Raw genomic sequence first — 72,089 nt, 5'->3', positions numbered from 1 at the left:
AAAGTACCAAATGCAAATCATTTTGTGGTGACTTAGAATCACAAGTGTATAGTAAACATATGATATCCCAACTGGTATAATTTCAAGGCAAATACAATTTACATGTAGAAAACATTATCAGAGAGGAAAAAGGAGACTCATACATAGTTATGAATGTGCACAAGGCATCATGTTTATCCAAAACAAATTTACAGTTGTAGCAGCACTGCAAGTAAACAAATAAAGACAACCCAAATTGTACTTGGTGCTTATAGGGTGCAAGTGAGGTACACAGTGGCGACGCAAGTGACAATGTGCAGAGCACGGACAGCGCAAGGTGACTGGTGTGCGAATATATACAGTAAATAAAGGCAACAATATGGTTTCAATTGAGTTGTGGTCTATTTTGTTCGAGATGAACCACATTGTATCATCGCGCCTATGTTTGCGCTGCGTGGTGGACGGCGTTTCGATCCTCTTAACTTGAGATCTTCATCAGCACTGGGTAGGTGGAAACAGTGCTGGTCGTCTGAAGTCGGCGGGGGAGGGTAGGTAGCGTGGTCCGTTCTGGGGGAAGGATGTTTGTAGTTCAAGGCAGTGGTCCAGCGAGGATCGGCGGGGTAGAAATGAATCTGAAAGGAGGCACGGGAATAGCCAGTAGAGGCGGAGACCGAGGCTCCGATTCCGTTGGACAGGTTCGTGATTGCACGGAATTCCTGTCTGGCGTGGTGAAGGCGTCGATCCGTGAGTGATCGGCCGGGGTCTGTAGTGGAGTGAAACAAAGTTGCCTGGCAACTTTGATTCACTCCACTACAGACCCCTTCCAAGTTTAATCTTGATCCCCGGCTGATCACTCACAGATTGATGCCTTCACCACGCCAGACAGGAATTCCATGCAATCACGTACCTGTCCAACGGAATCGGAGCCTCAGTCTCCGCCTCTACTGGCTATTCCCGTGCCTCCTTTCAGATTCATTTCTACTCCGCCGATCCTTGCTGGACCACTGCCTTGAACTACATCCATCCTTCCCCCGGATCGGACCACGCTACCTACCGTCCCCCGCCGACTTCGAACGACCAGCACTGTTTCGACCAACCCAGTCCTGATGAAGATCCCAAGTTAAGAGGATCGAAACGCCGTCGACCACGCAGCGCAAACATAGGTGTGATGATACAATGTAGTTCATCTAGAACAAAATAGACCACAACTCAACGGAAACAATATTGTTGCCTTTATTCACTGTATATATTCGCACACCAGTCACCTTGCGCCGTCCGTGCTCTGCACATTGCCACTTGCGTTGCCACTGTGTACCTCACTTGCACCCTATAAGCACCAAGTACAATTTGGGTTGTCTTTATTTGTTTACTTACAGTGCTGCTACGACAGTAAATTTGGTTTGGATAAACATGATGCCTTGTGCATATTCATAACTATGTATGAGTCTCCTTTTTCCTCTCTGATAATGTTTTCTACATGTCAATTGTATTTGCCTTGAAATTATACAAGTTGGGCTATCATATGTTTACTATACACTACTTACCCCAATCCCAGCGCGGTTGATGGGTTTTTGCTCCTGTAGTTCTTACAAAATTAGAATCACAAGGGCACGATGGTAGTTCAGAATGCCTAAATCTTCTGCCTGGATACCCCAGCATTAATGGTATCAAATTATACGGAATCGCGATAGGATAAACTTTTGATGAGAAAATGAGACCTCTGTTAAATATGAAAACTCACCCTCTGCTATCAGGATTGTTAATTGATACATCCGAACCATCTGTGCACCATAATTCTTCTCTCTACAGTCATATTGGGTCCTCAACTTAAAATTCTGAACCAACCTCATCTTGGGAAAGGCCCGGCATGTCATTGGTAGCTTAAATAAATTAAACAAACCCAAGGCACTAAATTCCTGCTCAACATAGCCTAACCATCGACTCCTGCTATTGATGGGATATAAATACAATAAATATATGTTGTTGGCCTAGTATATACAATATAACTTTATAACCGCACGATAGCATTGCATTATTCACATTGTATTATTATAGTTAGGAACGATTCACTCCCTGCTCGCTCAAACCTATTGGTGTGACTGGAGCCATGATCTTTCGTTTCTCTGTTTCTAGTACTGTTTCCCTGAAATCACGTGATTAGGCTTTCTGCACGAAACTATGATGGCAGACTTAGTTGTCTGCTCCATTTGCTAGTTTGTAGCTCAGGGAAACTCAAGGTCACACCTGCCCTCTTAGTGGGATGCGCACATTCTAGAAGAAGCTGTTCTTGTCCTCCGAGAGCTTCAGATAGAAAGGGAGGCACCTTACTGACCTGCCCCCGGAATAGCTTAGGCCGAGCTACTAGCAATCAATTGTGCCTTATATGGGTCTTCCTGTTGGCCCCTTGACAAGCTGTATCTTTCCTTCTAAGGTGACATCGTGCTATGTGTGAAACGTATATATGTTTGTACTGCTTGTGTGAAGTCAGTCTCCTCTGCACTCCTCTGAGGGTCGTGCAGACTGAGGTTCCCCTGTCAGGGTTTGTATTTGTAGACTAAACGATTGAACCTTCTCCATTGCCGACTGACTTATTATTCATGGACAAGATATATGGGCTATTGGTGACTATAGTCCATTAGTATAATATTTGGTTCCTTCAGTTGGCGACTCCGTCGGGACTCCGCGATAGGGTCGTCCCCTCCTGTAAAATGGAGTAAGAGGGACAGGGAGGAGTTCTGGTTGAGTGGGTGGACAGAAAGAGGATCCTGATTTGAGACACCCGTTTGTGGTACGAAAACAAGTATTTCCACTCTCGAGTCCAGTATCGCTCCCAGCTGCTGAAGACCCTACGCCGGAGTCCTACGGGCTTAACCCAAGAGAAAAGAAACAGACTGTCTGTTTAAGAGTCGGCAGTGGAGAACTCGCAATCGACCTGAGTGTACCAGGTAAGTAGAAATACTTGGCAGAAGTGTTTCCTTGGTAGCGGTTAACTGCTTTTAAAGGTGGCCGGGGAAGCCGTACCACAAGGGAATCTGGGGGTCTGACATTGCGGCGAAGTGGCTGCGTGGGTAGATACCTCACAGACTTGTTTGGTGAAAACTTGAGACAACACCTGGTGCCTTAGCAGAGTACGGAGTTACTCGCTCGGCCGAATCCTCTTCGGGAAAGCCCTGGGAGCAACTGGGTAAGCTAGGGTTCTGGAGCTACGTGCCCAGATGCCCAGCCCAACCAGAACAGGACCATGTGATGGCCTGTAAGAGGGTTCATGGTTCGCCTATCAGATAATCTCAGAACAGTCTGGTGACTTTTTGGTCGAATTTTGTTGGTCTGGAATTCTTTTGAATCGATTCCCCGAACAGGAGTCGACGGGCTCTGTTCGTATTTTGAAGACGTCATTTGCATAGAACTAGTAGCGGCGTTGCGACACTTTACAGCACTTTATTGTGGAAGAATACGAGAGTGTGAGTGGTGAGAAGGACGCGTCCGATTGTGAATGGTTTTTGGAGTATGTGAGTAGAATTGAGTAAATATCATTGAAATGCCTTGTTTTAGTAAAATATGTTTTGGGTGCTGCTGTCGGCGAAGTGCAAGGTTGGAAGAAAGACAGCCTGCCCCTCCCGAAGGCAGCCCCAGTTTCGATATGTATGTAAAACACGGCCTCCCACCGATTTTATTTAACACGCTCTGGCATAAATATACCAAAGACAATTCTGATTTGCAATGGCCTCTAACGGGGTCGTTTGACGAGAAAAAGATCAATTACATCCAGAATAAGCTTTTTATGAAGAAAAGCCGCCAGTCGATGTTTGACTCTATGGTTGAAGGAGGCAAAACGACGACGGATAAGGGAAGAGAAATTAGGAAAGCTTAAATCAGGACAGACAGTTACGCAGAAAGCTGTAGCTTATGATAAAGCAAAGGTGGAGGAAAACATTGTACAAATGGATAGGCAGTTCCGTTTAGAAACGGACAAAAGTTATGTAGCCCGCCCTGTTACCAGAGACGAATTAAAAGATTTATTGGAAGCCAGGCCACCTCCTCCCTATGCCCCTCAGGGGTTATACCCCGCCGTACCTTTGGTACGGGCGGACCAACCAGGAGCAGCATCGGCTGTTGGAGCACCGACGGGAACGCTTGCCACAGCCCCTGCTGACGGGTCAGTACGGAGTGCTTTACTCCCCCCTCCCACTCTCCGACAGACTACCTCACCCTTGATATCCCTACAGCCGGACACGGCTGTTCTGTCCCCTTCGCACCCGGTATTTTTCTCCCCTCCAATTCAGACTGCTATAGATTCCCGATATACGGCTTGCCTGGATACCATGCCCAAGCGCCTCAGGTCTGATTTAAGCGATCAGCGAGTATATACGAGGTCGCTGTTGGGTGCGGAAGAAAGAAAGGCTATAGTAATTCAGGCATCCCAGTGGATGCGAAATGCCATTTACACCTTGGAAGACATTTGGAGTACCATGAAAGAATTTGAACCGGTTGCACAGCAACTGAATTTGAAGAACATGGCGATTCGATTGATTTCACTATGGGAACAGTGTTTCGAGGAAGGATTTCCTCCTCAGATACTGCGTGATATAAGAGATCGAGCTCATAAATTCCAATTACAGGCTGATGAGGTGTATCAGAATGTGGAAACTCTAGTACACTATCGTGAACGAATGCACCGGAAGTGTGTCGATTGGGGAGCACAGCACCCCATGAGAGAGGTTCACCCCCTCTTTTATCCTGAGCTACCAGAACTAAAGGATGCCAATAACGTGGTAACTAGGGCTCGTGTGGATGCTAGGCTTCAGGAACAATGGGTTTATACCCCTTGGAAACGAAGCGAGGTCCTCACTTTAAAAGCTCAGCTCCCTGATCCTCGTAAAAATCCCACGGCCTATTATAAGGAACTAACTGAGGCCGCCAATTCTGCTATCATGACAATACCTGATATTGAGCTGTTCTTTGGTCTTTTGATCCCAGTAGACATTTGGAAACAAATACATGATACTGACCCTGCCCCCAAATTAGGAAGGACATGGGACCAATTGAAAGCATGGGACAAGGAGCGCAAACCTGGGGAAAAACCTAGAGATGAGGTATTGGCAGTACCAGCTAAAATTGTTACCTATATGCAAACCCTCCTCCCTCACAGGAAAGTTGATTGGGACAAATTAACGGCTTGCAAACAGAAGAAGGATGAAAGTGTATCGGATTTCTTTACTAGATTTGAGAAAGTCTTTATAGATTTTAATGGGCAAGATCTATCTACGGAGGGTGGAATACGGTTGTTTGTCAATAGGTTTGTTACAAATTTGCTCCCCGAAGTGATGTCCCGCCTTCAAGCAGCTGAGAGTACGTGGACTGCGGCTGCTCCGTCTGTGATTCTCAGTATGGGCCAATATTATGAACATCGCGAAAATGAAAGTAAGGAAAAGTCAGAGAGAAAGACTAAGGACTTAAAAACTAGAGTCTTGTTGCAACAAGTTAGTAGAGGACAGAATGCTGGACGGGGAGTACGTAGTTCATTTCAGAGGAGTGCAATGACGGGAAGTGGTAGGGAGGTCCCCCGAACATTGGCATAAATCAATGTTCATATTGTAAACAGGAAGGACACTGGAGGGCAGATTGCCCTCTGTTGCTTGCCAGGAATGGTGTTATTGGAGGACGAGGAGGGAGGTCGAGGAAATATGGATCGAAATAGTATGCGGCGGGAAGAAATGCAACATGAGGACTCTCGGAAGAATTATTTTGATAATCCCCAGAATCAACAGTATTACAATGAGACTTACAGGGATGATGGGTATGACGGACAGGATTATGCATGAGATAGCCAAGGACAGAGCGGGGGCCACATTACAGTTCCAGTCGACCAAGAAGGACCTTATGTTAAAGGAGAACTGTTGGGAGCATCAGGAAAATTCCTATTGGATACTGGGGCAATGAATAGTTTGGTTGCCCATACGTTGGTCCCAGGGGCTGCTCTGTCTGGCCAAAATAATGTCTCAGTGGGATTCTCTGTGGTAAGCCCTGTCTCTAAGCCTCTGCCTTTCACTGTGGGTCCCATTTCTATACAATCACCTTTTCTTTTGACCTCCAATTGTGGAGAAAATCTTTTGGCACTGGACATTCTGAAAAGGTTAAATGTGCAAATTTATTGTTCCCCTGATGGTATCTACTTGACAATGCAAAAAACCCCTTTAAATACAACTCAGTATTTTGCTAAAAATGAGAACCTCCCTCCTGAATTCTCTACTGTCCCTTCTACACTATGGGCCACGGGAGACACTGATGTTGGCCTGTTAAGAAAAGCTCCCGTGTCAATAACCTTAAAACCTAATGCCCAGCTGCCTCGCATTCCTCAGTATAAAATTTCACCAGACGGTGAACAGGCCTTGCTGCTCATTATTCGTGACCTCATTAAAAGAGGGGTGGTAGAAGAGACAGCTGCCAATGTCTGTAACAGTCCGATTTTGCCGATCTTGAAGAAAACCCCAATTGATGGTGCCCCGGATTATAAAGATACATATCGTTTTGTGATTGACCCTAGAGAGGTGAACAAAATTGTAGTCCCGCAATATCCGGTGGTGCCTGACATTACTGCGATTTTAACAATGAATCCCCCTACGGCTCAGTATTTTTTGGTAATAGATTTGAAGAACGCGTTCTTTAACATTCCAATTCTCCCTGATAGCAGACATGTCTTCGGATTCTCATTGGCTGGCCGAAGTTTTAGATTTACACGCGCACCTCAATGCTATACAGAGAGTCCTAGCATTTATAGCCAAGCCTTGAAGACTGTTCTTGATGAATTAATTTTGCCTGCAGGAAACTCGATCATCCAGTATGTGGATGACATTCTAGTGGCCTCCGATACGGAAGAAGGGTGTAAGGAGGCCACAGTTAAATTGCTGAAACATTTGGCTCACAAAGGGAATAAGGTATCCCTTTCTAAATTCCAGTATTGTCGACAGGAAGTGACCTACCTTGGCCACTTACTGTCGAAAGCGGGGAGGCAATTGACCCCAGAGCGAATATCTGTAATTAGTAACCTGTCTGTTCCTCGTACTCAGCGTGATGTTCGTGCTTTTCTTGGCATAACCTCTTACTGTCGTCAGTGGATTCCTAACTATTCACTCCTCTCTAAACCCTTGTTGTATCTGACAACCAAAGATGTGCATGAACCCCTACCCTCGACGGATGAATGTCAAGAAGCCTTTGATTCTTTAAAGTCTGCTCTTTATTCTGCACCTGTCTTAGGTACTCCAGATTACCGGAAGCCTTTTTCAGTTTATGTGCACGAGGTGGACGGTTGCTCACTTTCAGTGTTAACACAGTGTTTTGGCAGAAAGCAGAGACCCTGTGCTTTCTTCTCATCAGTCTTGGGTATAGTTGCTCAAGCCCTCCCGAGTTGCCTGAGGGCCACTGCTGCAGTAGCGATGGCCATCCGGCAATCAGAGGGAATAGTCCTGAATACGGATCTCACAGTCATGGTACCGCATGGTGTGGATATTCTTTAGAATAGAACTAAGACCCAGCACCTTACGAGTGCCAGATTAACAGGATATGAGCTGACTTTGTTTGCACCCCATATTACGATCAAAAGATGTGCCACTTTGAACCCAGCTACATTGCTACCCCTTCCTTCGAATAATGTAATGGACGATGTCCATGACTGTATATTCAGAACAGAAGAGGAAACAAAAGGGCGCGTAGATCTCTCTGACACCCCTTTATCTGAACCCCAGGGGGAGTTGTATGTGGATGGCTCTTGTTTTAAGTTACCAGATGGCACTGCGACAGCTGCCTATGCAATTACGACAAAAATGACTGTGGTAGAAACAGCAAGGATTTCTCATCACTCGGCTCAAGCAGCTGAATTAATAGCCTTGTTAAGAGCATGCGAGTTGAGTGAAGGATTGAGTGTGAACATTTTTAGGGACAGCCAGTACGCCTTTGGCGTGGCTCATAGCTTTGGGAGGCTGTGGAGGGAGAAGGGTTTCTTTACTACACATGGCCAGAAAATTCAGCATGGTCCTTGAATTGATCGAGTGTTATTTGCCTTAACGTTACCAAAGAAAGTGGCCATCATTAAGTGTAGCGCCCACAAGAAAGTTGTTGATTCTACTGGAAAGGGAAATGCTTTTGCTGATTCAGTAGCAAAAGAAACAGCCAAGACTAGAACAAATTATATGTTCCCCAGTACATCGGCCCTATGGGTAGCAGAAACATCCTTGTTTGATAATACTATTGAAAGTGTGAAAGAATTACAGAAAGAAGCCACGCTAGATGAAGTACGAAGATGGGAACAGGAAGTAGGAAAACTAGATAAGAATGATTGTTGGATAGATCTCTCTGAGAAACAGCGATGGTTGCTGCCCAATGCACTGGTATATGCTGTAGTGAAAAACGGTGATGGATCAAGCCCTGATCTTTGGACTGGGTAAGAGTGGTCTGCTTAATTCAGACACTCTGTTCATCACCACCCCCTTTTCTGAATCGTAGTGACAATGGCCCATGGTCCGGCCCACATAGGCGCGAAAGGTATTTGTGCTGTGTTAGACCCAGTAGGGAACAGCCCAAATATTTCTAAAACTGCAGCACACATAGTGAAATACTGCCCAGTATGTTTGCGCTATAATCCAGGAGGTAGAGAATCTGTTTTGAGTGGAAGTTTTGCCCTGCCATCCTTGCCCTTTGAGGTGATACAAATTGATTATATACAGATGGAAAGAGTGAATAACTTAAAGTACGTATTGGTGGTGGTATGTGCATTTAGTAAATGGGTTGAAGCCTACCCCACCAAGGAAGCCACTGCAGTTGCCACTGCAAAAGCCCTGGTTAAAGAATATCTGCCTCGGTATTATTTGCCCCGCGTTATCTGGTCTGACAATGTGCCTCATTTTAATGCTCTGCTAGTCCAGAGTGTGTGTGAAGGGTTGCAGATCAAGCAAAAGTTCCACGCCGCTAGGCATCCTCAGTCGGCTGGATTGGTTGAAAAATATAATGGAACATTGAAATTGAAAATGGCAAAGATCTGTGAGAGTACTGGATTAAAGTGGCCTGATGCCCTCCCATTGCCTTACTATCCCTAAGAACAACCCCCCATACTAGAACTGGATTGTCTCCTTATGAGGTGTTCTTTGGTCGGCCCGCCAACGTGTGGGGAGTTCCCAGACCCCGATCTTTTAGGGATATTGATTAACCATTGATGACAGATTATCTGTACGCTTTGACTAAAGATTTGCGTTCTATTCATCAACAGGTATCGGACACATTGCAGCCACTACCGGAGGGTCCTGGACATCGCTTGGAGCCCGGCCAGTGGGTGATGGTGAGGAATTTTCAACGGAAATCGAGTCTGGAGCCGAGGTGGTCCGAGCCTTATAAAATCATCTTGGTGACCAGGACGGCGGTGAAAGTGCATGGAAGAAAGCACTGGATTCACGTTAGTCATTTGAAACGTCTCCTGCTGCACCTGCCATTTGATCTCAGGAATCGAGAAGGAATTCCGAGTCAGGAAGGAGAGCTGAATCAAAGCTTTGTGCCCTTTTCGGATGCCCAAGAAATAGGGCAACCAAGTGAGGTGTTGCCCACCGTGGAAAGTGCGACCGCTCGACCAGCAGGGTCTGTTATTCCTAGGGCACCACAGGTTTCGAATGCATCAGATACCCTTGCAGCAGAATTGTTTTCTGACCAGGAGCAACCTGGCCATTGTAAATACGACCTGCGGCCCCGAAAACAGCGCGGTACCCCAGCTCCCAATGGTAGGAGCTAGATAGAGACCTGAGTTGAGGAATATTGGATAGATTTACTGGGGTACTGAGCGAGACACTGGACTGTACCCGCTGAGAGCTAGGAACATTGTGTTTAATAGCTCTGTTCAGAAAGAAAGACTGAGTTAAGGGCCACGGTTGTACTACTGGGATATACAAGTTGGTTCTTTTTGATGAACGATAGGAGTCTACCTGTGAGACTCTAACGGACACAGGGAGAAGATCACTTAGTGGGAAGAAGAACCCTCTGGTGGTGTGCGTGCTTTGTGGATACAAGGATTAGATTTGGACTTATAGAGAGGGACAGAGTTAGATTTTGGACTTATAGAGAGCATGTTCCCTTTTGCTAGATTTGCAATGGAGGATGAACGACCACTTGCCACTCGACGATATGTTGATAACATGCATTTGTTTTCCGGATGATCCACCAGAGTGAAGGTGGCATTTGTTGCTTTTATTGTTATAATCACAGTGATTTTGATGTGTGTATTTGCGTATTTAGAATTCCAGCACCCTGTACAGAAACTGTTAGGAACTACCGTTGCCCCGGAGGAACACCTCTTTTATTCCCTACCTCCTCATAAGGCTCGACATAGAGAAACGTATGCAAAGAATGCTTTTATTGAAATGTTACATCAGACCCATAGTACTACGAACAAAACGAATTGTTGGGTTTGTGGGTTACTTCCATCAGTAATGCACCAGCATGAATTGTTCATTTCCCTACCGTTATCTTACTTAGCTAGCTGTGAAGCATGGTTCCAATTACTGTCATTGATGTATTCTCACTATGTAGCTGAACCTAAGATATATACTGAAAGGGATTATGAGGCCATTTTGAAGTATATAGAACAGCATCAAGGATTTGATGCCGAGGGAAATGGAGGAGAGGGATCCCTGGATCCAAATGCTTGCATGAATGTATATACTGATTATAAAAATGCGACCTGGTTACAAGAGGAAATGCAGGAACTTTTCAACTACACCATTTATTTTCAGCATTTAAAAAAACGAAATGTCACTAATGACAAAGCCTTGCCGATCCCTATTATTAATACTACCTCCCCCTTTTGCATACAGGGACGAGGTCATGTTAAGGTAGGGAAGAGTAGATGTAATTACACTTACACCTTGCAGACATACAGTACTCCTCCCATGATTACTCCTCCCGATGTGTATTTTGTGTGTGGTGAGAACGCGTATACATGGCTCCCAAGGGGATAGGCAGGGCGTTGCTACCTCTCATTCCACTACCCTCCAGTTTATATTGCCCCACTTGATTACCACAAGACACATCAATTGGTTCGGAGAGAGGTAGCAACTAATCGAAGCATTAGGAGTTTTGATACTGAGGGTACTGATCAGACAGACAGCTCCTTGCAACAATTCGAGGATTTTGCCAAAGGTCTTACCCCTTTTTGGGGACCTATTTTCAATAGCCGTAGTATAAGACGTCTGTCAAGAATAGTGGAAAATGTGGTCCAGACCACAACTGGGATCCTGACCAACATTACTGTTGAGCTTCAGGCGACGAGGCTTGTTTCGCTTCAGAACCGAATGGTTCTTGACGTCATCCTCGCAGATAGGGGCGGAGCTTACCGCGTGATCGGCAGCTCTTGTTGCGTTTTCATTCCCGATTCGGCCCCCACCATTCATCTTGCAATACAGAAACTACATCGCTTAGCTAGCGAAGCACATGTGGAAAATGGTACCTGGTCCCTAGCAGTTGGTTTTGGGGTCTCTTGGCGACTTGGGGTTGGAAGATCTGTATGATTCTGGCTGGAGCCTTTGGAGTCATATTTACTTGCTGCCTATGTCTCCATTGCGGCCCGGCTTGCTGTTCTTTCTGTGCAGCTAGAATAACGTCTGCCTTGAACGTCTCACGACAAGCCAAAACCGACAAACAAATTATTCAGAAGGAGGTTTCAGATCTGATGCAGATTGATGAGGGAGTGTTTGTAGAATAAATCCAGTTATATTGGCTATAGTAGGCCAAAAGGGCCGTCTGATGGGATATAAATACAATAAATATATGTTGTTGGCCTAGTATATACAATATAACTTTATAACCGCACGTTAGCATTGCATTATTCACATTGTATTATTATAGTTAGGAACGATTCACTCCCTGCTCGCTCAAACCCATTGGGGTGACCCGAGCCATGTTCTTTCGTTTCTCTGTTTCTAGTACTGTTTCCCTGAAATCACGTGATTAGGCTTTCTGGACGAAACTATGATGGCAGACTTAGTTGTCTGCTCCATTCGCTAGTTTGTAGCTCCGGGAAACTCAAGGTCACACCTGCCCTCTTAGTGGGATGCGCACATTCTAGTAGAAGCTGTTCTTGTCCTCCCCGAGCTTCAGATAGAAAGGGAGGCACCTTACTGACCTGCCCCCGGAATAGCTTAGGCCAAGCTACTAGCAATCAATAGTGCCTTATATGGGTCTTCCTGTTGGCCCCTTGACAAGCTGTATCTTTCCTTCTAAGGTGACATCGTGCTATGTGTGAAACGTATATATGTTTGTACTGCTTGTGTGAAGTCAGTCTCCTCTGTGTACCTCTGAGGGTCGTGCAGACTGAGGCTCCCCTGTCAGGGTTTGTATTTGTAGAATAAACAATTGAACCTTTTCCATTGCCGACTGACTTATTATTCATGGACAAGATATATGGACTATTGGTGAGTATAGTCAATTAGTATAATATTTGGTCCCTTCACTATGGTTCTCCATTCTGAGGAGATCTATAATAATCCTTTGGTTTAGGGGGACTGTATCCCTGCACCAAATCGAAAACCACAAAATGAGAGGTGCCTGGCGAATTGAGTCACTGATATAAGGAAGGGCCGATTCTATATGAGAGATATAGTTTGAGTACGATTGAGGAAGGGAAATTAGAGATTTCAAGAATTTATTTTTGGCTATCTGTAGAGTCCATATAAAAGTTTGGTACTTTATCTTTTTTTCCTGCTCCTGAGATTAATATAAATGTCTTAGTATGATTGACTTTTAGGTCCAGCGTACTCATAAAAGTTGATTATGCTGTTATCATATGCTGGCGATCCAAACCAGTTCTGCCAAGGAGTACATCATCATCCGCATATGCCAAGATAGGGAGCTGGCAGGAATCAAATAAGGGAACATCCTGGGATTCACCCACCTACGCATCCTTCACACCATTTGTATAAATAGAAAATAAAAATGGTGTGAGGATGCAATCCTGCCTAACGCCTCCTGATTTGTTAAAGGGGCGGGTATGCTCTCCTTCCCTCCCATACCGGACAGAAACAGAGGCATCGGAATACAGTTGGGGAATGAAGTCAATATGAGGCTGGTCCATTCCCATCTCTAACATGATGTCCCATACCTTCGGGTAGGAAATGCAGTCAAACGCTGCTGTTAAATCCATAAAGGCAAAATAAAGTTTCCCACTCTTAACCCTCACATATTTGTCCATAATAAGGGAAATTTAAGCACTGATCAACAGTGCCCTTCCCCTGTTGAAAGCCATATTGGAATTGCATTAAAAAATTCCTGTCTCTCCTCCAGGGTTCAAGCCTGGACAAAAGCAGATGACCCATAAGTTTAACCGTGGTGTCGATAAGGGAGATGGGTCTGTAATTTTTAGGATTACCCTTATCTCCCTTTTTGAAGATTGGGACAATTAGGCTTGACTTCCACGACGGCGGGGGCCACTAACGTTATCTTGTTAAAGATGTTTATCATTAAGGGGACCGTAAGTTCTTGATCAGTCTAAAAAAAGTCTATTGGGACCCCGTCCGGGCCCGGACCTTTCCCCTTGTTACGGGTCTCTAGTCCACACTTTACCTCCAACAGGATAAATACCAGATTTACTTGGGGGTTAGGGCCTACTGCATTAGGAGGGCTCGGGTGAGCAAAGGTGAGGGAAAATATGCTTGAGTAGTGTGCCACCCAATCATCTTCCCCTATATGTGAGTCTAGGACAGGATCTCCATGGGTCTTGAAATAGGGAGCATTAATTATGTCTCAAAACTCTGTACTATTCCCTGATTCTGAGGCATCCTCTAAACTAACCCAAATGTCCTCCCTTCTGGCCCTCTCCCTAGATTTTCTTACAACTTATAGTCCCTGCGTAAGTAGGCAATTAGTGTTGCATCCCTTGGTAATGTTCTTGAACAACATGTTCTTCGAGTACTTTCGGCTTTTGTAGAACAACACCAGCTGCTACACACTAGGAAGTAGGAGGAACAAGGGAACCCTACTCACAGCGGAACCAAAGTAGCTAATTATGACAAGAAACGGTGGTTCCTGTGGGCTAGTATCTATATATTAATTAATGTACTAGTGCGCAATCGCAATAAAAGGGGTGTGTGTGGATGCCATAGAAAGAGGGACCAAATACACTGAAGGTTTCGTTATAAACATATGTATTATTCACACAATATATCAACTATTATATACAAAAAATATTTGGGAGGAAGTGTCCCAAGTGTAGGATGAACGTAACAATTGAGTGACAAATTGTGACAATATTTACATGGTTTCACATATTTTTTCACTAAAAACGACCATGAGAGTGATTTCCTCAGAATAAGCAGTAAAAGTGAAACCTTGTAAATATTGTCACAATTTGTCACTCAATTGTTAGGTTCATGCTACACTTGGGACACTTCTTCACAAATATTTTTTGTATATAATAGTTGATATATTGTGTGAATAATGCATATGTTTATAACAAAACCTTCAGTCTATTTGGTCCCTCTTTTTATGACATCCACACAAACCCCTTTTATTGCGATTGCGCACTAGTACATTAATTAATATATAGATACTAGCCCAAAGAAACCACTGGTTCTTGTCATAATTAGCTACACACTATGCAAGTCGGCTTCTAGGCGCACAACTGTACGGAGTTGGTGATGCTCTCAGTGCTGGATGACCTGTGGCTTGCAGCCAACAAGAAGACCCCTCAGCCTTAATCCTATTGGACCTCTCAGCCGCATTTGACACGGTGAACCACGTACAGTTGTTAGCCTGAGTACGTCGGCTAGGAGTCTCTGGGATGGTCCTCCAATGGATCACCTCCTTCCTGGAGGATCGGTACCAAAGAGTCCAAGTGGGAGAGTGTACATCTGGGCAGGGCAGCCAACAATGGGGGGTCCCACGGGGCTCCACGCTGCCTCCTCTACTTTTTAATATTTACTTGCAGCCTTTGATAGACGCACTAGCTAAAACAGACTATCAGGTGTTTAATTACGCTGATGACACCCAGCTAATTGTGCATATTGACAACGTTCCCTCCGCTCAGGGTAACGTCCAGAATTTCCTCTGGTTCACTATAAATTCTAATTCCCTGAAGGTAAATCCAGACAAAACAGAAGTACTGGCTTTAACCACAGGGGTTTTGCCCTGATCCAGACTTTACTGGCCTCACGAGCTGGGCACCACTCCAACCCCGGTGCCAGCAGTGAAGAGCCTAGGCATAAAGCTGGACACTGGATTAACCCTAAAGAGCCAGGTATCTGCTGTCACATGGAGTTGTATTGGCCTAATGCGGCAACTTCGGAAACTGGTGACCTTGTTGTCTTTCTCCACCATGCAACCGTCGTGACAGCACTAATCATGTCATGCTTAGATTATGGCAATGCAGTCTACATTGGGCTTCCCGATAAACTTCTGGGGAAGCTACAAGTGTCATGAATGATGCAGCAAAGTTGATCTATAAGTTGCCAAGAAGAGCCCATGCTACCCCCCTGTTGCAGCACCCTAAACTGGCTTCCCATCAAGCAAAGGGTTCAATTCAAGGGGCTGTGTATCACGTATCAGTCTCAGTTTGGAGAGGCACCCAAATACATCAAAGATTGCCTGAGGACTTATGTTCCGGGTCACACTCTCCGGTCATCAGATTCTTGTCTGTTAACCTGTCCACATTTTAATAGAACAACCCTAGGGCGGCGGGCATTCTCTGTCACTGTTCCCCAGTTTTGGAATAAATTACATGTCGGTATGCGTAAAGAAATCAGGCTACTACCATTCAGTAGGAGACTTAAAACCCTTCTGTTTAGAGGTGTTTAGATAAGCTTACTCCGTTGTGGGTTGTGGATAGTTGCGTGTAGGCTTTCTGGACCTCTGATTTATGTTATAGCTCTTAGAGACCTTCCAGTGATAGGCACTCTATAAATACAATCTAACATAACATAACATAATGTCTTTAGTGCTGTTACTAGGGCCTTTCTAGCTTTTGTGCAAGAGGAATCAAACCAACCATTGGACTGTACGCATCTATCAAGATTGTACCGCGTTAATGCATCTTTTATGTAATCTAGTAGGTTTGTGAAGCCTAGTAATGGTGCACTCTAGAAACTATTTGGTTCCAAACATGTTTCTGTACTATCTAACGATTTACTGACCATTTCAGAGAGAGTTTCAGCGCAATCGATCATAGCCCACTTTAGTTGATATCCATTTCTCCTAGCAATTAAAGGTGGAGCTATTTCCTCTTGTCTATGAAGTTCTCTAGGAGCAGAGTGGATCTCACACGTTAAAATGGCATGATCGCTGAAAGATGTAAATTGGGCATCCGCATAGATACAGCTCTCATTGAGATGGTTTGAAATCGGAAAACAGTCTATAGTTTTTTTTTTAAACTTTATTTTTCAGGTTTTTGTGAAACAAACAAAATACAAAGGGGGTACAGTTACATGGAAAGCTGCAGTCAGGAAATGCAAAATAAAAAGCGGAATCAGTCTCTCAGTACAGGTTACAATAACATCTCATATGGCGAAAGAGACAGCCAGCGAGTGATCGCTAAGGGGTGATATCCCCCAGGGCTACAGGGTGTTCTAGACAATAAGGAGGCAGTGTTACATCTGTTAACTTTCAAATAGGCAGCTATGTACCAGCTGTCGAAACACCCATATCAGTTCATATTCGATACATTAGTCTATGACATGTGTCCCTCATCCATCGATAACTAGGCTACTAATCAATGCGTACCAGTATGTACCTATATCAAGGAGCGTGTCATATGTGAACTGAGGAGCCCATCTCATTAGACTGCAGTGCAATTTAAGACAATGAACAGCTAGGCCGGAAATGCATCCCCTCAACCCACCTGTGACAGGCGTGCCCCATCCTCGGCGTCAGGGTCAGCATGGTCTAGTAAATAACACTGCAGCGGGCCCATATATCAGCAGGCCGCGAAGTCGGCGGCATTAATTCAGCATACGTTGTGATCTGTTCCTGACAATATACAAGGTCAGTCAGCCAGACCTTAAATTTGGGCGCCCTCCCCTACCCCATCTACACACCACTCTTCTCTTCGCCAGGAGTAGCGCCAATGCAACAAATTTGCGGTGCAATACACTGATAGGTTCCACCCATCCCAATAGTGCAATAATAGGTGATGGTTCCAGGTCAACATTGATCATTTTAGATAGGGCGTCAAATATCTGCTGCCAATATTCCTGAACCGCTGCGCAGTTCCATGATAAATGCAAGAAATCAGCACCCGAGGCGTGGCATCGTTCACACATGTCAGATTCACGCAGTTTATACTTATACAATCGTGCAGGGGTGTAATACAGTCTGTATAAAATTTATAGTGCAGTATTCTAAGCCTGCTACTAGAAGAGATACGCTCAGTTTGTTGCATGCAGAAAGTCCATTGCTCGTCTGTCAGGTCTATTCCTAGTTCAAGTTCCCAACGCGCTTTGGCATCAGGGGGGCATACGTTCCTAGACACCAGTCGGCTAGGTGTGGCAGTAAAAAGTATTTTTTGCAATGGTACGAACGCCTGTGGTTCCCTGGGAAAATCGGGCGTAAGTGCTCTGAGCCCCTGCCGAAGCCGAATATACAAGAAGGTGTCAAGTGGTGATTGCTGAGCGCCCAGAGACAAGTCATCTAACGAGTGGAACGTTCCATCCTTATATAAGTCCCTTCATGTTGTAATATGCATGCGCTCCATGAGCTTGTGAAAGATAGATTCATGCAGTAGAGGCATACGTGGGTGGTAAACCAGAGGAAGAAGTGGTGAGTATAGTAGGGGCGTATCAGGTATTTTACCTAGCTGGTTCCATGCATTGACTGTGCTCATGACCGTTGTCTGCGTTTTGTCTTTGTCTGGATTTTGCAGATATAAGGCGCCCTCTATGGGAACCGGCTGTGCCAACCAGTGTTCCGCCGCAATCTGCGGCATATAACGTGGTGGAAGGACCCAAAAAAAGGCATAGTGAGCCTGAGCACTGTAATAGTATAGTTCGAAATCTGGTATGCCGAACCATCCCTGTGCATAAGATCTAGTCATAATCTCCCATTTCAAGCGCGGGTGTTTACCTCCCCACACCAAACAAGTGAATTCGGATTTGAGTTGTTGGAAGAAATATCTCCCAGGATAGAAGGGGATGTTTAAAAATAAATACAGTAGTTGGGGGAGTACAACCATTTTGATCAGGGAGATTCTACCCGCCATAGAAAGAGGGAGTGTAATCCATCTGGTGATTTTGTCAGTGAGGCAGCTCACAGCGGTGCCATAATTGAGTCGCATGAGTTCGTCCCTGTCTCTGGAAATGCGAATCCCCAAATATTTAAGTTCGTCGTCACACCACGCTATAGCGTAGTCCATGGGGAATTTAGCAGTCGCTGGCGTCAAAGGGAATAGATAAGATTTGCTCCAATTAATTTTTATACCAGACAGGTTACCAAACCTAACAAATTCTCGAAGTATGGGATTTAAGTTGGTTTGGGGGTCACGGATATAAAGTGTTATGTCATCTGCGTACATGGACACTAAAATCTGCCTCAAGGGGCATTGCAGCCCTTTATCCTTATGGTGTTGTCTCAATATTGAGGCGAGGGGCTCGACCGCCAGAGCAAAAAGTAGAGGCGAGAGCGGACATCCCTGCCTCGTGCCCCTAGTAATAGGTATATCTTGTGATATTTTACCATTGATAAGGATTTTTGCCACAGGCGCTTTATATAGAAGTTTAATCCAAGATAGGAAGACTGGAGGAAATCCCATACGTGCCATCACCGCTAGTATGTAGTCCCATTCCAATGAGTCGAAGGCCTTGGTGGTGTCTAAAAAAATAGCCGCACGGGGCAGGTCCTCCGAGACATTATTCATGATACAAAAGAATGCCCTCAAGTTATGGGAAGTCGCCCTGCCAGGGACAAAGCCCGACTGGTCAGGCAACACCAGATTGGTCATAAGGAGATTTAGCCGAGTGGCAATAAGTTTGGCTAGGATTTTAACGTCACAATTAAGAAGCGACAGGGGTCTGTATGAGTCGCAGCTTTTGGTGGATTTCCCGGGTTTTTACCAAGGACGTGATAAGAGCAGTTCTCATGGACGGGGGGAGATGCCCCACTTCCAAAGCATCCTCGTATACTTCTTTAAGCACTGGGGCCATGAAATCAATGTAGGTTTTATATAATTAAACTGGTATCCCATCCAGCCCTGTGGCCGTGCCTGATTGCATGCTCATTATAGCATCTCGGACTTCGTCAACTTCAAATGGAGCAGCTAAAAACCGCTGTTGTGCGTCACTAAGCCACGCCAGTGCAACGTCTTTTAAGTAATCATGTATGTCGAGAGTGCCAGTTCGAGAGGTAGTATATAATGCAGAGTAGTGTTGAACTAAGGCGTTCAGTATTTGTGTTGTGTCCCTGTACACCATCCCGTCTGCCCCTTCAAGTTCTAGGATAGTAGTCGGCTGTCGAGTCATTCTGACCACTGCAGCCAAAGTCTTACCAGGACGCTCTCCCTCACTGTACCGTCTAGCTGTCCAATACCGTCCTCTACACCTAGCTTCTCTGTCGGCTTCTTCGGTGTATGCCGTGATTTTATCCCTAATTGTAGAACGGGTATCTCCGTCAGGGTGCAGGGCCAGGGAGAGTTCAAGTGCTTTGAGTTCAGATTCAAGTTTAGTAAGTGTGCCTCTAATACTCTTAAGGATTCCTCAACCTTTAGCAATACAAATCCCACGCAAGGTGACCTTGAAGGCTTCCCAAATAGTTTCCACTTCTGCAACCGTGCCTTTGTTACGTTAAAAAAATTCCAAGATTTCCTCTCGTAATTCCTCCTGAAAGACAGCGTCTAAAAGGATGGTAGGTTGTAATCGCCAAACAGAGCTTGAGGGGCATATATCGTCAGCAGTCAATGCGAGGCGTACTGATGCATGGTCCGAATACGTTCTTGCTAAGTGTGTCACGTCCGATATCGCAGGGCATAGGGCCCTCGACACCAACAGGTAATCTAAACGTGCCCATGTTGCGGCATGCGCGGTAAAGTGGGTGCCCTCGAGCGTAGTGGGATGTGCATGTCTCCAGGTATCTATGAGATTGTAATCCCCTAATATGTCGTGCATCGTAGTACGGGCTTTGGTGTAGTGGTGGGGAGAGGGGTTAGATCTGTTAGGTTAAAATCACCACCCCATATTATATTAGCGGGTCCTGAATCTATCACCGCCGCCCATACTTCTGTGAAAAATTGAGGATCATCCACATTCGGGCCGTAACAACATACCAAAGTGACCGAGACATGGCCCAAGCGCCCCCACACCACACAATACCGTCCACATGCGCCACTCTTGTGGCCCACCAGAGTGAACGGGGCACCTCGTTTAACAAGTATCGCCGTGCCTCTAGCATAAGACGAGTATGAAGAGAAGACAGCGTGGGAAGCCCATTTACAGGCAAATGTGTTATTGCTTTGGGGTTTGAGGTGTGTTTCCTGTAAAAAAGCAAAATGTATGTTATGCCTATCAAGATAGGATAGTACATGTCTTTTTTTTTTTCTCGGATCCCCCAGGCCCCGCACATTCCATGTAATGAAGTTTAAACTATTGCACGTCTGTGGGTGCATGCGATAAAGTAAAGGTGATAAATACGCACCCGCCTGACCTGCCGTGTCCCCACCGTCCACACCATACTTTGATTAGTGGTATCTGAGATCTGGTGTCTCGTCACATAACAATGTCCACAATAGCGTGGTTGACGATAAGAACCATAGGTACCAAGGAAAATATCTCCAAAAACAACTCTCCAAAAGAAACAGACCCCCAACCTACTCTAACAGAATAACCGTCTTGTTCGGCACCCTCATCCGCTAACCGCAGAGCAGGCAAACATTGTAAAGTTTGTCCCTTCCCACCCACCCCCTCCCACTGCAGCAGCCCCAACTTGCCAGAGTAATCTACCCACCCCCCTCCCAAGTACCTTCCCTGGGGTGTAAACAGACCCCAGTATATATGTCTGAACATTGGTGTATGCCCATATGGGAAGACATATAGAGAGCGCACAGCCACTTCTCCCCCCTCTAGCCGCAGCATCTGTACCAACATCGGATATGGCCGAGGAGGGATAGTGGTCCCTGGCATACATTACCACTGGAGTAGAGGTACGAAACCCTGTCAAACGATTATTCAGTGTCCTCAGTCATTAATCTGGATACAAGCCTCAAGTGCTTATGGTCCATCAGATCAGTGGGTGGTGGTCCTGCCGTATGTCTCCAGCCTCATCATCAGTTTCTGGTGGATTCTCTCGGTGCGTTGGTTCCCGGCCATTGCCGCCTCGCTGTGCCTTCTTTATGGCCTTTATATAGTCTTCCACCTGCTGTGGCTTAGTGAAGAAATGTTGCTTCCCCTGGTGAGTAACACGTAGTTTCGCAGGATACAGTAAGGCGTAGTCAATTTGAGCGGCACGTAATTTCCTTTTGACCTCTAGGAATTTCCGTCTCTCCTCTTGTACCAGCGGAGTGAAATCAGGGAAGATAGAGAACGGCACTCCGTTATAGTTCAGGCATTGTTTGGTGCGTGCAGCTCTTAGGGGCAACATCGCGGTCGCGATAATTCAATAGGCGCGCTATAATGGGCCGTGGTGGAGTTCCAGGCTTGGGCACAGGAGCCAACGATCTGTGTGCTCGTTCAACAATGAACTGTGCAGAGAAGGCCTCAGCTCCAATGGATGATAGGAGCAATTGTTTCACATATTCCTCCATCCGCCCAGTGTCTGTGGATTCTGGAATGCCCGTGACGCGGATGTTATTGCGTCTGCGGCAGGCTTCCAAGTCCTCATTCTTTGCAGTAATAACTCATAATAGGTTATCCATCCGGGCAAGCTGAGTTGTGTGGGCAGCAGTAGTGTCGCCATTGTCTGAAATTCGCCTCTCTGTTTCTGTAATCCGCTCCTCATGTTGGTCCACTATGTGTACAAGGGCATCCATTCTGGAGGATAGTCTATCAACTTTATCTACTACTGTGGCGAATCCCTGCCGCATCTCTTGCAGTATTTGTTGCATGTCTAAGTCACCCGGAGGGGAATCGCTACCTGTTGCACCTGCACCATTTATTTTAGGATCCGGTGTGGTAGTCTTGGACCATTTTTTGTTGGTAGCATCAAAGGTAAGCTTTGTTTGGCGATTGTCCGGTCTCACCATGTTCGCCCCAGTGCACTGGTACTACAGGGCCCAGGATTCACAAACTATCCGTCGCACTCTTGTCAACGCGAGTGTAGTACAGTGATAGCGTTGCAAGTGTTCCTCTGCGTGACAGGGATTCAACACCGCGTAACGTTAGGTCTCACACGCACTAGGTGGGCCAGTGTTGTGGATGGCCCTCCGCTAGGTTCAAGTAGTAGCCCTGTCACGCAGGAGGAGCAGAGCTTGCTATATCTGCGCAATTGCGTCCAGCCACACTGCCTGGCAATTCAGACCCTTAATTCACCGGCGCAAGGGTAGCCAATCGGGAGTGGCCCGCGGCTACTAGCACATACGCAGTGGTACGCAATATCTTCCAGAGGTCTTCTACTGCTGCACCAGGTATAGTTTACTCCTCGGAGGTGAGCAGTGCATCAGCACATCAGGGCAATGAGGGTTCCCCACCCCCAATACCTTCAGAGTGTCTCACTGCGTCTCGCAGCTTGCAACAGAGCCAGGGGGGGCATCCACTAATCTTCGCGCAGCAGGAAAGTCTATGCAGCCCGGAACGGGTCCCCCACACCACTGAAGCGCGTTCTTCTTACCGCTGTGTCCGAAGCGGGTCGGGGCGCAGTACCCTTACACTGGCTCAGTGTCTCCTGTAGTGTCCCAGCTTGTCCGCGCTGCCGTAGATGCCAAGGCCCCGCAGGGGGGGGGGAGGGGGGGGGGGGGGGGTGGTGTGCAGATCTCGGACACCGACTCCCAAACAAGGGTCCGGTACTCACACCAGCCCCTGGGCACGCAGCACCGGGTCTTCCGCACTTCCGTCCGGGCCCCCGCAGGTCCCGATGCCGCAGGTGGGGGGAGGGGAAGAGGCACGACAGCCCGCAGAGAAGCTGACCACTCGGAGCCTTAAGTTGGTATTTCCACCGCTCCGCTCACGTCCTCAGATTCCCAGTATCCCTGCCGGGGGGGGGAGATCACTAGTGGTGGGCGCAAAATCCGTTCCGCTCACGGATTTTGCGAATTTTCCGTAAATTCGCGATCCGCGAACTCCCGCAAATTTACTGAAAATTCGCAAATCCGCGAGCGGCGGATCCGGGGGCAAAAGTTGAAGCCTGGCCTGTTGTAACTATTTTACGATGGCGCCGGCAAGCTGCCAGCGCCATCCTAAAATAGTTACTAAGTTAGCTTCAACAGGAAGCTCTAATAGATAAAATAAAGCAGGTGCTCGATTTTATCTATTAGAGCTTCCTGTTGAAGCTAATTTAGTAACTATTTTAGGATGGCGCTGGCAGCTTGCCGGCGCCATCGTAAAATAGTTACAACAGGCCATCATCGAGGCTGGGCAGGTGTGCCTTCTTCCCAAATCTACCGTCGAAAATCAGCTGTGATGCTGGATAGAGGCCTTTGCATCCTTGACTTTCACGAGCGCAATCCCTTTGCTGTTCCTGTGACCAGGAGGGTCTGTCTCTTCGTCTACTGCTCTGATCGGTCTCACACCTTTTACACACACAAGAGGCATGTGCACTCGCATGGAAGCCCCGCCCACACACTCGCGGTGTGCACCGTCTTCCCGCCATTGACCCACTATGATGGACAGCTCACCCAAGGGACCCCTGCGCCCTTCGGGGCGATTGCATAGTAACACACACATGGTCGCTGGAACTATTTGAAGCTCAAATGCAGTGACTCATTCATCAGCCCAAAAACAATCGTGCTAGTCATCGAGGCTGGGCAGGTGTGCCTTCTTCCCAAATCTACCGTCGAAAATCAGCTGTGATGCTGGATAGAGGCCTTTGCATCCTTGACTTTCACGAGCGCAATCCCTTTGCTGTTCCTGTGACCAGGAGCTTCTGTCTCTTTATCTACTGCTCTGTTCGGTCTCAGACCTTTAAAACACTCAAGAGGCATGTGCACTCGCATGGAAGCCACGCCCCAAATGCGCGGATCCGCAAATCCGCAAAATCCGCCGATTTTTCGGATCCACGATCCGCAAATCCGCGGATCGTGGATCCGCAAAATCCGCCCATGCCTAGAGATCACAGCGCCTGTGGTAGGTCAGTGGTGGCCGGCGCCACAGAGCCTCCGGACAATGGCGTTGTCTCGGGCCTGCTGCCTCATGGCAGTCCCCGGGCTCTCGTAGCACAGTGTCCCGCACCCTGCAGCAGCAGAGGCTCCAGCGCCGTCTCCAGGGAAAACACCACGTTGTTTTTCTCAGGCGCCGCAGATCGCAGCCTCACCAAAGTCTGGTTGAGTCTGGGGGAATATGTTAGCAACCTGAAGATGTGGTTTGGGTTCGCTTATCTTCCAGCTAGGTAGGATAATTGCCGGATTTATGTGCCAGGAAACAGGAGCCTCAACACAAGGCGGCCATGCTGTGTGTGCGCCCTCTAGCACCCCTAGGAAAACAGTCTATAGTTGACTCATTTTCGCCACATCTAAATGTTTAGGTAGGGATTCAGTGGTAGAAGAGTACTTGTTCGCTATCACCCTATCCCTGTCCAAAAGTGTCTGATTCAGAGTGTTGCCATAGGTGATGTGAGAGAAATGGTGTAATGGATTGCCCATAAGATCAGTCATACCACATACTTTCTCTGCGCTGTATTTACAGGGATGGATATTAAAGTCTCCAAGCCAGATAACATTAATGGGTTCTTTAAGCCTTTGTGTTTTTAGAGTACCATCCAATTCCCTATTTACCTCATCTACAGCCAAATGGATGTTGGGTCCAAATTTGTTGTTATAAAAATGTATTAAAACCCAGGAGCCTAATTTGGGAGCTCTAGGATGAGGATATGAAAGTAAAAAGTACTTTCTATAAACTTTGTTAACTTAACAACTGATGTATTTGGAGGCAATGTTAACAAACCCCCTTTCCCTCCCTGACGTTGTTGGAACTGCCCTCGGTTGGAAGGAACGGTAGCCATTAACAAAAATGGGGTCCGTAGCCCAAGTCTCCTGAAAGGAGATTAAATCACATTCCTAACAAGTCTTTGCCCAATGAACATTGCCCACTTTATTTGCTACGCCTGCCACATTCCAGGTTACTAGTAAAAAGGAGTTAGACTGCCCAGACTCTCGTTTCATGGGCCAAGGAGATTTACTAATCTCGGAAAGTGTGATTTCTGATTAAATGGGCCTAGGGGGTCACTAATACCGGTCAGTACGCTTGCTGGTATAAGGGGGCCCTCGAAAGGAGGTAGGCGTAGTCAATCACATTGGTCCATGCCTGAAAGAGGTGCGAATCTATTTATAAGCGGTACACGTGAGTTTTCCAGAGGAATCGACTTTGTGTAAACCTCCCTAGAAAGCAGTGGTAGATTCAGGCCCATTCAGTCCACCCAGGACGGAGGGAAATAAAAGTAGCCAAGTTTCAAGGGCAGAATCTGGGTACACTTAGGTGAGAGTCTGAGTAGATGGAACTTTATATCCAAAAATGAATAAGCTATACTCCCTGCTTTACCAATGTTCTGTTCCCTCAGCCACAAATGCTCCTTTAAACGATTTTTAATCAAGGAACAGGAAACAGACTTGGGTGTGCCCAGTGAAGCCCAAAGACAGGGCATACCTCGTTCGGAAAGCATGGACTTGATATAAGCAAACCAAGAGCTCTTCTCACACCCGGGGAATTTAAAAGTACCCTAATTGAAGCTCTGTGAGATTTCAGTTCCTCTGTAGACTAAAGTCTATGCCAATACATAATTGGTATGGGGGAAACAGCATTTACAATGCTGCCAATACATTGAGTTCCTTTAACAACCCGATACCTTTACATTGCAAGTCATTAGATCGACTTGCTGTAGGGGGCGCTCTTACCTAAGGAATAGTATAATTTACTATTTCAACACCTTCCCTACTGTTGCACACGCTGGAGTTGGAATAGTAAAGGGGGGCTTACGACGTGGGTCGCCTCCCATTTGGGCTGTGTCGCCACAAGGTGGCCGTTTAATTCCGAAGATATCCTTGTGGTCTCGCTACTATGGCCAAACAAAGCCAAACTTGTGCTGGTTAACATCTACTCCAGGCCGATGGGAATGGCAAAGGAATCACCAACCATTGATGAACTTTCGAACTTTTTATCTGAACTACCGAATGATTCATACTATGTGGTGGGTGGGGACTTTAACTCTCATTTTGAGCCATTACCCGGCCTTCTGGAAGGGCTCTCATTGGAAGAAGATGCTAGGTGGGCAGTTCCCGCGGTGGAAGCACCGCCCGCGAAAGCTTGGACCCCACTAGCATTACAAATTATGGCTCTCACTCTAAGGTTTGGAATCAGAGCCTGTAATGGGCGAAGGAAATCCGATATACCGAGCAAAACTACCTACAATAGAAGGGGGAGAGAGTCCCGTCTGGACTATGTCTTGGCCCATCTAGTGAGGTGGACTACAATTCGGGATTTTAGGGTAATGGAAAGGATCGAGAGCGACCACAACGCCCTTGAGCTTGACCTGGTTCATCCAGGTCCTCAAGCTCTAGTGCCTATAGTGGAAGGGAATAAACCCGCGCTTCTCCTGGATAACAGCAGGAGAAGAATCAGGTGGGAGCTCCTGGTTACATCTAAGGACAAACTCCCCTTGCTCTATGCTGAGATTATTCCTATTTTAGAAACCATGGGGAGCTTTGACATTGAGGTAAACAACATAGGCCCCCAGACTAAACTGTATAAAGCCCATGAGGACCTTATAAAAATCGCGGCACTCCATTTTTCCAGTAGCTCACGAAAGCCAAGGGAGATGCCCCAAGGCAAAGCATTGTGGTATAATCGAACGTGTAGACAGGCTAAACTAGAACTTCTTGGTGTAATTAAGGAGGGAACAGGTGGGGAACGCCTCAAACAAAGCAGGCGAGCCTATAAAAAGCTTCTTGCCCAGGCCAAAGTAGAATGGGAGGAAAACCAGTGGGAAGATCTCACAAAGGCTTTAGCCCTCCTAAATCAACGTTTGTTTGGAGGATAGTGAATGGGGGGTCAGGGAATCTACAATCGGCATTTGAGCCTAATATAGCCCCTGGGGTCTGGCAGGCTCATTTCCAATCCCTATATAGCTCTGAGCCGGGAGAACTTCCTGCTGCTACTGAGGTGGTCGGGCCGGGCTACCAAGGGGAGCCAATAACGCTGGGAGAGGTCACTGCTGCTATCTCTGGCCTGGCTTCCGGGAAGGCGCCGGGACTGGATTGCTTACCGGGGGACTTGTTCAAACAGGAGCCCACTGTCTGGGCGCCCTACCTCGCTGCCCTTTTTAACAGTGTTCTCGGTGGGATGGAAATCCCCAGTACTTGGCTGGGGGCAGAGGTGGTCCCCATATTTAAAAAGGGCTCCCCTCTCCTCCCCGCCAACTACAGACCGATTAGTCTAATAGACGTACCGCAGAAGCTGTTCGGTAGGGTTTTGCTGAACAGGCTTCAGGATTGGATGGAGGAGGTGGGAGCCCTCAGTCGGTTTAGGAAGGGGGTATCCACAGTGGACCAGGTTTTTAGATTAAATTTAATCTATTGGAAGACAGCAAAATTCGACGGCAGCAGTTTGTACACAATTTTTGTGGACCTACGGGCCGCCTTCGACCTGGTCCCCAGGGGGAAACTCTGGAGCGTCTTGGCAGAGATGGGCGTCCCCCCAGACATCCTGTCAATCTTACAGAGGCTGCATCACAGCAACTACGCCCGCGTGAGGTGTGGGAGGTTGGGGGAACTGACCGATAGATTCCCCGTTGGCCGAGGAGTAAGACAGGGCTGTGTGCTGGCGCCGACCCTGTTTTGCCTTTTTGTCAACGGGATAGTCGCCCATCTCAATGCCACCGATTATACAGACGCCCCCAAACTAAATGGCAGCAGAGTGCCCGCAATTATGTTTGCGGACGATACCCTGTTGCTATCTAAAACCCCCATGGGCATACAAAGGATACTCGACTCCTTCATGGCCTTCTGCCTTGACAGAGGGCTAGAAATAAATGTCACAAAAACCAAATTTATGGTTTTGAACCCGAACGCGAAACTGCGACCAAATCCATTACTGGGAGCCGTGCGGCTTGAGCGAGTAGCCACCTTTGAATACCTTGGTGTGACCCTCAATGAAACTATGACCTGGGGATCCCATCAGAGTAGGGCAAACCTCAAGCTTATACAAACCACTGGGGGCATTGCCCGGTTAATGACCGGCTCGACGTACCGCCCATTGGGGGCTCTAATCCAGATATACAAGGCCCAGGCTAGAGGAGCGATTATGTACGGGGCTGAACTGTGGGGTTATAGGCCTTGCCGCAGCCTGTCAGTAACAGAAAATAAGTTCATAAGACAGGTAGCCGCACTCCCCCCGAGTACCCCGCTTCTTCCCTTGAGGCTTGACTTAGGGTTACGACCATTAGCTGACGAGATAAGCCTGAGACCCATAGCCTTTTGGCGCAGGCTATGGAGTAGTGATGATCTCGCAGACTATAGGGCGGAACTGGCCGAACTCCTGAACCACCCCAAGGTGCTTAGTATTCCCTGGGTTAAAAATATCCAAGCTACTTGTATGGAATTGGGCCTCCCTAATTTATGGACTGAGCCGGCGACGGCAGCACCTAACATCTCTAAGAGGTCCCTGTCGAATTTGTACCACGAACGCAAATTGGCATTGGCCAAAGCTACCCAGCCAGATGGGTCTCTATCATCCGTGTTCTTGCAAAGCAAGGATTGTTATAGGTTTGAGAAGGCACTGGATCCAATCTATCCCATACTTGCCAGAAAGCTGTTCCTCCAGTGGAGGTACGGCACATTGCCCTTTAGGTCCTTTAGAAACTTGTGGTCAACGGCGTCCCCCATAAAGCACTGTCCTGTATGTGCGGACAAGGAGGAAAATGATCTGCATGTGGTCTTCTTCTGCCCAGCCTACAAGGCAGCAAGAAGGTATTGGCTCCTTCCGTTGATAAGGAATATGGGTGGCAGGGAATATGCACCAATGTACAGGATTTTAAAATCAGATGTCACTGGCCCAACTGTTTTTGCACTCTCAAAGTTTTTTATTAATGTCTGGTACACGCGTAATCGCATTTTAAAGATTTTGGGTAGTGTTTAGAAATGTTATCTTTGCCAAAGACGTTTAACCCTGTACAGGAGCCTTCAGATATGTATCAAATGTTTTATTTGTTTTGAGGAAGTTATATGTGTTTTTTAATATTGTGTATCTTTTATGACCAAATGGTCGAAATAAAGATTGGAAATGAATGAATAGTAAATTATACTATTCTTAAGTCCAGCACGCCCCCTACAGCAAGTCTATCTAATGACTTGCAATGTAAAGGTATCGCGTTCTAACAACGTGGTCGTTGTAACTACCGCGTTGTAAAAGAACGCGTTGTTATAGCATGCGATGTAGCATGCCATATTCTGGGCATGGCCATGATAATGGGATTAATAGGGTAGAAACCCATGTCTAGTAGCTGGAGAAGACAAGGGGCACTCTGCAGGAGCTTAAGGACACTCCTTACAAACCTGTTCTCCATTTACAGAGTTCAACAGACCCAGCGTCTACCCAGAGTTCTGCACCATACATAGCTGAGCTTTGACATTAAGAATATAAGTCTCCACCACCGGAGCATGAGAACATGCATGTGCCTTCTTGCAGATTAGACGACCCCATTTTTCTTGTGTGTGTGTGGACCCACTCATTTTATTATTTAAACAATCCCACAAGTACATAAACTCATGTGCATGGCAAGCACCCTGAGACACGATCTTAGCTATGGCTGATTTATAAGGATTAATCACCTTTAATGTAGTTTTACTGATGTTAAGCACAGGCCTTGTGTGCTGCAAAAGTTTAAGAAAGGATCTACCACTGTCTGCAGACCACACAGAGTTTGGATATTAATAACGGGTCATTGGCAAAAAGCAGCGCTGTGATTTTCTGGGGACCCAATTTAAATGTATCATTACCAGGGAAATCGAGTTCTCAAAATAAATCATTAATCCAGAGAGTGAAAAGTGTAGGGGCCAACACACAGCCCTAGCGAACACCAGTTTCGATGTTAAACGGGTCAGAGAGCTCACTTTTGCTACCATATCTAAACCTGGCCGTATTATAGGCATGACGCCTAATTAGAACAGAAAAAAAGGTTGTCAGGGAACCTCCCACAACTTGCTCTAGAGATGGAATCAAAGGCTAATCCTAAATCGCCAAAAACCACATATAAGGGGCCTTTGTTGAGCGTTACAGTTTTCCAATAGAGGCAACAACATCGGCGAATTTGGTCCACCGTGCCGACCCTATTTCTAAAGCCTACCTGGAACTCTGAAAGAATGGAAGTGTCAATGACCCAGTCCGATAACTGCCCCATGATATAGTGTGATCTGCCCATTTTGCAGAAAATAAATATGGCAGTACATTAATGACGTGCAAGCCAGGTAGCCTTGTCAGCAGTGTGCCGTGCTGCCGCTTGCTGACTTCAGAGAGATGATAAAGATCGCCAGGGTGGCTGAAAACAGACGAGAGTCCTTGAAAACAGGCGAGAAAAACTTCCTGATGAGGCATCTAACCGTTAAGTTGGTCTGGGATGCTTGCAAGGGAAGCAGTAGCAACAGATTCTAGTGGAGCATTGAACAGCATGCCCTGAAGACATCAGACTTAGGCTTCGCTGCAGTACTGGTAGGGTACAGCTGGGGACCGAGGCACCCATTGCCAGATTAAAGAGGGCACTGAAGGGAGGTGAGGAATATAAGAGGAGACTTTTTTCTATTAAGTGGCCCCAAGCCACAGGGGTGAGTACAGAAAAAGTGGTGGTGAGAACCCAACTGCCTCCAGCGCAGCATACAAGTATTCGATTGGCTGCAAGAGCGCCAGACACGCAGGGGAGACTCAATGGAACTAGGGGGGGGTAAAAAGAAACAAGGTGCCCAAAAGAACAACTTCATGTTAACGGTAAAGCATAATAAACATGGGCAGCACAAGCAATGATAAATGTAGCAAGAAAACAAATGGAAAAGCAACAACATAACAACGTTTCAATTCTGTGAAGTTAAACGTGAGTAATATAAACTGAATCTAGGCGTGTGCTCACGAGATAGTACAGAAAACACAACAGAAGTGCCACACCCTGTGCATAGCGCTTGGAAAATATAGCTGGCCCACTAAGCACAATGCATAATGGTTAACACGGGACCATGCTCTGTGCCCAATACCACTCCCCGTTCTTAGATCTTGTGGGGAAAAAGTTCAGAGTCGGGAGCCAAGCTTTCGAGTTAGGTGCAGTCTACTCATCCTCACAGTGCAGAGCAACATATTGAAAGAATATTGAAAACATGGCGCGAGAGATTTTTAGGCTCATGTAAGGGCCACACTTTGAAAAAGAGATCAAATGAAAAGCACTTGCTTTACCCTGTATTCTAGTGTCGTAATGATTCGGATAACATAAACGACACCTATCGAGAATCATAAGAGTATATTTAAACACCGCCGTCTCCGGTCATATATTATTCCCTCCTCAAGATTCCGCTTTGCTTTTTCGATTGCGACTCATTTTAGCTTCAAAACACTGAGTCGTGTACATTCCCTCGTAGCTCCTGGAGGGGGCGCTCGTGCTCAGCAGCAGGGCCCTACTTTTGGAATTTCTGAACGCCATTGTACACGCAGTGCAGGGTCGCATCGTCTTCTGCACTGCTGTCCTCAGAGATGCTATGATGGGGTTCAGGAGGTCGTATTCCTTTCGCTGGGTCAGCTGTGAAGCAGAACCTGGGGGAGTATGAAATAACTGTAGCAACAAAACAGGAACAAAAATCAGCGTGTCGACAAACTTCCTATTGGCGTTTAAGACGGAAGAGTGAGATCAAAAACACAGTGCCACGCATCTCAAGCATGGGTATGAAGACGTGCACGATGAAGATGCAATGCCCAGCAGGCTTTCTATTTGCAGAATCAGTGAGCATCGAACTGCACCTCCTCCTTGGAGACGTGATGCGGCTGCCACAACAGGTGCGGCTAGGCATATAACGCACATTTACAGACATAATTTAAATTTTACCGTAATGCCCTTTCGGCGTCCGTCTGCTAACAACCTGCTCTGAATTTGCAACTCCGAGGATATTAAACCCACATTAAAAGCAGAACGCGAAGTCTTGCGGTAATGGCGCAAAAGAGACCTTAGTTGTGTTTTTCGGGAGACTGAACACTCAGTGCAAAACTCTTTCTTCACAAAATTAAGCAAGGCTTGGTTTCTCCAGAAACTGTCGTCAGGCTATTCTTTCAATAGCGTAGCCTGTGTGTTACGGAGGGCCACAGCTGGTGTTTGATCTGTAAAACACAGCAATGAGCCCCGGTGCCACTCCACCTGCTGTACTAATGGAGCCCCGCCCGTGAGCCCCGTCTCTTGGCATGTGTCCAGGTTTAAGTACTGTAAACGCCTTACTAGACCTATTCCGCTGCTGCGCGACGGCACAGCTGCTTCACATTAAAATGCCTGCAGCCTAGAGTCACAAGAACAGGCAGCCCCGTCTGGAAAAAAATAAATCTCTCTGCTGTCCTTGTTATGGTGTTCCGCGCGTGCCTGCTGCGATATCGGAAAGAGTGGCTCCAAATTACGGTTGCCATTTTCATAAACCCCGTATACCGACAAATGTCCGTGACGATGAGTGCAGAACTGCAGTTCATACAGCTCACTTCTACCTGGGTCTCCTGGGGCTACATAAGAAGCGTGGAGGTCGCTGGCTAAAGTCGGGGCTTTTCGTTAAGTGTTGGACATGTCATACAATGCAACCTAAAAACATCAGTAATGCCCCAGCGATCTTTGCGCATCGAATACAACACTCTGGCGTGCGTCTGTAGTTCTGAAGCCGAACAATATGTTGTTCACATTTTGCTGTACCTCATTTTTTGGCATAAAATAATACAGAGGAGAAGGTGCCCAATTTTTAGCACCTGTCGTTTCTCTTGGCCGTGCTGGGCTTGCATCCACCATGCTCCTTAATTGTTTTTCTTTGCACTTTCATACAATATAGCGCTAACTTCGCCAAGGGTATTAGAGCGCTTTACATGAGCACCAGATTATATACAGTGTCAGATTATCATTATTTTCTTTTACGTTCGGGAAGATCAAGTGTTTCGCCCAGAATCCCAGGTTGCTGAGCTGAAGTCAGGACCTGAACCTGGTTCTACAGTTGGCAGTTTTTGCCGTCAGGTCACGTCTTCTCGGTCCCTCCGGCGCTTCTCGGCATTGTCAGTGTATACCGACACCGTGAGGGTAGACCAGAGCTCCGAGCTGAAGGAGTTCATCCTCGAAGGAGACTGTGCGCTGTCAGCTGCCCGTGTCGATCCCACCTTCCCCCGCCTGCTCTCTCACGCCCCCAATGTGCAGCAACTGCACATAAAACCAACCGCCCGGCAGCTCCCCGTGACTCTCCAGCCGAGACCCGCGGAGGACGGCAGAGGAGCAAGCTCCTAGGAGAAGAGTGAGAGCAACTGTCCGGGGCTGGATCAGCAGTGCACCGAGAACCAACAGCAACAGCTGCACAGAGAGGACGCCGCCACTGCCAGCAGACAACAGAAGATCCGGGGGCTGGGGACAGCGGTGGGAGAGAAGAGCCGCACTGGTAGACCAGCTATAGCAGGAATGGAGATAGGCCGGTAGCAACAGCACTGGGTGGAAAAGAACAGCACTGGGAAAAGAGCAACAGCCCAGAGACATCGGTAACAGCTAAGGGCGCACGAGCCGAAGTATCACCGGTGGCAGGCAACGACCACATTGCGAGACCAACAGCATCACTGTGGGAGATCAGCTGCAGCACTGGGGTAAACAGCACTCACTACACAGAAACAACACTGTCAGACGGCAAAAATCAAGACCTGGGCAGCAGGACCAACGCATGTCCTGAGGTGACAAGTGATACCCCGAGGAAAGGACCAGAGAGGGCGACAGCTGCACTCTAAGAACTAACCGTATGCGAGGTCCCTTCTGCCCCCACCAAGGGCATCACCGTTTCCTGGAGGATAAGCAGATGTGCCTACTGTCACCACAGCTGGGATAGAAGGTAGGCGGGAGCCGCCAGAGTTGGTAAAACAGCACCGACTGGCACCCAGAAACCCCGCAGAACAAGAAGCAGCACCCTGTGCACGCACACCAAGGAGTTGTTTGGCACCACGGACTGCACACGGTGAGGCACAGACAGGGGATAAATAACTGCACAAGTGTATCATTCTCACAGCTGGCAGCACCGACCCAGCGAATCTACCCTAGCAGCACAGCCATCTGCAGTCCTTCGGACAGCGGCACCGCGGGGGCCACCAGCAGCACGGAGCCTCCCTGCGCCCACCGCCGCCCGCCGAGGCCGCTGCCCTCCACACGCTGCCTCCCCCAAGCCCCCCTATGGCCCTCCAGGACGTCACCCGAGGACTGCCCAACGGGACCGGGGGCGCTGCGGGCGGTGGGGGCGCCGCCTGCCCCCCAGACCTCTCGGAGATCGTGGAGCTGAACGTGGGCGGCCAGGTGTACGTGACCCGCCGCTCCACCCTGGTGGCGGTGCCCGACTCCCTCCTGTGGCGCATGTTCTCCCCGGCGCCCCGCGGGGAGACGCGGCCGCCGCTGGCCCGGGACAGCAAGGGTCGCTACTTTCTGGACCGCGACGGCTTCCTCTTCCGCTACGTGCTGGACTACCTGCGCGACCTGCGCCTGGTGCTGCCGGACTACTTCCCCGAGCGGCTGCGGCTGCAGCGCGAGGCCGAGTTCTTCGCGCTGCCGGAGCTCGCGCGCCGCCTCCTGCTGCTGCAGAGCCCCGCGCGCAGCGGCCGCGAGGAGCCCGGCGGGGAGGAGCTGCTGCTGCCGCCGTCCGCGCTGCTGGGCTACCAGGAGTCTGACCTGGGCGAGGCGGCCTCCTGCTCCCCCGGGGGCGTGCCCTCGCCCACCATGGAGCCCTACCGCGGGCCCCGCCTCACCCCCTCACAGTCGCTGGAGGGCCGCCGCTCGGGCTACATCACCGTGGGCTACCGAGGCTCGTACACCATGGGGCGCGAGGCGCAGGCGGACGCCAAGTTCCGGCGCGTGGCCCGCATCACCGTCTGCGGCAAGACCTCGCTGGCCAAGGAGGTGTTCGGCGACACGCTGAACGAGAGCCGCGACCCCGACCGGCCCCCCGAGCGCTACACCTCCCGCTACTACCTAAAGTTCAACTTCCTGGAGCAGGCCTTCGACCGGCTGTCCGAGGCCGGCTTCCGCATGGCTGCCTGCAGCTCCACCGGCACCTGTGCCTTCGCCAGCGGTGACCAGAGCGAGGACAAGGTGTGGACCAGCTACACCGAGTATGTTTTCTGCCGAGACTGAACTCTGCCCTTGACAGAGCCGTGCAAATGAGTTGGAGGCCGTGCCAAGGTAGCTGGACGTGTAATCGCGGAAAATAACCGAGCCCGACACGAAACAGATTTCCGGCAAGGAATGCGCATCCCTCATACCAAGGATTGAATTGGAAATGCTAGTGAACAGCATGGCCTTACCACAGTCAGCATATTGGATCCATGCTTTCGGGAAGCATGACCTGCTCTAACTGTCATTAGCTGGTCCTCCTGTGAAACTGGGTACTGATGCCCCTCGAGGTGCACTTGCTAAAAAGATCATACGCCCTATACCCATCATGAGTCTAGAGTACTGTGAGACAAGAACCCCATCCCTACCCCCAACTCAAGTCCCTAAGGCTACCAAATATGCCCTTACCGTACCCCATGTAATCTAGACAAGCTGAAGGATAATGTGCTTCAGAATACCCCTCCCAGCCTAGAAATGTAAATAACAAGAATGTCCTTACCATACTCTGCTTAATGTAGACAAGCTATAAAAAGAACATTAACTGCCATACCTAAATGATCTAACCAGGATAACAATCCACATACAGTATCACAAGAGCATCCAACATTCCCAAAAGTTACCAACCAGGAAATGGTTCAAAGGGGCAGGACATTCTCAACATTATTGAGGTATACTATTCATGTAATCGCAACCCACCATACCCTACTCTAGCTAGACCTGCTAATCATTGACACAGGCCTGCCAAAGCATGCATTGCTTGATCATGTTAATGAATAACATATGTCTGCAATGTTTAACATGAACTAGGTGTGCTAACAAAACAGCAACCTGCTGTAGCCAACAGTGTTTAGACAAACTAAAATAAACACACGTCTAACTACATTACTCATGACCCAGACACAGTAAAAAGTACATACCCTTTCACACCAAGAATAGCTACTATTTTCAAATAGGGCCGACCCAAGGTGGTCCTACCCTTTAGATAACATCTAAATATACTATCCAAGAAAAAGTCCAACAATACCATTCAAGGACTAGATGTGCTGAGAAAGAAAAAAAGCCTGCCAAACCAAAATGATTTGGTCACATGCTGAAATAGTGCATCCCCTTCTTACTCTGTGATTGAGACATGTCAACAAAGAACATGTCCAGGATCAGCCAAGCACTATACCAGTGAACAATGTACCAACTGGTTGGCAAACGATCTGCAGATACTCACAAATAACGCACCTCACTATATCCAACACTAGATAGATATCCTATCAATATTTTACATTCTGAAGAAAGTCATAGAAACTAGTGCTTATACAGCAAGTTAGTAGTGTGGGGGGGAATTTATCTGAGCTGACAGTTGCACCTGTTATGCTGGAAGGCCAGAATACGCCGACTCAGTTTAGTTACTAATCCCACCTTAGCATTCAGTCGATATTGCAAAATAACTGAGTGCTTTACATAAAGTTCTCTACATGTTTCTATTGGAGTGGGTCGTGGGTGGCTTTCATATAAGAAAATACTATAGGCCTTTTATTTTGTGTTCACTGCCTGAGAATCCACAAACTCACTTTCTCTCAATGGTCACTCTCATTTCAACTCACAATATTTTTCCTTTATTTTGTCGGATTTAGGAATAGGCTGTGGTCCTCAATGGGAGATGAGTTTGTCAACACACCTAAACACAATTTTGACCAGTATAAGGTAATCCATCTCTACTAACCCTTATCTGAAGCAATTATGGCAGTGCAAAGAATGTATAGCGGACCAAAGGATCTAATATGACTTATCAACAACACCAGCTCCATGTGCCAAGACTACCCCTATCTGGTTTATCACGCATCATTCCTTACCTGCTCTTTAACACCACAGCTGAGCTGACTGGCAACGTTGAAAGTTACTGAAAAAAAATAGAAAGAAGCTAAAGAACCAGAGGTAGAGGCTGGAAATTCTTGTGACCTTCGGCTGTGCCTGCTGGGGTATAGTTTGAAATACAGCAGTTGCGCTCCCTCTCGACGACTGTAGTGGCACAGAAGTGCTTTTCACATAGTATGGTGAGGTTAGAAACATTATAATTACGATGCTAAACTGTCTCTGCTAGCACCTCCACCACTTGCACCCAAACTTCACCATGTTATGTGATAGTCTGTTAATGCACTGTTGCCATGATAAAGGCCTTCTGACGGTCTAGTTTGTGGTGAATACTATAGCCTAAGGCCAATGTTATGAACTTGCCTCTACCTAAATCTCATGGCTCTCCAGGTCTTCTAGCTCGATCGTTCTACTGGACCCTACCTTCCATCACCGACAAACCTGTTCCAGTTCTCCTTCTCTTGATCCCTTCCTCAACATTTTTTGGCTGCCTGTGAAGTGATACGAGAGGAAAATGGGTCACTTAATGTGGAAACAGGCACGCACACTCTGTAGAGAGGCACTCAACCCTGCGAATGTTAGTTCCAGAACAATATGTACATCTTAATGGCCACTTCACAAAGCGCTGTATTTTCCTACAAGTCATAACTTTTTGTTGGTGTGCCATCTGTATTATTCACCTTTGAACATAAGCGTTTAAAAATATTACTTAAAAATTGTCAGGTTTTATTGGAAAAAGCATTCCAAAAGATTTGCGTGTTGATTATAGATTATTCTTCTGTGACAGCTACTTTATGGTTGATCAATTCTCAGTGGAAAAGGCAGAGCACGTGGTCAATGATTAGCACTTGTCATGTCATTAGACTTAAGCAATGACCAATTAAATACTTTGGGACGGGCCTGCCCTCTTGAAGTCGACAACAGCCAAGATTGTAGTATATATGTATTCAACCGTCATCTAGCCAGGTCGGGTACTTAAGTTTATTGATACCTACAGCATAATGTAAGGACAAGCAACAGATTCAATCATTTACATGTACTCTATGTATTCCATCAGAACATGGTAGACCCATTTCCATTCACGTGCACAAGTTATTTGTATAACACTTTTGAAACAATTATTTCTGAGTGTATTTGCACAATTCGTAATGGGCTGAAAAGCACAAGGTATCTTTTTAGCTACAAATTGACTTGTCAGTAGTCTACCTTTATTTTTTATTACACAGGCACTTTATCGGTTAGAACAGCACCTCCTCCTAGTTATAAATGAGCTTTCTGCTCAGGCTGTCAGTTAACCACTGATTAGTTCTTCCACATGCACCCTAAAAAAATAGCACTGGTGAGTGAATATTATAAGCTATGACACACGAGACATTCCTGGCATGATTGGACAGGTGGTAGGCACTTATGACCTAACCAAAGAATTTCACAGTAAGGTTTTATTTTGAAATATTTTGTATCCTCCCCATTCTCAACCTTTCCAAATCAGCAGTACCTTTCTACTTGAATTCCCTATATAAGTAACTGCTACTTTCGAACGTATATCCTATATGTTGTGCCACATTTAAAAAAATGGCAATATAAGTGCGTGCTTACATGCGAAAGTGTACTTTTCATTTTTGCTATATAATAGTCCAGCCTGCGTTTGCTGTAGCAGTAGTTTGCTCACCTGTCTTAACCACAGACTTGGATATTGGTGCACTATGTATTTATTGCCATAATGTATATACCCGTGAGATGTCTTGCTTTGGAAAGTGAGTGTTGTTCTTTTAAAGCTAGATGAGCAATAAGACCAAGAACATGGGCTAGTGCAACACAGTGCAGAATCCCTTCTGGTTGCCCTATGTCTTATCATATTGTGCATAATTTGTAGGAATTCGCCAATAAATGAAAAACACAAGTAATAACTGTCCGGTGGTACACAAATAAATAACCCAGAACTAGGATTTTCTCTTAGCTCTTTGTTTCATTTTTATAACTTTTGTATGAAATAAACTGTTTTCAGCAAAAAAAGTGCTTCAAATAGATCTTGCCATGTTATTTAAATACTTTATATTTCATTTTTCCCTTTCAGTATCAGGTGCGTGTGTGTGTGAGAGAGAATATACGCATACATACATATATGTATAGTTATATCTCCACCCAAGTTTAATTCGCCATTCAGTTGTAAATATATATAGACACATGTTCAAAGAATTATCTAGTTTTTTATCATTTGACGATGCTTAAAATTCTCCCTGAAGATTTCATACCAACGATTTATAGCTCTTGATTTGCATTGTATTCGAAATCTGCAAAGCCTTACTCACCTTATAGTTTATTATATATTTTTTGCTTTGTAATCGGGACTGACATAGGATCTGTGTATCCCAGTGTAGAACATGGCTTTAGAAACATCTGTTGCACATCTTAAATGTTTTCATTGATTGTTGAGCACAGCTTTTGCTGTGTAGCCTGTCATTATGAAAGGCAATTACACACAGATTCCTGGTAAAACAACAATACTTCTTTTAAATTAAAGGTCACATTATTTTTTTGTTTAATATCCACCCCTGCCTGGCTTGCCCAACTTTAACCCTCATGCTTTCAGGCAGCTAGTTGCTATTTAATTAAAACATAACCTTTCTGTCTTACTCTACTTACTTCACACGACCTCTTCTACCTCACCCGTCTATCTTTACATTTCTGTCTCAATACTCCCCTCTTTATCTCAACTCTGTCTCCCCCATTTAGGTGTACTTTTCCTCTCTCAATACACTTCTCTATGTCTGTCTATCAACCCCATCTCTCTAGATCTCTACCTTCCCCATCTCTCTAGATCTCTACCTTCTCTTTCTGCTTCAACTCTTTTCTGTACCTCACACCTCTCTGCACCTCACTGCTGAACTCTATGGATCTCTCGGCCATTGACTTCACGTCTTTGGAATTCAGCTCTCTTTCCCGTACCCACTTCTCTCTTAATTTCATTATCCTCACTTCTCCTCCCACCTTTCTATATCTCCCATTTCTTTACCTCATTTCTCTAGCACCACTTTCTCTAACATCTTACGTCCTTTCTCTACCACCACCTCTTGTCTCTCTCATGACCTTACCTCTCATTTTACTGCACCATTCACTCGCTACCTGACTTCTCTACCCACCCTCTTTCTTTTTACCTTTGTTGTCTCCAACTCAACTCAATTCTCACTACCTTACTTCTTGCTAGTTATCTCCACTCCACCCTTCCTATGTCATTGTGTTTTCTCGAATTCTCCTCTGCACCACCCCCTCTATTCCAAGTCACCTCACCTCATTCACTGTGTACGTTTCTGCACCTCACTTCACTGTTTTTACCTCGCAGCTCTCTCTAATTTAACCCTTTCTCGTTGATACAGAGGTAGAACCTCTCCTCTCCTTCCCTGCCTCACCCCAACTTTGCCTCTTTTCTTTCTACTCATCTTTGTACCCTTCACACGTTTCAACATTCCTTTCTACCTCATTAACCTCTATACCTATAGATCTTTCTATACCTCTACTAATTTTGCCAGGCACCCTTCCCCCTTCCTTACATCTTCTATACTTCTCTCATTACCAAACCTCTGTCTGTATGAACCTCTCTAACTCACCTCTTTTTACCATGCCTCTCTATACTATACTATCCCCGTCTTGTACTATACCCATCTCCCTTTCTCTGCATTTCCTTATCCCTTTCTGTAGTTTACTTCATTCTAAAACTTCAGTCTCCTTTCTGCACACACCTTTTCCTCTTTCTATCGCTCTATAGTTTTCTTTGTAGCTACCTCACCTTTCTTTGTTTACCTAACATCTCTCACTACACCATCTATCTCTACCTCACTTCTCCCTCTTCTTCACATTTGTTACTATACTGTTCTTTACCCTTCTGCCCTTCGCCCTTCTAATTTCTATTAGTCACCAAAATCGGAGGTAACTGTCTGGTTCAATAGAATTGTAAAAATCCTCGGAGCAGTGCTCAGATTGTCACAGTTGCATTGAGAATGCCATTTGTTAAGGAGGGTTTATTTGTGGCTATAATGAATGTTATGGGTTTGTTCACTAAATGTTTGCTCCATCATCCTTACCATGTCTTTCCTACAATGAAAGGCAAGTTAGACACTGACTTCCAACTAAAACTTTGTTGCAAGACAAACAAATGTCGTTCCAAGCACTAAAATAAAAGGTTTTAAAAAGCTTGTTGAAGTTTTCTTTTGGTACTATTTGGCTGATGGGTGCTGATCAGCTTTAGCTTTATTCTAATTCAACATTGTTTGTTATCATAATGGCTTGAATTACTTAAAAGTGGTTAATGCATTCAAAAGTGTTCCAATGAGGAGGCCACAAAAGAGATCCTGCACCTGGCCCCAAAACGTATTGAGATTGTTCTACTTTGACTCCTCAAGGAACTCTAAAACTGCTGTAGATTTTCTTTGTGTTCTACTGGAATCCGTGGAGTATTATATAAAAAATAAGTTGGAAATAATTTGCTCCAGGAATAGAAGTAATGCAGTGAAACACATTTTAGACTTAATCTTGAAGTTTCTGAAATGGACCCACAAAGTTTAGGTGAAAACATTGTCATCATATTAAATATCCATTATTTTCCAATATTCTTCCCTAAATGCACCTTCACAACAAGGTAACACTACAGATCATGCAATTTCTGACACTCGCTGAAAAAGACAGAGGCCCATCCATACTTATTTACTCTGTAGATTACTTACTGCAGAAAAAGAGGAAAGGGGAAATTCAATACATGAACACAATTAAATGCAAACCCAGTGGAAAGTTGCCCAAACATCACCATGTATTATCTTTTGTTGTATAAGAAATCAATGGAAATGTCCAGAAATTGCATCTGTCTGCAATACTGTAGTTATCTAGTGAAATGTCCAGTTGAAACATTCTTCTGCAAATTAGGATATGCTGCCCTAGACAACATTTTGGGACCTTTGCTGTCTGTAACATGTGAGCTGAAGCAGAATATGGAACAGGGGGTCTGTTAATATATTCGCCTAATATAGAAAGTGAGACTTAAAGCGAAAGAGTTCACAATGTTTCCTCTCCCCTTCGCAGCCATTATTTTGAATTCCATGAAGAATGAAAATTTAAGTTACCTCAGTCTACATGGTTTGAATTGTGTCGCCTCTTCATGAATATGTTTCATTACTGGTAATAACATGTTTGTTCATGTATTCTGGTATGTAATCTCTCATCTGCCAACTGCTAGACAAATGTGAGCAGGCAAACGTGAGTAGGCTTAGAAGACAGTCAAGTTCATAGATCATAGTGCATTTGAGGGGCTTAATGAGGCATGACATTGGTTAAAGCAGCATAGATGAATAACTCATGCGCTGCATTGCCTAGAGCCAATGTAACCAATCTTGTCATTGTAAGGGCTGCGCTCAAAGTCAGTGCGTGATTAATATTGGAAGTGGGAGCAAGTTGAATTTATGGAACAGTATGGGCGTTGAATTTATGGAGCAGTATGGGCTTTGGTTAGGAGGTTCTCCACCTCTACTCCCCCAGTCAGTCTACCTTGCTCTCACTCTTTGCTGGTCACACCTACCAAATTCCAGATCGGGTCAGAGAGTGGGATAAAGCAGTATGAGAGATATTGACAGTAGAAAGTCGCAGTAGGGGTTAAATGTACTGAAACTCAATTCGATAAAAGGGGTCACAAATTAACACGCATTTTTACCAGATCTATTTTAATTTTGTGAACTGACCTATGTACTAATAGGTCGATTCCCGAAAGCACCATTCATAGTGGGTCACAATCCGACCTACCCTACTAATATGTGTGAGGCAGGTCGCAAATTGCGACCCACTATAATTGACTACAATCACAGTAATGATGACCTGCTGGGCTCAGTAGACAACATTTTATGTGAATGATTTTCAATAAAGCAATCTTTTATTTTTTAATGCAACCTGTTTTATTAATTGGAAATCTGGATGCATTAAAACAAATAAAAGAAAACTTTTACAAACCTATTTTAGTAGTAAGCAATTGCCCCATGGACCACTGTCTACTCATAAAAAAGCTTCTATAAACATTCACCAAGGAGAAGGGGTCCCTTGGGGACCCCTTCCAGTTTGCAAATGGGTTACCGCTACCTTTCAGTAGATAGTAAGATATACATTTTTTGCGACCAGATTTCAGACACAAAACATTGATATATCCCACTGAAAATCGATATTTCGAAGGCACGCCCTAAATATGTCCCTTTCAAATAGCGATTACGTTTGTAGTCACAGACCCAAATTGCGATTCGCTAATGTGTTACCAAATCACAAATTGATGCATACCAAATACTGTTTTGCGCTGGCAAAGGGCCTAAAGTTGCAAATCGGACCCATTGCAACAGCAAAATGCCTTAGTATATCCGGCTTTAGTGAGAGTAGCCAATAGAGGAATTGTCTCCCCCCCCCCCCCGGACTACACGAGAAATTATAATGCAATTGATTGGAAGTACAATGATTGCAAGGCTTTGGTGTCATTATACTTCCCTAGTGTATGGGTGTATGGATTGGATTGTTTTTGAGTTGTGAAATATCTGAACAGTTGGCTTTGGTTAAGGGGGTAGATATATCTGGAGAGGGGGGCAGGTTTACTTTTGTCGTGAGGCTTGATTGTTCTTATACAGAGTATTTATTTTGCCCCCAGAAAAGCATTACAGGTAAACTAAAGATATGCTTGAACTATGTGTTTCTAAAAGAAATATTTCATGGTGGTCATCTGAGTTTGGAAAGAGCTGTATTTTGGAGGAATTCATTCAAATATTTACTTCTTTCATAACAGTTTTTCTGAAGCGCACACTAGACTTTCAGTCTAAATGGTGCTATGCTTTTGAGGGTCCTTCACTTCTGAAGCAAAATTTATGGATTTTAGTATAAGCCTGCACTTGGCAAAAGCGGAAAAAAACGTATACAGTAGGCCCTCCATCACGTTTCTTTTCACTGGCCTCCTAAATACTTCTTACATTGTTATTTAAGCATACATATGTCAGTAAATATTAAGTACAAGTCAGTTTGCAAGCATATTCCAAAGATCTTGTGCCTTAGTTTCTATTGTGCACTGATTGGTGGTTTGCTTTGTAGAATGATCACAACACAGATCAATTGGCATTTACATGTCTTCGATAACACTATTTGCATTACAGAACTGAGTGCAGTAGATGGCCCATATGAACATGTTTTTCCCAGGACAAGACACTCCCTCATAGGTTCAAAATGCTCCTCTATAGTTAGAACCTAGTTGCCATAAAAGTGGGTGTAAATTGGCACTGCTGTTTTTGCAATTTAAATTAATTCTCCTTAGGAGTGTTCCTACACAATATTTGTGGCACCTCTATACATTCAGCCAAATGTCGATAAAATTAGCGTCGGTGATTGTTTTAAATGCTTTCTGTTTTTTTTAAGTAGACGTGATTATGGCTACAGCTTGAGTCAATTTACAAGCAAATCAATAACTGGATTAAACATGGTCACTTGATGTTGATAATAGCTACCAAGTGTCCATGGAATGATGAAAAAGGTGCATACTATTACAGGCAACATTTTTGCCTTTGTGGTTAAAGTTGAGATGCATGTTTGCATTGTTAATATGTTTAGAGCTTATGACACTGGGTGTCTAACAAAATGCCTTCAGGAAGTCCAGTATATGTAAAATAATGTTACATATAAAATAATTTTGCTAGAGTTATTGCAGATTGATAAGGGGGGACAAAGATGAGGGTCCCATGTCTCAGCAAACTTCGGAAGTGTACTTTGTTCACAAAAAAGAAAAAAGCTCAGAAAAAGTACAACGACTTTGGGAACCTTTTACTGCTTGTCTCCTTCAGTGCCCTTTGAACATTTTTGGGGAATTTCTTTCCACTCTTAGGCAGCAGTTAAGAATAATGTTGATATCCAATGTGTAAATGTATTTTTCTTTTAATTATTTGTGAACATTTGAAGATTCAAAAAGGAAAGCAACCCCTTTGTTGGCTGGCTTATTTCAATGTTTAAGAATGAACATAATTGTCAGAGTTTTGGGAAAATAGAGTTACAAAATGGAGCACATCGAGAATCACACTTGTCCTCTCATTCCACCTGAAATAAGGTATGAGGACTCATCTCAGTTAGGAACCAGAGGGGAAATTGGGGAAAGGGAGAGATATTAGAGACACGCTAAGGACAAGCACTGTATATCGACTCCGGACCTTCTTAGAACCATTGCTCAGGTTTCTTTAAAAAGAATACAACACAGACAAATCATCATTCGCACCGCACAAATATCTAGATATGTTTTTTATTCAGTAGAAAACATACCCCCTTTTTAAACAAAGATGAGCCCTGTTGAGCTCCATATCTGATAGGATACCAATTCTGAAGTCCTGTGATGATAAAAGATGGAGCCAGACTCAGTGAAAAGAAGTTAAGATTCAAGGTTTGGCATGAGTCCATTAGGGGAGATTTTCAAGGCAATATCAAAGGACAGAGAGAGGTAACTTGAGAGGGGAATAACAACGAAAGTGCAGGAACAAAGGCAATGACGTAATAAGTAGTAGCGAAGTAGCTGAAACAACTAGGAATAGTGCCAAGCACTAAATTAGTTCAGGAGCAGATTTTATAATGTTGCTTTCCACTTTGCCCTGGAATTTTTGCCCTAGAATCAGGAATACGTTGGATTCCTCCAACTACCTGTCTTCCATTGTCTCTTTCCATGACCTATGGTGACTTAAAAAAATGCGTGGAAATCCTTTATGTAAAGACCATATAAGAGTTGCTTTATCTACCGTGGTTTTACACTTGCTTTAAACCTCACAAGAAAAGGTTTGAAACCATTTGATACATTTTCCGAAGTCAGCCGTCTTGTTTTCCTCACTTTTACTTACAAACATTAGATAGTCACAAACAAAGTTAAGGAAATGCAGGAAAATATGTTTTTTTTGGTCAAACGCACAGAAACCCCTCATAACGGTGAATAGACTGCAGAATGTTCTTTTTTCTGATGGAGGGCCTCTTTAAAAAAAAAGTTCTTCCTAAAATTCATGAACATCAGGAAGAACGTCACTCTCTCTCGTTAACGAACTCTGTAACACTATAAAAGAAAACACCAGATCTTCCACTTCTACTTTATACCTCTACAGGCAACCATAGATTCCCCCTGGTCCACACTGCTCTCTCCCCCTCAACAAATATCCTAAGTGACATGAAATCCACTCTTTACATCTTTTCCCATCTAAACAGAAACCAGCGGACTCCTAGCACAAGGAATCAGTTGTCAATGAAAGTACACCCTCTTCCATTCACCTCATTTCATGTATTCACATAAGTAATCACTTTGGTAGACCCCATCAGCTGCTAATCATTTACATGTGATAAAAGGAATACATTCACCATTAGATTACCTTTCCTCTAAAAGTGAGACACAAGCCCCCCAAATGTTCCCTTTGTATCTGCAGGTATGCATAGGGACTTCCATTGATCCCGGTGGTGTGTACATTACGACACATGGAAATCCCAATCTTTACTAACATGTCTCAAATCATCCTCACGTCCCACCATCAATATGCTGTTACCATCAAATTTCTCTATAATTAAAACTAATCAGGAAGGGAGAAGGTTTCATACAAACAATCTAACAGGCAAACCATATAAAACCGAAAGTGTTCCACCATTTTAGAGCCAGGTGGTTGAGAAAAAATCATGACCCAAATCATGACCTTCTTCCTTAGTCAAGGTTTACATCATGGGATACCCTCTTGGTGAATATACCCAATATGGAGCAATTCCGTGGCTGTGTTGGCCAAGCCACTCATACACAGTCCAAACGTCTTTTTCTTGCATGGTTTGAAACTTTACCCTGGGTCTTCCACTGCGCTGGCATTAGTGATGCCAATATCCTACCTCCATGATAATAGTATGTCATTCTAAATACACTCATAGCTATGCTTTCAGGGAGACCTAATCATTTCCAGACCAGGCTGATTATATTAAAATCCCAAATACCATAAAAAGCAGACTGAGTAAAAGTTGTAGGTCAAACTAAGAATGAACAATTTTGGCACAGGATAGTAAACTAATAAAAATCTAGGCTCCAGGACTCAAAATTAACTTTCCATCTTAACCCTCAAATTGAAACAGTGTATGTAACCGGTTGTGTCAATGCACCATGACAAACATCCTGGTTGAAATTGCTTTCCAGACCTTTACGATCGAAAATCACAAAGCCACAGCTGAATAGTATTTTGAGGAGCTTAATGCATAGAGAAAATCATATCAGCAGTTCATGGTGAGAGAGACCTTCTCCTAAACTACTAACCGCTCTGCTGCATGCTAAGAAAAACTATACAAGAAAAATTCCTCTTTTACAAGCGACCTGACTGTACAAAAAAGATTTGAGATAGTAAGACACGTCTCCTCCCAAGACAAGAAACTTCACTCTCCCACCAAGCTGAAAAAGTGCAAGCAGTTAGCTGCTTTTAGAAAATATTTTGGATAATAAAAAATGGAAAAAGTTTGTATTACTCTGTCACCCTTGCTCTTTATTTCAGCCTAATTGTGTTGGGTACTGCCCACTATATGTGCCCTTCCTGAAATAACATTATCCTTATCAACAGCTACTTACCCCAGAGTGACTTCCCCTAATTTTTCAAATTAGCCTAATAACATTTTTCTTCAAAAATCAAATACTAACTTGAATTAACCAAATAATTTTAGACAATCACTAATTTCTCTTTTCTGGCAAAAATAATTGAAAGCTGTGCTTCCACGTGACTAAATAATCTTGTTGCTCAAAATAACCTCCAATGTGAACATCAGTCAGGCTTTTCACAGGGATGCAGGACTGTGACATTCCCTCTTTATATTGTGCCGATGTCCTGCAAATCCTAAACAACGGCAAAGCCTGCCTAATAATTCTTCTTGAACTGTCAGTGGCCTTTGGTACCACTGGCTATAAAGTCTTGCTAGACACCTTGATAAAATACATGGGTTTCAGGACAAGAGTACTGAAAGGCTTGCTTCATACATAATTGGGCTATCTCAATGTATCGAAATGTGTGACTGCTTTGGGGTTCCTCAAGTCTCTATATAAGCCCCACCACGTTTGAACATATTTGTGGAGCCAAGGGGAGAAATTATCAGGCTTTTGCATTTATCGTTTCGTAAATATGCTGATGATACTCCACTTGGTATCAAAATACTTTCTAAAGCTGACATCACTAGTCGTGCAGCATAGGTTTGTTCAACACAAGAACAACTTCTTGTTTAACTTAATAACTGGCAAATGCACTTTATTTCTTCAACACAGTAGGAATCTTCCACTCCATTGTTAATATCCATGGGCCCCTACCTGGTGTTATGAACCGATTTGACATGATGCATATCAAAAACATGGTCAAAGCAGCACAATTCCAGCTCTGCTTGGGAAAACACTTAAAAGAGATGTCACCCCAGGCCTGACTTTAATTCTGTGGCTCAGACTTTGATACTGTCAGGATTGAACGAACTATGGAACTCTTTGCTCACTGTTGCTCCCTAAAATCAAGCTATCCCATCAGCTCTATGCCTCTAGTAACTGTGAGTCTGAATACATCACACCTGTTCTGAGTTTGTTAAATTGGTTCCCATTTGAGAATTCATGCTTTTTCAAGACCGAGTGTACATTGAAAGAAATGCATCGAATCACATCTGAATACATACCTAGCATATGAGCTGACTATCCTTGGTGGATAGCACACAATGCACAGCAAGGACCTGATCATGTTAAAACCAACGCTAAATAAACAAGGACCCACTCCTAAACAATTTCTGGCGCTGCCTTTAAACCCTCAGAGTTTTGACAGAATGCATAGCTATTGAACTAAGAATTACCACCGCCAACCCCCACCACCACCCCTCAGAGGCTATGTCATGTGTCTTGTCTGTAATTGGATGTGTGCATATAATTTTCTACATATTGTTTTAAGCTCACACAAAAGATTGTTCTGAGTCTTTTTCTTCTAAAGTATTTTTATTGTAAAGTGGAAACATACAAACCTAGTTAGAAATATGCTCCAAACTATGTCCAGACGTCTGAGCTTAGTTCACGTCGCCCAAAATGTTAAACATTAGTCACACATTTTTATCTGAGATATTTTGTACTGACTCGAATTCTTGCCTTTATACCCATTATCTCTGTCTTTCCTCTCCTCTGTGTTAAGACTTCTAAGAGGCTTAGTGCAGTGGTCCCGGCCTGCCCCTTAGTAAAGCTGCATAAATGAAAGCAATCAAATAGGAAATGAACCTCTGAGCATAGACCCGCTGCTGCCATTTGCATAAGTGTTTGGGCGAAAGGACTGTCCATTTTTTGTAAGATCACTCTCTACCACTCTGGCCTAAACTGGAGGTGGACTATAGTGAAGTTAAAAATGCCCCCCCCCCCCCCAGCCTTGACCATGGGCCGTGGTTAAGCAGTGAAACATCCTCATTGGCCTTACCTGAGGGCTTTAAAGGAATATGACTCAGCCTCCTCCCTTTCCAAGCACTGCCTTCAAAGATGGGCAATGGTTGAGGAGGATTGTGCCACCACTCCTTCAAACTCCTCAGCCCTTTCATAAGGACTGAAATCCTTCCCAGCATTCCCGAAATTGCAATGAGAGTTTGGTGGCGCTTCATGTTCTAACCCTCAGTCTTGAGCAAAGTTTGAAAGGTTGTGTGAGCGCCCCACAGCTTCAAACCCATTTTGAATTTGCCCATGAGTCGATACGGAACTCTGCTGTGCCCACTCAGCCGCCTTTGTACTACAACAGTGGGGAAGGCGACTCTGCCTAGAGAGATTTGAGAGCACAGCGTGGCTGAAGATGAAACTGTCCCATAGGGTAATCTTGATTCATCACATTAACCAACATTTCTCTAAGTAAACCGATAAGGAGGGATAGTTGCTTTCAAAAGTCAGGCTTACTTTCAGAACACACTGCACGTGGGCATCTGTTGTAATTCATTACAGATCTTTTTTTCAGTGTGTTGTGAGTGGTAGATCATAGTTTTTAGAAGCATCAGCTGTCACTGTATTTTCCTCCAGATGAATGTTAGTTTCTGTGTATTAATTGTGGTTAACAGGCAAGACAGAATGTCAGACTATTAAAGAAGGCTACTATCAGAGTGTTTTGGATTAATCAGATTCACTTAAAACCAGTACAGCCTCATACAGTGTATTGCCCCAGAGGTATGTTAGTTAATGTACAAAGATTGTGGTTAACATACACCTCTGTATGCATACATGTAAAATACACAACTATTTCAGTATATAGTGTTGCCATTTGAACAACATCTTGTCCCCAGTCTGATGCAAGTAGTAGACCATATATTTAAATGGCTCGGGTGTAGTGTCACCTCTAGCCGAGAGCATCTATTTTTACCCAAGGTGGATGAAGTCAAATTTTTGTAGCCACTGATTTCACAATCAACTGAGGTGACTATTTTTAGAGGCAGAGAAAGGTTTGCAGAGTCACTCGATTTAGATCTCAGAGAGACATTTAACTGAAGCTTACCAATCAGATCACAGTTTACTCTCCATATCCTTTAGGTTATCCTTAATTGACATACAGTAACCAGCATACTTCTGAGTAAAGTGATAGTGATGGATGCACCTTGCATAAGGCAAAACCTCACATCCAGAAAACACACAAACTTATAATTACTTTGCAAGAGATTGTGGGTGGTAGACCTCAATTTCAATAAGGAGCCACCATCACTCTTTTTATGCCAGTTATGCAGTAGCTAATGAATTTTAATCACGGTGAAAAGATGCGCTGATCAGAAATTAGAAGTTAATTTGTCTTTATTACAAGTGCACAGAACAGCAGGAAGGAGCTGCCAGCCAGCGGCTTAACGGTCGTTTCTCTTCCTTGAATCTTCACGACACACGCTGCATGGAGCTTTGCCTTGCACCATGTGTTTTGTGAAATAGATTCTTAAGAGTCCAAATACAACACATCTGCCCCGTTATAGGGACCAAGGCAACAATGTAAATTTAGGGAACACATAACAATAATAATATAAAAGAAAAAAAAACGTAATGGAAAAAATGCAATACTCGTTTGATTACAAAATAAAGCATTCACCTGCAAGTATTTTTACCAACTGTTGCTATACATTTAATTAAACAGATAATTAAAACACCACATGCCTAAAACCTTATGTAACCACACGTGTTGCATTACCCCATGATGTAATCTCCATGTCACGCCGGCTTTTGTCCGCCCCTCGCAGGAATTCTACCACATTCTGTTGTCCTGCCAGCCTGCAATTAATCTTTTCCCCCCCCTCTCATCCTGCACACTTTATTTTTCATCTTCATTAATCACATCTCCAATGTAATCTTTCAACATACAGTCTGCAATTTTTACAACTTGGATCAAGCTATTTGACTTGTGCAAACCCAACAAGCAGAAGCAATTCTGGGAGTACATAGCTAAGATTGAAAGCACCCAAATGGACAGGCGGAATGCAGTTACAGCGAAGCCTGGCTGGCCCACACAGCCGAAAGTTACACAATGAAACCCTGAGGCCAAAACATCAGAAAGTCCCCTAGGCCAGAAGGGGATGAAGTGGAGGAAGAAGACCAGACACACAAGACGGGCCAAGCTCAGGACCCAAAAGACTTCATAAAGGGCATAAAAAAGGATAAAAAGGGACAGAGCCCCAGGACCTAACAGCCTACCCGGTGGACTATTCAAGCAGGACCCCAAGGGGTGGGCGGAGCTGAAATTCCACTGTACACGAAATGCAAAGCTTTGGGGGATGCACTGGATTCCTGGTGCGGCTCGTTACTGCAGCCAATATACAAGAAGGGAGCAAAAACAGACCCAAAAAATTATAGACTTATTGCCTTGTTAGACATCAAAGGTAAAGCATAGCCCAGTAGCCTGCTACAGGAACTAACAGCCTGGATCAAGGACAATGAAATACTACCTTTTTATCAAACTGGATTCCGAAAAGGCTGTTAGACTATAGATAACATAATGACAATCTCGTTCCTGGCACTACAGGCAAATTCCAGTAACAATCTGCCAGTATTTGCATGCTTTGTAGACTATTCAGCAGCCTTCGATGGGGTAAACCGAAATAAGCTATGGCACAAATTGGCCAGCTGGAAGATCCCTAGTAAACTACTGAAGGCAGTTATGTTATTGTACACCAACACTTGGGTGAGAATCAAACTGGCAAGGGACAGGGTCACACACAAGCTGCCAACCGATCGAGGCCAAAAGCAGGGCTGTGTTCTAGAACCAACACGCTTCAACCTTTACATGGCCGACCTGGGGAAAACACTACAAGGAGCAAGTTTGGTTACCCCGAAAATCGGACATCAACGAATACATGTGCTCCAATACGCCAATGATCTGGTGATTTTCGACGACACCAGAGTAGGTTTGCAAAGAGTTTTGAATGCATTAAACAGCTACAACCAGCAAAAAGAAGCTTGCAGCTAATCCTGGCAAAATAAAATGTGTGGTGTTTGGTAAATATGTGAAGAAAGCGTGCTTGAAGTGGAAACTGGGCAGTAATATCATGGCAACAGAAAGAGCGTGCCACTACCTAGGAGCAAGGCTGAATGATAAAGGAAAGGCAACCTTGCACCAGGCTAAGACGCAAGCCAAAATACAAGCCACCACCTACGCACTGTGCAAGCTACAAAGTAAATTACATAGCTCTACCAAGGAAGTAACAAAATCTAAACTGCTCGCTGTTGCTGGGTACGCAGCACAAGCATTCCCAGGTAAGATGGAAAAGATGAGGGAATAAGCTCCGTGCAGGTGTTATAAAAGGCTTTTCGGGCTCCCTAAATATACACGAAACGCCTTGATCCGGCTTGAGTTTGGCCTGGTACAACAAAATACGAATACAGGACACCTTGGTAAAATTCTGGTTTAAGATACTAAAATCCCAGAAGGATCCCTCAAGGAGGCATTGAGAACCATATTTGAAGGGGGACGGAACCCATGGCAGAAGTACTGTCTGGAGACAGTGGCTGAGTTGGGCTTCACCACTGAGTCAACTAAATTATCCAGCAATAAAGTGGGCGCTAAACAACCAAATCATCCAGATATCAAGGAATGAAGATATAGCCAGACTCAAGGACAAAAGAGGGTAGGTCGGCCTCACAAAAGCAAATGAACCGCACAAAATACAGCCATACATGAACAACCCCCTAGGAAGGAAGTGCTTTTAAGAAATTCAATGGGCACGCCTACTGCCTCTGCCAATAAAGGAACTGAACCCGGGTTGGAAATCGCTGAGTAATATAACCAGAGGCAGGGTGTGCAACTACAGTGCAGAATCTTTGGTACACTTATTATGTTTGCTGCCCTGCCCTACTGCAACACTGTTGCAAATTGTTTAAACCAATGTTTTTAAGGCATGTGCTCAGAAAATGCATTGACGCAGTGGCCCTGCTCCAGTCCTGCACAAAGCCCTCAGACCTGGCTAAATTTCGTAAATTCATGAGCATGACACGAAGGGTCCTAATTGAAAACAGCCCAAATGAAAATTGTGAGGTCGCAACTGTTGTGATTCCTGTTGTTACAGAAGAGGACAAACGGTCAGGTTCCCCCTCTATAAAAAAGGTTCACGTGGGCCCCACAAGACCCACAACGCACTAAGTTGACTTTTTTTGCTAAGCTCATATAAGCTCATATAAGGGACTCTGCCATTTATTAACATAATTTTAACCCACATATTTTAGGGTAAAACCCAATTTCACAAACGGTCCAAGACCACCGAAATGCTACTTTCTTATTTTTTGATATATGATTTGATACATGTATTACAATGGTGTGAGATACGTTTTTATACATTAATTTTGATACTGAACTGTAATTTTGCAATGATTTTAAGTAATTATGCAAATAAATACATTAATTCATTCCATCACTCAGCAACACAGTGTACGGATACACCTTCTTAATCTGTAAAGGGTCTGAAAATGTTGCTAAACCTTTGTTTTCTCTGCGTCCTTTCCTTACACGCACCCACTCGCCAGTTCTGAATCCTTCACCTGGTCCTTCAATGTTCTCAGCCAATCTTCTCCTTTGCACTCCCTTGGACATCAACCCTCTCGCTTTTCTTCCCCACATAATCTGAACCTCACTCTTCCTGTGACACCGTTGGGTGGGCGATAAGCCCACACCAATATTTCAACTGCCCTCTTTTATTGGTAACCTTGGCTCAACACCAGTTGTAAACCCACCTTTAAAGGTCTGTTCCATCTTTCCACAAGTCCATTACTCTGGGGATATTAAACTGAAGATCTGATGTGCTCAACACCATGCATCCCCAAAAATTCCTTCATATTTTGTGACACTAACTGCACGCCATTATGAGTTACCACATTTTCAAGTATCCCTTCTGTATGCCAGAATTCTCCCAAAACCTTTGTCACATCCTCAGAAGTCATGTGATCAGTACATTTTACCTCTGGCCATCGGGAATAATAATCTATGGCTACACACACCAACACTCTGTATGAATCAGAGATATCCAAACCCAATTTTTTCCAAGGGGCATCCCTTTTGCCACCTCCACTGGTGGATACTCTTTTTTTGTGATTTGTCACTCCACGCTCATGGTATACAATCTCTCATACTCTTTCCATCTCTTGTATAAACCTGGCTACCAATACTCTGACCTCCCCCTGCTCTTGTTTGCACTCACACCAGCATGATCTTCATGTGCCAATCTCCCTATGCACTTTCTCAATACCTCCAGCATGACCAATAACTGACTCCTGAGAAATATCTCACTAGTGACTGATAATTCTGTTTTAACATTCCTGAACAACTCTACTTTATCAGAAGCTTTACCTTTGGCTGGCCATCCCTTTGTCATATACTCCTTCACTTCCAATGTGGTATCCTCATTAACCACATATACCCATTCCTCTCCTCCCCTACCCCCACTACTTTCTCTCGCCTTTCACTCCTCCCCTAATTGCACTGCTGATTGTTTGATTTAATGTTAACTTGTTGATCTTCTTCTAGTATATTGTTGAACCACATTGTTGCACTTCCTGTCGTCTCTCCTATCGTCTCCTACCGTATCCTCACTCTATTTATGTCTCTCCCTCCCTCCTCTCTCAATGTTTTGAGACTGAACTATTTTGTCTGATGCCTGATGGAGCTACTTGGTTTAGCTATAGGGGAGATGGGCCTTGGATTCCCTCCTTGGTCGTCACCTACCCAGTCGGTCTTTAGGCAGACTTCTTTTCATCTCTCCTTATTGTCTCTTCCCTAGCCCCTATCCTCTCTCCCCTGAATCTCTCCCCTTGCCTGCTACTCTGCCTAGCCCCTGTACTTTGTACCCTTTGACTAAGCACTCCTTTTCCCCTTGTTGGGGAAAGATCCAATATTTATACTCTGGAGTCTCAGCGAACCCACTGAGTGAGTCCACTGCACCAAGGGAGCCACTCACACTTGAGGTATGGTATGGCACCCCTTGCCAAAGCGCTCCCTCTCCCCTTTTTGGGGAAGGATCCAGTATGTAGGCCTTGGAGTCTCATAGACCTCTCTGAGAGATTCCAATGCGTAAAGGGAGCCTCTCGCAATACAGATAGGGAAGGGATACCACTTCCCTTGGGATCACAGCTTACTGGACTTTGGACGTTGCCTTGACTCGTCTACCGGTTTGTGTCCCCGTCACCCTTCCCCTCTTCTCCCCATGCTGTGTCTCTCACCCTCCCCTCCCCTCCTCTTTCCCACCTTCCTTATCTGTCTACTTCCCCTACTCCAACCCCCCTGAATCTCTCACCTTGCCTTCTTTTCCCCTTACGTATTTGTGCTTATTGTTTTTCTCGACCTTACAAGTAACTATGTTGCCATGCTCTAAGAACTGTGTAACCTTTGTAACAATGTAACTTGTAACTATGATCTGATGCTCATGTAATGCGCTCTGATACCTCCGGGTCTAGCCAGCGCTATATAAAACTTTTAAAATTAAATAAATAAGTATTTCCACATTTCCTACCAGCCACTCCTTCTCTCCTTGCAACATTCTATCTTCAGTCTTCACTGGTAACCTCAACAAACAATCGGCAACAACATTATTTTTTCGAGGTAGGTATTCAATTCTGAAAGTGTATTCCATCAATCTCAAAACTTACTAAGTCATTCAAGATGGAACCTGACCTGTACCTTTCCTAGTAAACACATCCACCAAAGGTTGATCATGCGTGCGAATCACAAAGTCCATTTCTCACACAAACATCCAAGAATGGCATACTACCCACCAACATGACAAGCCTTCTTTTTCAATTGTGGAATTGGACAATTCAGAACCTCTCAAAGGTCTGAAGGCATATGGAATGTTTACCTCCTTACCATCCCAGTATTGCATCAATGCAGCACCCAAGCCTACACCGCTGGCATCAGTGCAAAGTTTACATCTATCCCTTGTGTCAAATGGCTTCAAGATAGGATCCAACGCAATGCATTTGTTTATCAAGTCAAACTCCTTCTGGCACCACACACTCGAAACAAATTTGACATTTTTGCCATGAGTTTTCTCATGCATACTGTTTTGCCCACAAACATTGGAACAAAACGTGAATAGTACTTTGCAAGTCCCAGTAAAAATAAGTCACCTTGTCTTCTTTCTTACACAATTGGTGCATAGCCTTCTGAAATACTGCTGCTGAGATGCTTGACCAAAAGGCATGCGCTTGAACCGGTATACATCCTCAGTCATGATAAAAGAAGTGAGTAGGCTTGACTCCTGATGCATGCAATCTAGTAATACTCTGATGACAGATCCAGAGTAGAGAAAAACTTTGCACCTTTGATCACCATCAACATATCACAAATATTGTGAAGTGAATGCCGATCTATTTAGATACATTTGTTCAAATCAGGCAGATCCACACACATCCACAAGTCCCCGTTACTTTGTTTGCTAAAATCACTGGGGCTAACAACTCCGAATCTTCAATTTCTTCAATAACCTTTCCAACGCCTCCCGCAAAGGCTTTCTAATCATCAATGGCACTCCCTGAGGTTTATGAGCTATGGAAAACACACCATCGGTTAGTACAATTTTGTGTGCAAACCCCTTCAATAGACCCAGTTTCTCTTGAAAGACGCCTGGAAATTCACTCTCCCATTTAGTCTCTCCAATCACATTTACATCAGTTTGTGCCCCCAACACCTGGTCTGGGTAATTGGGATCCAATCTGATTTTAAGGTCTCTCTGCTGTGGCCAACCCAACACATTTTACACATACTTGGCTGCATACACCTTGGATAATGTTTTCACACCTTCGCACTCTAAAGTACCCATCCAATAACCCACCAAGTGTATAGGCTTGTTCCCATGTGCCACTAGCTTGATATCTGGAGCATGTAGTTCCTTTTCAGGAAACTGAGCTCTCCATTCCTGGTCTCTCAACTTCTCATGCAGAAACCCTTTGTAGTTTCAACCAGGGTGTGGTGCGCCCCGAGTCTCCCATCAATTGATGGAGGGGAAGTGGGGACACTTCCGCTCCATCAATTGTGACACCACAAATGGATAACCCCTCTCCCCTGATTGTCCTACTTCACTCACTTCCAACAAGAACTCCTCCTGCAGTTCCCGTCATTATCTCCAGTCATCAAACCCATTAATACTTTTTTCCCCAATGGATGCATTGGCCTGAAACATCCCCTTTAATTTAATAACTCTTGCAAAATGTCCTATCGTTTTACGCTTCCCACACACTGGGTCCACAGCTAGGCAAGTAGGATCAGTTGCTACATGCCCCTTCCACCCACATCTGTAGCAAACCTCCGTTCTCCCTTCCCCCAGGTGTTTTTTTCTTGAGGAATCGGTCACTTCTTTTTTCTCCCTGGGCATTTTATACACCACACCTTGAACCCCATCCATCTTCTTTATATCACCTGTCTCCATTTCTTTCTCAGTGCTTTCAGCTCTTTTCGCCATATCAATAGCCTTTTGTAAAGTGAATCTCGTTGTCTTGTACATTCTCTCTTGAACTCTCTTATCTTTCAACTTTTGTACTAACTGGTCTCTCAACTTCTCATGCAGAAACCCTTTGTAGTTTCAAGTTGATGCCAACATCCTAAGTGCTGCACCAAATGTGTCTACTGATTCTCCCTAATGTTGTGTCCTTTTCAAAACTTTATATCCCTCTACCACTTCATTTCTTTTTCTTCCGAAATTCTGATCTAATTTTGACAATGCTTTCTCATTGTCATCACCTTCTGAATCTTCATCACCTTCCACAGGTAACAAAGGCGAATGTTTTAGAATAGTTCTCCCTTCTGCACCCAAATACTGTTTGAGCATGGCCAACTTCAGCAATGCAGTGAAGTCATCACCACCCGCAGCATCTACATACACTTGAAAACCATCCTTCCAATCATCCCAAAAAAACATAAGGTTTTCCTGGTAAGTTCTGGAATTACAATGGTGCCATTAACCCTTCCATTATAACTAAGAATTCTAAAACAACACAGACAGCACAAGGGATGACACACTACCTGTCAATGCGCAATTAAGATTAAAGATTAATGCGACCAAAAGAAAAAGTGTGAGCATGACCATTAGTGAACGCGCCAAGATACATTTTGAACTATTCTTTTTTTTCCCAAATATTTTCCAACAAAAGCTTCAGGCGAAGGTTAATGGACAGACAAAGCTCAGTAACCAGTTCCAGGTGTGCCTGTCACTGTAATTCATCAACACAAGCACCACAAGTAATCCTAAACAGTTTTTTTTATGTAAAACAAAAATTCAAGTCCACACAGGATTACCAAGCCCCACAAAAGTCTGCCAATCGCTGAGATGAAATGCGCTGAAAGCGTACTAATAGCTGTTAGCACTGCCAATGCCCCATTGTTGGCGCTGTGATACCCGACTCCGGGGATCGTCGCTGACCAACTTCCACACAGCACGACTAGGATCAAACGATGGAGGGGTATGAGGCTGGCCGGGAAAAAAAGTTGTCAAGATCCACGCAAACAAGCGGTAAGAAGCAGGCTCGACAAAATTAGTCACTCGCTTTACCAAGTGCACCACCTAAAAGCCAGGGAACTGACATGTTTGGCAAAGTTTAGATGCTTGAGTGCAGCACTGAAGAAAACCCCCCTCAAGCGAGGTGCCGCTAAACCTCCTTGGAGTGCAGCTGCTCACTCTTGCCCAAATACAGTTACGTTATAGGGGAGATGTCCAGATGTACACCTGATATAGTTACTTGTGAGTCAACTCTCCATCAATAATTATCACGCCTTGACTCATACAGTGCTGTGATGAACGGGACGATTTTCAGCAGCTCCGCCCCGTACAATGCTGCTGGCCCTCACGAGTGCTCTCCTCCTGATGTGGCTCCCCTTCTCAGCTACATTAAATAGATGCGCCGATCAGAAATAGGGAGTTAAATTGACTTTATTACAAGTGCACAGAACATCTGGAGGGAGCTGCCAGCCTGCGCCTCAACGGTCGTTTCTCTTCTTCGAATCTTCATGAAACACGCTGCATGGAGCCTTGCCTCACGCTGCGAGTCTCATGAAATAGACTCTTAAAAGTCTAACTATAACACATGGCTAACATACAGGTCAGAATAATACATAAGAAGTTAAGTCTGATCTCAGTATATTTGTGTTGTTCACCATAAGTGGAAAATGGCTGTGCAATTTAGGCGTGGGGTTTTAACTATAGTCTCCCTTGAGTTTAATTATTTTACTGAAATTTCTGTGTTTTTATTGCAAATGCTGTCATCTGAATGAGGAACCATTATTTCCTTTTTAATGGTAACAAAATATATAGCAAATGCTAAACTACAATATAAGTGAAATTTCATCAATTATATTGCCTGTACAATAACATTAACAATAAAAGGATTTCCGCTGTATACTCTATGCACAGTAGCAACACACTGACATCTCCTCTGCACCACATCATTGGTAATGCCTAGAATGTGAGAGGCTTAATGAACAGCATAACACACAGCAGAGGTTGCACAAAACTTGCATTTGTTCATGTTCCTTTGTGTGCAACACATAATAATGATGTGAAATAAAGTTAAGACGGCATGCCTGCTTTTTGCATATAAGGACTTAAACATCCCTATAGAGATTGATCATATTTTTTTTAGGATGCAACCAGGGCAAGAGTCAGGGGTTCACACAGGTGGACGGTGTCCACTCATTATTTTCACAGGGTGAACGCTGTCCATTCTGCCAAGATGTTGGGCCCCACTAAATAATGTGCTAAACTCGTCCTGGTGTCATTTCCAAACAACTGGGGCACTTTCAGCAGCACCTGCACGTCGTCTGCTTTCCATCTTCAACAATAAACAAAGTGCAGACAAGGACGGGGCTGTCTTATTGTAGACTCCTGATGAGCCCATAACAAAGGCCAAATTTGAGGGCTCATCAGGCCTCCTTTTGTTCGAGTCCCCTGACTGGGAGCAGTCAGGAGCATCACATCTAGAAGCAAATGCAGCAGAGGGGAAACAAAGGTTAGCACTTCACCCAGACTTAAGAGAGGTAGCTTTTCACTTTGTTTAGGCTCTGTTTACTAGGATATGCACGCACTATAAGAATGTCAGATGTGTTGGTCTCTCCCAGTATTTACACAAAATAAATGTAATTTATATAGCACCTACTACCCCTGAGGAGGAGTTGAAATAATTTAAGTACCACTATTTTTTCTTGTATAGCGCTACTCATCCCAAAGCAGAGTGTCAGAGCGCTTTACATCACACGTACATATTAAAGTCGTGACTTGTGATGCCACTTCCTATGATGTCAATTCCTGTGATGTCACATGTCATGATGTCACGCGCTGTGATGTCACGTGCCGTGATGTCACACGCCGTGATGTCACTTGCATACCTCCTAACTAGGTTAGCCCCCCACTTCTTTTTTTAGTACTTGTGCCCTGGATGCAACCTACATGTAGCATTCTTTCTGTGTATCCTTGTATGGGGCATGAGTTTAAAAGGAGACATTCTGACATCGCAGTGTAAAATTAAATCGAGGCTGGCAGGCTGGCATCCCTTAACATAATTTATAGATGGTGGGAGAAGAGGCATTAGGATGGTTGCACAACATGCTGTGCATGTTTGTTTCAAAGCCTAATTCGAGAAATGCCTGAGAAATTGAAATACTGTGTTAGTAAAAGCTTGCAAATATATATAGCAATCTTCTGATTCTTATACAACGACTTGGCACTTCTATGGAATATATGTTCAATAGATTTACTTACACACACTGTGCTGCTGCCCCTGAGTTATTAGTACATCTTGAACAGTAACATAACTCTTGGTACCTGGGACTTCATTAAAACATGATAATTCAGAATATGCTGGAAATAGCCCACTAGAGAGATAACTAGAAGTGCATAGCCATCCAAAAGGAATGAGAGGACTTGAAAAATGGCACGGTTATGAGATTAAATTAATTGTGAAGGTCTTACACACTCCTAAGACACTACATATTTAACAGCAAAATCAATAATATCATATGTTTTTACTATTCATTGCCATTTTTCTTAATTCACTTGAACTCGGGCACTGTACCTTACACAATTTACTAAATGGAATACTGTAACACAATGAGGAAACCATGTATCAGACTATAAATAGTGACACAAAAATGACAACTACCACTGTTTAGTACCAAAGGAATGGCCTAAAAATTAAAACAACCGCACAAACCACACCTTGAATCCCATCGAGCACATAAGGAGAGCAACCCCAACCATCCTTAGGCGAGTTACCATCACCCTTTGATATTCCATCCATCTATTTATACTTTCATCCTAATATGCATCCACCCCTCAATGTCAATGTATCCATCTATCCATCATTTCACTCTTCCCCATCTGTCCATTCTTCTTCCTTCCATTCATTCACCTTTTTAACCCATCAATACATTCACTATTCCATCCATACTTTCAACCTTCTATCCATTCATTGTTTCAAACTTCCACTCTACCTTGCACCATTTCCTCCTTATATCTTTCACATTTCCTTCCTTTCACTCTTCCTCCTCTTTCTACCTACCCATCTTAAGTCTCTCATCCATATTTGTTTCGTACATTTCTCTCTCATGCTCACTTTTACTATTTGTCCCTTTCTTAGGGGTCCAGTAGTATATCGAGCGGATCGCCACAGCCTGCATGGCAGTGGTGATCCGCGCGGCATTTTCCTTCGCCCGCATCCCATTTCCCCCCGCCATATTACGATGGCGGGGGGACCCCAGCGGACAGAAAGACCGTCTGCCAGTTTTCCGCCGGACGACGAGTCGACCGGGTGGAAAAGGGGCTGTATATGGTGGCGGTCCATATTACAAATCAGGCGGAGATGTGCCTTTCCATGGTGGCGTTGCCGCCATAGAAAGTCATGCGGTCTCTGATTGTGGGGGCCCGTTGCGTGCCCCCTAAATAATGGGGGGGTGCACATGGAGGGTACCTATGGTACCCCCCTGCATTTTCATGCACAACATGGCAGGCACCGCACGATGCCTGCCACGTTGTGCATGAAAATTCACAAGGTGCAGCCACAATGTCGTGGATGGGGGATGCCACTGTGGCAGTGGCTACCTAATTGCCTGTGCGGGACCGCCGCACTACTGGCGGCCGGTCCCAGCACCACTAGGGTGGCGGGCGGACAAAAGTCTGCCCGTCATCCTAATAGGCCCTTAATGTTTTCCCTGTTTTCATAATTTCTCATTCTCTATTTCTTTTACTGTGCTTATCAGTCCTCTTACTACACCTCTCTGCCACAGCATTGCTTTACAGTAGTATTTATGAGCACTTCGCAGGCATGAAAAGGCCTATAAACATCTAATTAATTTTTGAGGGACCATCTTCACAGCTACAGCCCCCTTTTAAGCTGCTTAAGTGGGGGGTATCCTATGCCACTATTCAAGCCCCATAGGTGGAAGTGAATTGGAACCCGGGCAGCACAACCATGTATGTTCATAAATGCATTGAATTCACATTCCTTACAAGTGCTGAGTCCGGCGCTTCAAGTGGACTTGGCATGCCAGACTGTACCTTATGAAGAGTAGTGTGCTGCAATCTGGCCATTTTTTGGAAGCTATATTGACTGCTTTGAACTCTGGTGCTGGGAAAGGCTTTTGCGTATTCTCTGGATTGAAAGAAGAACAAATCAATCAATACTTGACCAGATGAAACCAGAACTTTCAATAGAATATTTTGCTCAAATATTTTGGCCACATAACAAGAAGAGCAGACTCTTTGGAAAGAGCCATGATAGTGTTTAGATCCAGTAAAGAAAGATACAAACAAGAATCTCCGAGACTTAAAGAATTCTGTTATCGACTAAAAAAACTGGAGTAATTTTATCCTTCAAATCACCAAGAGTAGAATAAAACTGAATAGAAAAAACAACAAATATATATATATATATGTATGTATATATATATATATATATATATATATATATATATATATATATATATATATATATATATATATATATATATATATATATATATATATATATATATATATATATATATATATACCAAAAGATTTGATGCAGTCAAAGCAGCCAGTAACAACACTAGAAAAGCAATGGAAATAAATAACAAGTCCCAGGGCAATGAGGTCGCTTCCACCTCGGGCTCAGCCACGGATATAAGTTCCATCGTGGATAGTGAATCAGAAGGTGAGCAGCAACGTGGATTGGGGTTTCCAAAGCCATCCCTGGGGCAGGAGCTAAATTACATGAGGCAAGACAGGAAACTAACACTAAGGCCTTGTGCACAAGTTCCAAAACCCCCAGCAGAAGGACCCAAAAACGGCAGGCAAGACGCCGAAGCAGGCGGAAACAACAACGTACAGAACAAAAAAACAAACCGGGAATGGAGACGCAGATAGATACCAACAGCCAGAAACCAGATGCGAATTCAGTGGTGAACTTAACGGACATGAAACTTAATGAGGACGAGAACAGAATTTTAAGTTTGGGTCTATCTTACAGTCCAAAAACCAGATTTAATTATGCTCAAACTAGAATAGACATGTTTAAATTTGTACGCACGCTCAAGTTACGTAAGCATCACACAATACAAGGGGGGCATAACCGCACCATCACGGAGATACAGGGATCTGATATCACTGCAAGCCCATCCTTGACAGCTGGAGATGAGGGCCTATTAATGGATATAATGGAACTACGAATGGAGCATGGGCAAGACAGTCAGGAGGCAGTTTCTGGGTGCCCTGCGGAGATGATTATTCATACCCCATTTAAAGCTAAATCCACTTTTTGTCCGCTTATGTTAAAGGACAACCTGGACTTGTTCAGTGACAACGTAACTGTTGAGCTAAAAAATATACATACAGCTATAGCATACGAAAAGAGAAACTACAGTGAGCATGATAATAAATATTTCCAACTGATCCAAAAATTGAAAGGACATAAAAACATCATTATAAGACAGTCTGATAAAGGGGGCAACGTGGTCTTATGGCCACGGTCCTTATACATGGAGGAAGCAATGAAGCATCTTAACAACAGAGATTGCTATAAAAAAAGCTCATTGTCTACCGTTAAGGACACTTGGAATGATTGCCAAGACAAGTTGCTAGCTTGTAAATCAGCAGGATTAATCACAAAGGATGAATTTAAATTTCTAAAGTGGATTATCCTATCCTGCCGGTAATCTATTTAATTGCTAAGGTCCACAAAGACATTCTCAAGCCACCAGGACAACCAATTATATCGGCCAGAGGGAGTACATTGGAGAATGTCTCTAAATATGTGGATTTTTTCCTCCAGGACCTTGTTAAGTCTTTGAAGTCATATGTCCAGGACACAGGTGACTTTTTGCACAAATTAGCTAGTGTGACATGGGTTAAGGATTATCTATTGATTGCACTAGACGTTAGCGCATTGTACACCAGTATACACCACCAGGATGGGATCAGGGCCACGGAGTATTTTTTGAACAATAGATCTACAGGAAGGGTGGCACATAACAAATGTTACTGACGATGATGTCCATGTGTTTGGAAAATAATTTCTTCCTGTTTCAAAACCAGATATATCAGCAGGTGAGGGGTGTAGCCATGGGAGCCTATTTTTCTCCCAGTTACGCCTGTTTGCATATGGGGTACTGGGAGGAACAGGTCCTCATGGCACAGCATGGGACACATGTCAGGAACACATAATATGCTGGTATCGTTTTATTGATGATTTATTCCTGATCTGGAAGGGTGATGAAAGTTCCGCTATAAGATTCATTGAGGAAATCAACGTGAACACATTGACTTTGGAATTCACATCACAGATGAGCAAAAGTGCAGTGGTGTTCTTGGATGTGGAAAGATTTATTAGGGACCAGCTAATTCAAACCCGGTTACACAGAAAAGAGACGGCAGGGAACACCATTCTCCATGCGCATAGTCACCATCCACAGCATTTAATTAACAGTATTCCATTTTGGGAAATGTTGCGTATCCGTAGAATCAGTAGCACAGACTCTGAGTTTGTATTAGCCCGTGATGAGTGCAGGAAGAGATTCCTAGCCAGGGGCTATACAAAAAAGATTCTTGACACAGCGATAGCTAGGACAAATGCCATAAGTCAGGCTAATATGAATGAGGGTGGGATGCACACCGTTTACTTATTTTTTAGAGTCAATATTTATTTATCTTCTGTTTGTCCAAAGTTCATCATTTACGGCGTGCAATACTGGTTTTTGTGCCTCCCCCGGTGACACATTTGAATCAATGAAGAAGGGTGGGGTAACACATGTCACCCCAAAACCAGTCGCAGCTGCCATCATTGCGCCTTTTGGCAAAATTCCATCCACGTTTTTCCATTTTCAAATATTCCATAGTTTTAACCATATTATTCCACATTTTACCACATTTTCTGTGTTACTCTGTCATTTCACTTCACATTCAGGCTGTGTTCTGCCATTTTCCAGATTTCTAATGCTTGAACCGTGCCCTCCGGACCTCATTTTCAAACATGATCAACGCAGTGGTTCGTCCAAAGCAATATTTATTTAAAAATCCAATGCATTTCGGGCACCTCATTGCCCTTCATCAGGGAACACTATAAACAACAATAATAGCAAAAGGTAAACATCGTGTATTCACTTACATCAATTCAATATTAATCTTACACGTCATCTAATCTTAAATAGTTAAATGTTTGTACATCATAATCATTGTGCAAATTTTCTTATGCAACCTGTCGCCTCAGCACTAGCAAACTCTACCTTTGTAAACAGTGCTTATCCAGCCACATTTTATCACTCGTATTCAGCGCTATTGTGCATAGAGACTGTGGGCTCTTATTCCCCTCCCCGTTTATATACCGTTTTCTATTCACCCTTTACTATCAGAAACTACGTTTTATACCCCTTTGTGTTTTAACATGATTACCTCGGTTCCTCTTTCAGTACGTTTTTAGTGTTACACAAAATATTCGTGTTTTCATTCACAAATCTATTTACCCATTGGTCTTTTTCATCACCCTACTTCATTTTGGCTCCTTACACGTACCTGCAATGAACGCTAAAACCCATCCTGTCTTGTTTCCGATCCGGTAAAGTTACCCTCCTGTTGTTACCTCTTCATTTAAAACTCGTTCTCTATGCTACCTTATTCCTGATTGGCCCGTGCCGTTCGCTGTCCCTCGCTCTCGTGTTCACGTGGTGGTGCACGTCATTTTGCTTGAGACTACGTTACCCATAATACCATACTAACCTACGCGCAGTACTAAAACGTTCTTAAATCTTTGCACTTTGTTACACAATTGCGTTTATCACTAAAATACTTTAATCGTCTTTGCATGAACAACATGTGTCATTATTAGTGTCGTTGAATTGAACCTGAAAAACATTGCTTTTATAAAAAACGAACCAGATCTTATTCCCTGAATGTCAAGTCTTTTAAGATAATGAGACAAGAATCAAAGAGACTATTACTTTTGTGGGTGCAATCCCAACGTTGCGGGGAAATTTATGAACAATATGAATGAGGGTGGGATGCACACCTTTTGCTTATTTTTTAGAGTCAATATTTATTTATCTTCTGTTTGTCCAAAGTTCATCATTTACGGCGTGCAATACTGGTTTTTGTGCCTCCCCCGGTGACACCTTTGAATCAATGAAGAAGGGTGGGGTAACACATGTCACCCCAAAACCAGTCGCAGCTGCCATCATTGCACCTTTTGGCAAAATTCCATCCACGTTTTTCCATTTTCAAATATTCCATAGTTTTAACCATATTATTCCACATTTTACCACATTTTCTGTGTTACTCTGTCATTTCACTTCACATTCAGGCTGTGTTCTGCCATTTTCCAGATTTCTAATGCTTGAACCGTGCCCTCCGGACCTCATTTTCAAACATGATCAACGCAGTGGTTCGTCCAAAGCAATATTTATTTAAAAATCCAATGCATTTCGGGCACCTCATTGCCCTTCGTCAGGGAACACTATAAACAACAATAATAGCAAAAGGTAAACATCGTGTATTCACTTACATCAATTCAATATTAATCTTACACGTCATCTAATCTTAAATAGTTAAATGTTTGTACATCATAATCATTGTGCAAATTTTCTTATGCAACCTGTCGCCTCAGCACTAGCAAACTCTACCTTTGTAAACAGTGCTTATCCAGCCACATTTTATCACTCGTATTCAGCGCTATTGTGCATAGAGACTGTGGGCTCTTATTCCCCTCCCCGTTTATATACCGTTTTCTATTCACCCTTTACTATCAGAAACTACGTTTTATACCCCTTTGTGTTTTAACATGATTACCTCGGTTCCTCTTTCAGTACGTTTTTAGTGTTACACAAAATATTCGTGTTTTCATTCACAAATCTATTTACCCATTGGTCTTTTTCATCACCCTACTTCATTTTGGCTCCTTACACGTACCTGCAATGAACGCTAAAACCCATCCTGTCTTGTTTCCGATCCGGTAAAGTTACCCTCCTGTTGTTACCCCTTCATTTAAAACTCGTTCTCTATGCTACCTTATTCCTGATTGGCCCGTGCCGTTCGCTGTCCCTCGCTCTCGTGTTCACGTGGTGGTGCACGTCATTTTGCTTGAGACTACGTTACCCATAATACCATACTAACCTACGCGCAGTACTAAAACGTTCTTAAATCTTTGCACTTTGTTACACAATTGCGTTTATCACTAAAATACTTTAATCGTCTTTGCATGAACAACATGTGTCATTATTAGTGTCGTTGAATTCAACCTGAAAAACATTGCTTTTATAAAAAACGAACCAGATCTTATTCCGTGAATGTCAAGTCTTTTAAGATAATGAGACAAGAATCAAAGAGACTATTACTTTTGTGGGTGCAATCCCAACGTTGCGGGGAAATTTATGAACAATATGAATGAGGGTGGGATGCACACCTTTTACTTATTTTTTAGAGTCAATATTTATTTATCTTCTGTTTGTCCAAAGTTCATCAATTAGAAATCTGGAAAATGGCAGAACACAGCCTGAATGTGAAGTGAAATGACAGAGTAACACAGAAAATGTGGTAAAATGTGGAATAATATGGTTAAAACTATGGAATATTTGAAAATGGAAAAACGTGGATGGAATTTTGCCCAAAGGCGCAATGATGGCAGCTGCGACTGGTTTTGGGGTGACATGTGTTACCCCACCCTTCTTCATAAGTCAGGCTAAGGCATTAGCGGAAAAAACGGCCAACGGAACTATCTTGCAGCAGGGAACAAATCAGGAAACACGGTTAATCCTGACCTTTAATCACCAGCAAAAAGAATTGAGGCAGATAGTTAGCAAGAATTGGCCACTGGTTGTCGCAGATACAGTTATAGGCAATCAGCTCCCCAAGAAACCCATTATTACATTTAGGAAAGCTCAGTCTATGAGCAACATGTTGGTCAGTAGCAGCCCGGAAGTAATATAATCCGGCTCCTGGCTTTCAGCCAGAAAAGGGTTCTATCGCTGTACCACGTGAAAGGCCTGTAAATATGGGGTTAATCATTTGTCTTACAGCAGCCCATTCTCACCCAAACCCATATGCTTGTCACAACATCTCACTTGCAAATCGGAGTTTGCCATCTATGTGCTGGAGTGTTCCTGTGGCCTGCGTTACATGGGCAGCACCAAGCTGCAGGTCCACAAGCGAATACTCCAGCACATGCGGGTAATCACCAATTGTGACATGACATACCCAGTGGCGGGTCACTTTCAAGAATGCCATGGGAGTAAGCTGGAGGATTTCAGCTACTGGGTGGTCGACGCAATACCGGCTGAGAGAAGGGGTGGCAATAGAGAAGCCAAGTTGAGGAGAATGGAAACAAGCTACATCCTCAATTTGGACAGTAAGACCCTGAAAGAAATGAACTCCACTGAGGATTTCTATACTAATTTGTAGAATCAGTGTCCCTTTGAGCCCATAGTAGTGCCATGCGGAATGATGATTTGGAGGTGCATTTTCTATTAGCATTTTTTTTGCAGACTGTAGTGTAGTATATGTATTTATACACTTAAACTGCAGTTACCCATTAGGGGATAATGGTCGCCTGCATTCCGAGGTGAATTTTTGTAAACAATAATTTTTATAAACATTTATATCTGCACTTTTTTAACACATATATAAACACCTGATTGCACTATCCATTTTATAGCTATTTTTATTACAATGGAGTAATTTTATCCCACAGGTTTTTACGGCTGTAGAACCAGATATTAAAATTACCAAGTTTGCACATTTGCACGATTGCACATTACGTGACACATATTTGAGGAGATGGAGACTATGCCCACTGGGGCAATATAATTTACATAGATTTAAAAGAGGACCTATTTGCATAACCGAGCAGGCAGTCTAGCTATTAACCTACTATATTCTTAGAAAACAAGTACAAGTAATGTACATTATTTTACTAGCTTTACCGGCAGTATGGTTATTTCATAATGACAACATTGTGGTCAATATATTATGTCATTGGGGTTTGAAGAAAAAAATGAAATGTTTTCATTTGAACATAATAAATATTTATGTATTTATATATTTATATATTTTTATGCTTATGATTATGTTTTTTTACTATCATGCAAACCTACAAAGATGATGTGAATTGTATACTCCATTTTTCACACTATGAAAAAACGACCTGAGTACTATTAAGTTTAAAGCTGGAAAAGAACAGACTGCGTTTTGACTAATGAGTGTGCAAATCTCTTCTATGTCCTTGCCTCAATTTCAATATGGTGTAGACGTAGCAGTAAGGGTGACTATAAAGGGTTAGAAAAATGCTCCAACCCTGTCATGTGATCAAGCCCTGGGATCAGGGTGAAACGCGTTATGGCGGAGGTGCGGGCGAAATAAAATAGCTTCAGCACTACTTTTGGGTCTGCATCCTTTCTTGCTGGCAAAGCGGATTTGGGAACTGAGTTTAGAGAATATATATATATATATATATATATATATATATATATATATATATATATATATATATATATATATATATATATATATATATATATATATATATATATATATATATATATATATATATATATATATATATATATGTGTGTGTGTGTGTGTGTGTGTATGAATGACATTTTTTATTGTGCGATTACTTAAAATCATTTCAATTTCATGTTTAGTTCAATCATAACGAATGGAAAAAGATTGGATATAAAACATACCAGTACATACATATTTTAACTGTGTCATATCCATTGCACTCAATTCAGTCACAGTGTTGTAAGGGGTACAAATGAAGGCCCAATGACAATGCACTTCCCTGCAGTTTGTCCTTTGTCCGTGCATAAGTAGTTACAATGCAAACCATTATAAAGGTTCATTAGGTCCTTGCTTGTGGTGCCTATTCTCTAAAGTGATGTTGTGCTAACTGTACATACAACTGTTAAAAGAGCCTGTGTTTATCACCTAAAAGGTTTTATTTGTATTTCTTTGAAAGTCATAATTTTACAACTTGCCAGCATTTAAAGTGTTTGGGCTATGTGCAAGTTGTGCATAAAGCTGTTAAAAGAGCTTAAACTGTCACTGAACAAATTGTTAAAACTGTGTTGTAATGCCCAAACACTCCCACCACTGGGCATTACTCATGGTGTGTGCTTGACATCACTGACAGAATATAGACAACAAAAGTATCGGACCTGAAATATCGATGTCCAGAATATCTAGGTCCTATCTACATAATGGTAAGTACAAAAATATAGAAAAAAATATTGTTGTCAAAAATATCGTTATTACAAATATTGGTTTTTTGATGTTTAAAAAATAATGTAAAATGAAGTAAATAATACATATAATTAAAAGAAACATAGTTGAAAATATTTTTAAATGTATAAAATTATAACTAATACATATAATGTAAAAATAAATTAAACATATATATGTATAAAATATAATATATACTTACATAATAACAATTATAAATAATTATTTTAATAACTTATAAATTGTTAAAAATCATATAAAAAAGTATAAATACATATATATATATATACATACACCAATAATGCAAATAAAAATATAAAAAATATATATAACACATTAAAAAATAGAATATTTTTAATCTTTTTAATTTTCTTTTTTAATTAAAAACCAAGTAATAGTTAATTAACAATACATTATTTATAAATAATAACAAATAAAAATTAATAATTACTTTGTTATAATTAAATTAAAATAGAATATCATATCTTTAATCTTTTTAAAATACATTATACACTACATTAACTAAAACAGTAGTGAAAATATTGGATAGCGGAAGGAATTAAATTAATATTCCTACTCCAGTGAGTGCAACAGTCGGGAAAATGTTGGATAGC

General features: G+C 43.9%; 1 protein-coding gene across 1 annotated transcript; it reads left to right on the top strand.

Moving 5' to 3' along the window:
- The first annotated feature begins 33,501 nt into the window (after nt 1-33,501).
- Nucleotides 33,502-41,460, top strand: KCTD12 (potassium channel tetramerization domain containing 12). Its single transcript, XM_078657454.1, has one exon. The coding sequence runs from the start codon at nt 34,477-34,479 to the stop codon at nt 35,425-35,427; it is 951 nt and encodes a 316-aa protein (XP_078513580.1). The 5' UTR covers nt 33,502-34,476; the 3' UTR covers nt 35,428-41,460.
- The last annotated feature ends 30,629 nt before the right edge of the window (nt 41,461-72,089 follow it).

The sequence above is a fragment of the Lissotriton helveticus genome, chromosome 8, assembly GCF_964261635.1.
Source record: "Lissotriton helveticus chromosome 8, aLisHel1.1, whole genome shotgun sequence".
Taxonomy (NCBI): Eukaryota; Metazoa; Chordata; class Amphibia; order Caudata; family Salamandridae; genus Lissotriton; species Lissotriton helveticus.
This window is presented reverse-complemented; position numbering and strand designations above follow the sequence as displayed.

Coding starts and splice junctions, on each gene's coding strand:
- KCTD12 (XM_078657454.1), top strand. CDS start 34,477: ATGGCCCTCCAGGACGTCACCCGAGGACTGCCCAACGGGACCGGGGGC.